Source organism: Centruroides sculpturatus, unplaced genomic scaffold, assembly GCF_000671375.1.
Source record: "Centruroides sculpturatus isolate CEXI.00-Female unplaced genomic scaffold, Cexi_2.0 scaffold28, whole genome shotgun sequence".
Lineage (NCBI taxonomy): Eukaryota > Metazoa > Arthropoda > Arachnida > Scorpiones > Buthidae > Centruroides > Centruroides sculpturatus.
In genome coordinates this window covers 895,445-967,533 of record NW_019384448.1, presented here as the reverse complement: position 1 = coordinate 967,533, position 72,089 = coordinate 895,445, and the positions used below count along the sequence as shown (strand labels likewise).

General features: G+C 28.4%; 1 long non-coding RNA gene across 2 annotated transcripts; it reads left to right on the top strand.

The window, feature by feature from the left end:
- The first annotated feature begins 53,249 nt into the window (after positions 1–53,249).
- On the top strand, positions 53,250–59,760 carry LOC111620467. 2 transcript variants are annotated; one of them, XR_002755916.1, is made up of 3 exons: positions 53,250–53,602; positions 54,640–54,815; positions 59,460–59,760. It is a non-coding gene; the product is annotated as an uncharacterized LOC111620467 (long non-coding RNA). The 2 variants fall into 2 exon arrangements; XR_002755915.1 differs by having other exon boundaries at positions 54,618–54,815.
- The last annotated feature ends 12,329 nt before the right edge of the window (positions 59,761–72,089 follow it).

Below are 72,089 nucleotides of genomic sequence, written 5' to 3'. Positions count from 1 at the left end.
AATACTTTTCCTCGTATGTGACCAGAAAATCTCCAGAAATGAGGATAACTTAAGGTATTGTATGAATAAATTTATCATTTTAATAATTTTCTTATTAAAATTCCACGATGTTTTCTGATACTTTCAGCAACTCGTTCTTTTAGATACAACTTTAATACTTTTTATAGTATAACAACTTAATATTTTCTCAGTTATAACTTAATTTTCAAATGAATAATTGCTTATTTTAACAATTTTATTAACCGTAAAAATCTAATAATTTCACATCATAACATAATTATTATTAATTCTAACTGTTAATAACTTTCTAAATTTCCTATAAAATATTTAAAAAGCCATAATAATTGTAATTAATTACTCTTAAACTATCGTTTAATTAGTAAATTAATTTTGTTGTTACATAATGTAAATGAAGCGGATAACATAGGTTTTTTAAAATAATATTTTAATAAAACAAAGAGATTTTCGGAGAAATTTTTAATAACATATTCGCTCTTTCTCACCTTTTCAAATCTGTTATTGGCTCATTTAACAAACATAAAATATGATCTCCGGATGGGTGTGAAAATGACGTCACGAGTTAAGTCAGCGTGGTAAAAGGTAGGCAAATTACAAAGTGGCGTCGTACTAGGGTTAGCCAAAGGGTTATTTGTGGTCACGTTCGGTTACACCCTAACTCTTCTTGCATCTCGCTATAATTAGCACCTAAAGACCCGTGACCGAGCGCTTTAAAAAATTTACATTTCCGGGAATCTGATGTATAAATATAATCCAAGGTCTAAGGCGAAGCGCATACGTCCAGACGCTTTCAAGTGCCGAAAAATTGTTTTCTACTTTCGAAAATTAAATTTAATTACTAGAAAGTTCCTTAATTTGTCATATCTTAACAATCTTTCAACGGGTAAACAACTTATTATAAAAAAAGAAAAACCGAGATTTTGCAACTTTTTAAATAATATAAATGCATGAGATGATGTAAAATTTTTGCATAAAGCCCAATAATTATGTCTTTAATCATGAGTTGACGTTTGTAATTAAGTATGATAAAATAAAACGTAAAACGAATGGAAAATATGTCAAGTTTTGCATGATGTAATATTGTTAAAATATTTTGTAAATGAATATTTTATAATGCTGTTTTAAATAATTTAATTATGTAATAAGTATTCGTGAATTAAGTTAAAAAAAAAAAAATAATAATAATAATAACTGTAATTTTAAATTCTAATAAATGAATCGGCAACTTAGTTTCTTTTAATTTATACAAAATAAAAATTTAAATTTGTAAAACTTTTTGTTTTTAAACAAATTCATGTAGGTTTATAGATATTTATATCATTTATAGCATATAGGTATCTGTAAATCAGCAAAATATTAAAATTTAGAAAGGAAATTCTCACTTAGATTGGGGACAAGATTTTATAGAGAAATGAATTTATAGAGTGTGAAAATATTCATGGGATTCTCTACTTTTTTAAGACAAGTGAGAGAAGGATTATTGACCCTGTTATTGAAACTTCTACTTGAGTTTTTGATAGATAAATTGACTAAAAGATGAGAAAGAAAGAATTATGGATAATAGTTTTTGTTCAAGAGTATCTAAGGACCTATCCGGGCCATCGGAGGAGGTTTTTACTCTGGAGAAAACTAGAGCGGTTCCTACTCGTATAAATTAATGTTATTTTTGCTAATAGAAAAATTTTCAAGACTACTTTTTATTAATAAAGAAACATTCTGCATATGTTATTTGTTCAAAAAAAAGTGGAAAAAAGGGGCACGTTCTACCTCTAACCCCCACATAAGCTGTCGACAGCCCTGGACCTACGTCAGAAAAGTCGTACATCAAAAAGAAACTTGATATTCTTGACCATGCATATGGATTAACCTTTAAATGTTAATGTATTTAAAATTTTATTAAAATTTGTAAAATTTAAGAACATTAGTGAATCTCTTTAAAGTCATCTTTATTTAAATCTCTAAAAAATGTCAGAAGTTTTAAAGTGATATGTACTGTACAGTATATCGTATTACTTTGAAATAGTATAGGCTATATTATATATACATTCTCTTGTAAATAAATAAAATAGCATTGAGTTACGAACAAGGTCTATTTTTATTTAAATATTATTGTAATATATATTTATACGCATAATATTAATAATATCATATGCGTGTGTATGTCTGTGTGCAATCATGTTATGATCTTACTTTCGTGGAATTTTTTCATGTTAAAACAAATGTAAAAAGTTCATAACCGAAAGCCAAAAGGTTAAACACATGAAAGTATTCTTATAATAAATATGAAGCACAACAGGCGCCGACATTTAGGTGTGGTTTATTTGTATGGCAATTTAGGTGGAAATATTTCTAACGAGTTTATTGAGAACATGTTTGTAATTCCACAAAAGTAGTTTCTCGACAACAATGATAATATTTTCTTTTAAATGATATAAAATATGAACAGAAAGGAATCATTGGAATTTCAAGGTTTATCTTTACATTTAAGTATTTAATTGTCAAAAAATTTTTATGTAGTATTTTTATTAGAAGAGGAGATGTTATTTTAAAACACAGTCAAACCTCCAATAGCGACAACTATAAACGGTGACCATTTTTTTCAGGAACATTGAACAAAAATGCATACAAAATAACCTTCCAACAACGGCCATTTTTATGTTTACGTCAGTGGCCGTTATTCAGAGGCTTGATCATTTATAGATTTTTTAAAATTCATTGTTTTAAATTTTCATAATTACTGTATTAAAATATATATATATATATATAAGATGGTGACACATCTGTAAGGAAGTACAATAAGCGACCTTGAAATTCAGTATATGTCATTTCNCAGGGAATATAATATTAATCAAAACCACAAAATCATCTTTATAAAGTACTTTATAACAAAAGCAAATTTTTATAAATAGCAACCATCCAGCCTTAAATCTACCCCTACAACCGTCTCTAAAAGCATTACCAATAATACAATTATAATCCGATAAAACTTCCAAATTATTTTTATTACTTTTAGAAAAATACCATGTTTCAGACAAAAAAACTAAATCAAATTGCGATGTATACCTCCAAAATGAATACGGTTTATTTTTAATACCAGCACAATTCAATATCATTATAGAGGTACAGTGGTACCTCAGGTTACGAACGCCCCAGCATACGAAATTTTCAGGATACGACATGAAATTCGAACATATTTTTGCTCCACGATACGAACAAAAACTCACCATACGACGTTACATTAGTTCGCATTTTTCATTTGTTTTTCTTACTACAGTTATTTTTTTTAATGTATTACTTGGCTTTAATTTGAGTATGTTTTTCGCGTTGGAACGAATTATTTAGTTTTACATGTAATCGTATGGGAAAAGATGATTCACCTTACGACATTTTCATGATACGATCTCAGTTTCGGAACGGATTAATTTCGTATCCTGAGGTACCACTGTATATAACTTCTATTTAGTTTATACCTGCTCAGTTCCCTTCTTATTGATAGTTTATCACATTATGCTATATTATATTGCAAAAATTAATATACTACATTATGAAAAAATGTGTTTCTTTTAAAACTCCGCCCTTTCAAAAACCCTGAGCACGAATCTAGTCTTCCATACAATATAAATCTCATATAGTTGATATGGAATGCTAATCTTGATCAATGAAAGATTAACAAGTTTACAAACGATTGATTATGAGACAATCAGTTATCATGATATGATCAAATCTTAACTGTTAAAGTGTTGTACTATTGACTATAGTAATGGAAATTCTTCTCCAAAAGATTTACAAGACTGATTTTTTTTAAATTCTGTGAATTAATAAATATAAACGTAGTTTTAAATATTTGAAATTTCTGAAAGTTACGTATTATTATGTTTTGGTAAAATAGCTTTATAATAAATAAATAAATTTTTAAAAAGGAATTAAATTTGATACATAGTCTCTGAGTTTTTTTTCTTTTTGTAGAATGAATATTTTTTTACTTATTTCGGTGGATTGATAAAAATGGATCACTCTAAATATTCCTATGAGTATATATTTTTGTTTTAATATAATGAAAATGGCATCATAAATTAACAATTCTAATAATTATATTATGAAATTAATATATTACTGTATATTGTAAAATAGTATATTAATATATAACGAAATTATTAGTAAGCTATATTTTTAACAAGTAATGTCAATAAATAACTAATATGTTAAACCATATAAGTTAACTGTCAATGAGAACTCGGCTTAGACTTGTTGTGGTCCTAAGCTATAACATATAAAACGTTCATCCCTTTCATCAAATAATACATTTGAAAATGTGAAGTCTTAAGCTACAGGTTATTTAGCTTGTATGAAAATCTGGCTCTGCTACTAATACTCTGCAAATGTAAAAGTTTTATTATAAAACGTTTGTAAAGCATTTAAAGATATGTGAATTCTCAATATATTAATCAAAAGTCTTATTAAAAGAATATTGTAGACTAATAAATAATAATAATAGTTTTTAGACTGTACAGATAATTACACTAAAATAACTGAGGAAAGAAACGATAACACTATACAAAAATATTAATAAAAATTTAAGTTCACAAAAAAAAAATCTAGTCTCAAAACAAATGAATTTAACATTAAAGATTTACAAACATTGCGTAAACAATTCTATTATTATTATTTATTACGATTAAGAGGTATACCTTTTATTAAGAGTATATCTTTTTATTAAGTTCTTAAATGTTGCCACTTTATAAGTTTATATTTAAAATTTGGTTTAATATATTTTGTAAATATCATCTAAATCTATGTAAAGCTATCTAAATTTAAAAGAAAATGTCAATTTAGTGCAACAAGTTTTAAAAGTTCATTGTTTACATATTCTGAAATAATAAATTTTATATTTGTGGTATTCGGTTAAAAATAAACTCGACAATGACAATTTAACACTAAATTTAACATAATTTTTTAAATTAAAATATGTTTTCATAACAGCAAAACTGACCTTCGTCTCAGTCACGTTTTAACCTAATTATTAAAGTTATAAATATATAGGTTTACACTGTAAAATTAACAGTACAATCTATAACGACAAATATGTTGTGAGTTAATGCAAGTTTTCGGACATTATACGGACATTTTCGAGTTATATATTTAATTTTAATATATTTTAAATTTTATGTTGGGCTTTATTAATCTTTACTTTATAACATTAATCTTTATACTTTAAATACTTTATATTTTATACATATTAATCTTGAATACTTTATCACAATCTCAACAGCCAAAGGGCAACAAACATATATAAAAAAATTAACAAAAATGAATATTAGTAAAGGAATTATATTTCGCTGCTAAATCGTAATTTTCACACTCGACTAAAACATTAAAATTCGAAAATAAAGCGCCTTAAGTTTTTATGGTTAATATTTCAAACGCATCATTTAGTACGAGTAGATAATAAAAATAACATTTTACAGGTTTAAAAATCAAATTTATTTAAATAAAATTTAAAATATTAATATATACAAAGCATCTATAGTAAGTTATAGATTATATTAAAGAAACTTGAATTTATGTAAAAGAGCTTATATTAAAAATTATAACTTAATAATTAATTAAATCTGCGTGGATACAAAGAACCAAAAATCCAGAAAAAATAATTTATAATTATATATGTTACGTTAACAAAAAAGAATAAATATAGTTTTAAACAATTTATTTAAAAAATAACGTTTCATAAGTTGATTTTTCAATCGTGTTCAATTGTCATTCTTCTTTGATTTTTAACTTGATAAATTTGGATGAAAATTATAATAGTAGATATTACAAAACTATATATCTAAATAAATAAATTAGTAATATTAATAAATAAGCATTAAAGCATTAATCAAATTTATTTTTATGGTGGGATTTAAGTACCTTGGATACGAAGGTTCTGGTTATCGGAAAATAAAAAAATAATTTAACTCCATTTTGGGTTTTGCAATAATTTTGAATAAAGGTTAAAATCTAAATAAAAAAAATATATATATTTCATTAAGAAAATATTATTATTTTAACAATTATATTTTATACTCACTTTAATTTGATCACTTAGATTTAAAGATAAATGCAATAATTGATAAATCTTTCTTCCAGCGAGAACAATCTGAAACGAAAAAAATGGGTGAATTGATAATTATTTATATAAATTTTAAGCTTGTTTATAAATATTTTTAATATATGTAAGGTATTTATACACAGTAATATATTGATACAATAATCAAAAGCATGTTTATTCTTTAATATACAGTAAATGCACTTTAATTTAATCGGAATAAAGAATCAAGATTCTTTATTCTGATTAAAGTCTTAATAAATGTCAAAATTTCCCAATTTCAATGATTATATTTTTAAAAATTTGAATATTTTCAAAAGGTTTAATGAAAACAGATATACAGAAAATTTTACTCTAAAAGTCATTAATAGATGAAAAAATGGCGCTGTATTTAAGATATATTTTGAATACGAAATTTTAAACTGTTATATTAAAAAGTAAGCTTACAGGGTTTTTCATTCCTACATTTTCTATTTTTTATTTTGAGTATTTTGAACTCTAGACCTGATGTCCCGGGCCAAATCCGGCCCGCGAACGTAATTAGCATATCATTTATAAGTGATTTTCTGACTTTTAGTGATTACTTTTACTGTATATGGAATATACAAAATATTTGCTCCCCGTTTACCTATGACTTTGCGCAATTTGGCTCGCCAATGGAAAAGTTTAAATACCACTGGCCTAGACACTAATACTCTGCAAATGTAAAAGTTTTATTATAAAACGTTTGTAAAGCATTTAAAGATATGTCCCGAATATGTCAGGTCCCATCCTTCACCATCTAGCCATACCCATATTCAAAAATAGTTTTGAAATAAATTTTATATAAGAAAATTAAACGCATTGTTTTCGAAATTTATCCATTTTGTCACTGTACTTTCAAACCATTCATTCTTTGTTTTCTTAGGCCCCTTCTTAAACATACTATATAGGCCTACAGTCTTCTCTGATTAATATTGGTGGGTATTAAAAGGTTACATAAGATTTTATTCTAAATGTATGGAAAAATTCGAAATGTTTCTATCATTGTGGGAAAATTTTTGTCATTTTTATCATTGTAGAAAAATGGATTCATTTTTTGTGCCTACCATGAATTATCAAAAAACAAATCTCACAAACTGTGTAGATCAATGTTATTTAATGATAAACTTAAATATAATTTAAAATATTTATTTAATAAATGACGAAAAACACGTAAACACGTGTAATTACCGTAAAAACTAAAAAGTAGCGCCTCGTATTAATATATTGTGTTAGTCGAAAGTCATGCTTACTATGTGTGCTGTTTACACGCAACTGCTGTAAAAATAAGTGAAAAATCATATGTTTCTGTTTCTGACTTGCAGAATGTAAAACATACAACATAACATAACATGTAAACATAAGCTTATGTTTACTGTAGCCTCGAAAATCTTAAGAATAGTGGACGACTTTTGTTTTTTGTATAATACTACAGAAGCTGGAATAATGAATCTAACTTGTAATCGGTCAAAAATAATAGAATAGACTCTGGTAGAGGGCTTATCAATATACAGTTTACCAACTAAACCACACCTTTAAGGGTAAGATAGTAAACTAGCAAAAATTATATTTTGGTTTTTGAATCTGTTTTTCGGAAAACCCTATTATTTTGCTCGTTATTATGTTGTTTGGTACGATAAATAAACACCAGCTCAGTCAATTTTTAAAAATAAAATTTATTTTTACAATCACAGCTTCATTTCACAATCATTTACCCTAATTAATTGAACCATTCAAGTAAATTCATCGTTGTTATATGGAACAATAAGTAGTTGATAAAAATATAAGTAGGTGATAAAAATCAATAAATACCGGATAAATTTATCATAATTAAAATTATTTTATAGCAGTTTTAGATGAGTTATTATTTTAAAACAGGATATTTGTAAAATATGAGTAGGCCTATTTATACAACATCTATATAAATTTCTATAAATCGAAACTAAATAGAAAATGTATTAACTACAGTTGAACATATAATAACGGCCATCTTCCAACAGCTGCCACCTCTAAATGGCGGCCAACTTTTTCAAGAACGTTTCTTTTTGAAATGCACACAAAATGACTTACAATGGCTGTTTTTTTTCGTCAGTGGACGTTTGTTCAGAGGTTTGACTGTAGTTCCTTAATATACTTAATTAGACGTATCGATATATTTATTTAAATTACCATTTAATATTACATAATAAATTTTTATAAGACAAAGCTCTTTAAAATGTCTTTTTGTATAAATATGATTACTTATTTACAGGCAAAAAACAATTTGTTGGTGATATTTGATTGACAATATTTGCTATGATTCACAATAAAGCAGGAACAGCATGCAAAATTATAATAAATCAGTTAACTGATTTATTATAACTTCATTTTCTTATTTTGTGTAAGTTAATAAATAAATCAGTTAAATGATTTATTTATTAACTTACACAAAATAAGAAAATGTAGTAATGTTAATTGATACTTTGCTATAATTAATAATCACCACAAAATATTAATTAGGTTTACTTTGTTCAGTTTTCTTTGGTTATTAATTTTAGCAAAGTAAGCAAAATGGTGTAGCCTAAGTAAATCAGATTAGAATAATTTGATTTACTTAGGATATTAACCTAGTAAAATAGTTTTAGTCTACTGTAATAAATTATTTGATGCTAGTTAAAATATCGATATTTTGAATGTTATTTTTAACATGCCATATAAGATATAACATCCATTATTAATCGATAGAAAGCAGAAAATATTACACAAGATTTTAGGGAGTGAATTCTCATAAACAGCAATTTAAATAAATAAACGTATTGTATTAAGCAAAAGCAGACTGTAGCATGTAGTACGCTAAATTTGTGATTTAGGGTAGGATTCATATGCAGGGTGATCCTAATAAAATTAAAATATTCCTATTCAACGCTGGCTTGAAAGATTGTAAGCTGACACTGCACGATATTCAGATTTCCTCGTGGAAATTTAGTTATAAAACTCATCACTGCAGAACTTTTGGTGCTGCAAGCACTAAAAAAAAAAAAAAAACTGAAAATTGTAAGCAGCTCACGGATAACGATAAAAAATTTTGAAACGCCAAGAAACATGCATCTTTATAAACAACTTCACCAGAAAAGCCACATTCCTATTACAGCAGATCACCATCGCTGCTGATCTGCCGTAATAGTAATGGCATTCCATATACCATGGGCAGTTTTATACCCAGGAATCGCCAGAGCATTATAAAATTTATTTGCAAAATGCACAAACTGATTAAAATTACCATATGATATATTGAAAGTGGTTATTAAATATTAATTTCTACAACCAGAGTATGAAGTATTATAATATATACAGTAAGACCCCGCTTAACGCTGCCTCGCTTAACGCTAATTCGATATAACGCGGTCTGCTCGAAGCTTAAAAACGGCTCAAAATTTACGCCGATTTAAATTATCGCGACATTTCATTGATTCGTGTATAATACGATTATTTACGAACACAAACCAATCAACAAAAGGTGTACTTTCTTTAAATCTGTGTTTGTTTGGTGCAATTTTGGAAAAAAATATAACATCGTGAATGCCATAGGCAATATCAGCTCCGCTTGGCAAGAATTAACCGATAAATGTACGAACGAAGTGTGGAAGAAGTTATGGCTAAAGATATCCAAGAATTCTTAACGAGAAGAGCCTATCGCTGTATGGTTGGATTGGCCAAATTGTCATCCTAATCGATACAACAGGACTAGGAGATGTAGACGAGCAGGATATTGAGGAGTTACCGCAGGTTTCTGGTGAGAGTCTTATCAACGACGACCTTCAAGAACTGGCAGAACAAGGAATTCATGTAGAACTGGAAAATAAAGATTCTGAAAACGAAGAACCCAAAATATTTCTCTACAGGTTTCCTTAGTAAAAATTTGGCAACGATAACCGAAATCGTTGATCAAATTGTAGCGAATGATCCAGATTTTGGAAAGAGTGAAAAAGCGAAACGAGACGTTTTGGATGCGATCTTCTGCTACCCACATTTGCTTAAGGAAAGAAAAAAAGCGACAAATGAAACTTTACGACTTTATCACAAAAAACAAGAATTTCAGAAAAGTCGTCCTTCGTCACAAAAAATGAACTTTACAATTCTGTGTGCATATGTTTATGTATTATTCAACATATATAATTATGCAAATCAATATAAAAATAACTTAAAATTAAAGTAAAATTTGTTTATTTTCGGTCGCGTTTTCCCCTATCCCTATTTACTCTGTTAAAATGACCTCTTTTAACGTTTAGCGTTTTGTCGTATAGGAACGCATTCCCCGTGTATTTAAGCTTATATTTTGCTGATTATTTGACAATAAAATTAATTAGATATTAAAATTTAAGCATAAATAAGTGGATTCTAATAATGTTACATTTGTACATCNTTGATTAAAATATATATATATATATATAACGTGTTATAAAACATTTCTCTTAACGAATCACTTGTTAGTTCTATATATTTTATTTATGCATTTATTTTCTTAGTTAATTCGTAACTAAAATAAATATCACTTTATCAAACTACAAAATTTCTTCTGCAATTTTGTTTTGAGTTTTATTTTTATGGAATTAATTTCTCGTCATTAATTTTATGTTGCTGCGCTCATTATTTTCTTGTCTGAACAACTCTCATTATTTTTGATGCACATTGATTCAAGTTAGATATTCAGGAAATAAGCAACTGTCAAGTGTAAAATTGTCAGTAAATTGCATTCAAAACACGAAAAATTCTGACGTGATTTTGTTATTATTATTCAATTCATAATATTTAAATGGAATGTATATTCTACTGTTATAACTTTTTTAAAAATGTTTATGACTTTCTAGTAGAATATAAAATATTTTAATTAGTTCTGTTTTGCCTATTTTAATCCAATTAAATTTCTGACAAGTAAAAAATATATAGTTATCCATACAAATATACAATTTTGAGTTCTTATTTACCATTCTGGGCAGCAATATAATGTTATAATCCTGTTTACGTGTTATTTTAAAACTAAAATTAAACAAATAAACAATCAGTTAATTATAATATAAACATATAAATATTGAAGAGATTTAATCAAAATTTCATATTATTATTATTATTTTAATTTTTACGTTTCTTCGGTTTATATGCAGGACTGTAAAGAACGATAATAGGCCTGGGACTTTTGGCCAGTCCCTTTGAACTTCAAATTCTTTCTGCATTTTTAAATGTTTGGGTATTCAGTTCTTCTAACACATTTCATATTATTTTATGCATTCTAAACTACATAAATTGATTTTCTAGACTAAAATTTTATTATACAAATTCTAGCCTTGTAGACATAAGACCCGACTTTTCTCTCTCTCGTCGGTCCTAGTTGTGTTTATGACTATATAAATTTATACAACATACGTAATATAGAAATTTTGTAATTCTGTGAAAATAAAACGGTTATTTATTTATTTTTTTAAATTGATGCAAATAAAATTTTAACATTTATGTAATGAAATATTTCGTGTTATTACAATAAAATAAAATGGCAACCGCTTTCGTATTTGAAATTTACACACTTTTTTTTCTGTTTTATGAAGTAAACCGGTGACTATTTAATGTTATCCAATCTTATAAGATTTATCATAATTAAATATAATTTAGTTTGTTTCTATGTTTTGTTTCTTAATTACTAACCTTATCAGATTAATAATTATTCAAGTGAAGAATCTACTTGTTAATGTTTTATTCTCAATTCTTAATTTTATTTAATAAAATTTTATTTTATCGACTATAATAACATAAAAAAATTGTACGTGACATGATATTTAATTATAATAATGCGATAAAATTTTTTTATTATATTTAAAGTAAATTTTATACGCTATATTCTTTGATTTAATGTACTAAATATCATTTTTGACAGGATTTTCTTACTTTTCTATAGCTATAAACCATGAAAAAATTGTAAAAAATAAGAGAATTGATTCTGAAATGTCATTTAAATGAATATTTTTATTTTATTTATTTTAAAATTTTTAATTAAGAAAAAGTTATATTCTTCATAAAGGTTTTCGACCCCGATCAAACTTAACGCCATTAATTGTTTCCAATTACTTTGTCATCGCAGAATTATTCTCAGATTAAAAATTTTTTTTTTCAAATAGTTTTTCAAAAACAGGAAATCAAAAATCGCGTGTTATTAAAATAACCACTAATTAATGTTAAAAAATGTTTAGATATTTATATCTGTCCAACGAATCGTTTAACTAAATGTATTATTAAATCGATCCTTAGGCCATCAACAGATGTTATCATAAAAAATTCATAAAATTATCATAAAAAATTAAAAACATAAATTTAAAAAATACATGAATATGTGAAAAATAAAAAGTTCATAAATTATAGACAAAAATGAGATAAACATTCATTTTTATATAAAATCTATATAAAGTTCTTTAATAACAAACATACATAATGATTGAGATTCATAAATTCAATAAATTTGAAATGTATACCAATTATTTTACTATCTTATTCATTATTTTAGCATCAGTATCAAAATCTGCCCATAATTATTTACAAAATCTGCATCTATTATATCTCATTACAAAAAATTCATTAATGCTATTCATTTATCAGTATCAAAAGCAATTAAAGCTACTTTAACTTTAAAGTAAAAATTTAAAATTCTATTTTAAAAAGTTAATTGTTTGTATAGTTACTGTTACTAGCATATCTTCCAAAGTAAATATCTTTTATTTATAGTTTATCAAAATTAATTTAAATTTGTTTAGTATTTATGAATATACACAGATATATTAGGCATACTTGAGTTCATTTAACTAAGATTTATATTTAACTTATGCATGAAATTAAAGTTAAAACGTTTTGTTTTTCACAATATTTTATCATTTATGGATAGAAGACATTATCTTCCTTATATCGAAAATTTATTATCTTCTTTTTTCTCCGATACTTCCGGCATACGTGAGTATATTACCGCGAAATTCACGTTCATCTTTGTCGAAAACTTTTTACTTAAATAATTTCTCAAACTTCCTGTTATTTGCGTGATAATCTATATTATCGAAATTATTACCCAGTAATTTCGATGTTCCATTAAAATGTTTCACTTTTTTTTCATTCGACTGGATTTTTTTTCCTCGCAAAAATCTAAACAGCTTATATGTTTTAAATATTTTTCTTGTATAAAATTTCACTAAACTCATTACATACAACTTTATAAAAAGACATACTTTTTGAGAAATTTTTGCTCTCCTTTCTTGCATTTTCTTCTGATTGGATTTACATTTTTCTGTTTAACTTTTCTTCAACTAAAATCGATAAATTTACTAATATTTATGGATAAAAGCTATCGGAAATACCTGCCTTTGCTCGGGAAAATTTGATGTTGCATCCTTAACATCGTAGGAAACTTTTTAAAAGACAATTTAAATTCAAAAACAGTTCTTATTATAAAGAGATTGATATACATGTTTTTAGTTTTCTTATGAGGAAAACGTTGCTCCCAGTGTGATGTTCAGCAGTGCTCTAATATTAATATTATTACAGAATGTCAGTTTTATTGATCAGAGTATCTAGGCCATCTGTTATAGGCAGACAACCGATTTTTTCGGACAAAAAATATTCGTTTACTTTTTTCTGGATGAGAGGATAACTTTTGAAAAGTTTGCTTAGATTTGCTGATCTAGTTTTCTAATAGACAAGGAACAGACAAACAAACGTTCTTCTTCATATAACCTAATATATGACAGCACTTGTACAATACAGTACAATATAAAGTATATTATTCGATACATTTTTGCTAATAATATTTAGATTTAATCTAAATTCTTGTATAAAAAAGAAATTGATAAAATATTAAAGTATGATAATATATAATAAAAAAATTAAATATTTAAATAAAAATAATCATTGGTTATGTATATGTGTATGTATTTTATATCAACTTCTTTCACATAAGAAAGCGTCACGCAAATCATTTCAGTAGATAAATGAGATACTTATAGGTCTACAGACAGTCTGTTGAACCTTCTAGAAACAGCTTTTCAATCTTGTTACTAGGTAAATAAATAAAACACTAATAAAGTCAATAAATATATCAATAAACTATTATTGAACGTAATTAAATTTTAAAAATTAAAAATATACATTTGTAAGATATAAAACTATTAAATTAAAAAAAGAAAGAAAAACAACAAAAATAAAATTTTATGGATAATTTAATTATGTAATTTATATTATTTCTTCTATTATTAAATAAAACAAAAATATTTCAAAATCTCAATATTTAAGATATTATTAATTTATTAATAAAATAGTAAATTTTTTCGGGAGTTTAATTAAATAAAAAATGTGAACATAAAGTTAATTTCTTCATTTACTGAAAAAGTTTTAAATTTGAATCATTGAAGTTAAAAACAAATTTATTTTAAAATAAATAACCGCTTTAATAACAATGTTGAAATAATTAAATTTCCAATTAAATTATCAATAATTAATTAATAAAAGAACTTTCGTGGAGAATTGTTGAATGGGATTTGTCAGCCAATATACGAATTTCTTGTAACATTGTTATGCAGAATGGGGGACCAGGAATCGATCAGAGCAGTTCGAAAAACTGCTCTGATCGATTCCTGGTCCCAAGAATTTTTCGCGGATAGTTCGTCCCTAATATGTCAGGTCCCATCCTTCACCATCTAGCCATACCCATATTCAAAAATAGTTTTGAAATAAATTTTATATAAGAAAATTAAACGCATTGTTTTCGAAATTTATCCATTTTGTCACTGTACTTTCAAACCATTCATTCTTTGTTTTCTTAGGCCCCTTCTTAAACATACTATATAGGCCTACAGTCTTCTCTGATTAATATTGGTGGGTATTAAAAGGTTACATAAGATTTTATTCTAAATGTATGGAAAAATTCGAAATGTTTCTATCATTGTGGGAAAATTTTTGTCATTTTTATCATTGTAGAAAAATGGATTCATTTTTTGTGCCTACCATGAATTATCAAAAAACAAATCTCACAAACTGTGTAGATCAATGTTATTTAATGATAAACTTAAATATAATTTAAAATATTTATTTAATAAATGACGAAAAACACGTAAGCACGTGTAATTACCGTAAAAACTAAAAAGTAGCGCCTCGTATTAATATATTGTGTTAGTCGAAAGTCATGCTTACTATGTGTGCTGTTTACACGCAACTGCTGTAAAAATAAGTGAAAAATCATATGTTTCTGTTTCTGACTTGCAGAATGTAAAACATACAACATAACATAACATGTAAACATAAGCTTATGTTTACTGTAGCCTCGAAAATCTTAAAAATAGTGGACGACTTTTGTTTTTTGTATAATACTACAGAAGCTTGAATAATGAATCTAACTTGTAATCGGTCAAAAATAATAGAATAGACTCTGGTAGAGGGCTTATCAATATACAGTTTACCAACTAAACCACACCTTTAAGGGTAAGATAGTAAACTAGCAAAAATTATATTTTGGTTTTTGAATCTGTTTTTCGGAAAACCCTATTATTTTGCTCGTTATTATGTTGTTTGGTACGATAAATAAACACCAGCTCAGTCAATTTTTAAAAATAAAATTTATTTTTACAATCACAGCTTCATTTCACAATCATTTACCCTAATTAATTGAACCATTCAAGTAAATTCATCGTTGTTATATGGAACAATAAGTAGTTGATAAAAATATAAGTAGGTGATAAAAATCAATAAATACCGGATAAATTTATCATAATTAAAATTATTTTATAGCAGTTTTAGATGAGTTATTATTTTAAAACAGGATATTTGTAAAATATGAGTAGGCCTATTTATACAACATCTATATAAATTTCTATAAATCGAAACTAAATAGAAAATGTATTAACTATAGTTGAACATCTAATAACGGCCATCTTCCAACAGCTGCCACCTCTAAATGGCGGCCAACTTTTTCAAGAACGTTTCTTTTTGAAATGCACACAAAATGACTTACAATGGCTGTTTTTTTTCGTCAGTGGACGTTTGTTCAGAGGTTTGACTGTAGTTCCTTAATATACTTAATTAGACGTATCGATATATTTATTTAAATTACCATTTAATATTACATAATAAATTTTTATAAGACAAAGCTCTTTAAAATGTCTTTTTGTATAAATATGATTACTTATTTACAGGCAAAAAACAATTTGTTGGTGATATTTGATTGACAATATTTGCTATGATTCACAATAAAGCAGGAACAGCATGCAAAATTATAATAAATCAGTTAACTGATTTATTATAACTTCATTTTCTTATTTTGTGTAAGTTAATAAATAAATCAGTTAAATGATTTATTTATTAACTTACACAAAATAAGAAAATGTAGTAATGTTAATTGATACTTTGCTATAATTAATAATCACCACAAAATATTAATTAGGTTTACTTTGTTCAGTTTTCTTTGGTTATTAATTTTAGCAAAGTAAGCAAAATGGTGTAGCCTAAGTAAATCAGATTAGAATAATTTGATTTACTTAGGATATTAACCTAGTAAAATAGTTTTAGTCTACTGTAATAAATTATTTGATGCTAGTTAAAATATCGATATTTTGAATGTTATTTTTAACATGCCATATAAGATATAACATCCATTATTAATCGATAGAAAGCAGAAAATATTACACAAGATTTTAGGGAGTGAATTCTCATAAACAGCAATTTAAATAAATAAACGTATTGTATTAAGCAAAAGCAGACTGTAGCATGTAGTACGCTAAATTTGTGATTTAGGGTAGGATTCATATGCAGGGTGATCCTAATAAAATTAAAATATTCCTATTCAACGCTGGCTTGAAAGATTGTAAGCTGACACTGCACGATATTCAGATTTCCTCGTGGAAATTTAGTTATAAAACTCATCACTGCAGAACTTTTGGTGCTGCAAGCACTAAAAAAAAAAACTGAAAATTGTAAGCAGCTCACGGATAACGATAAAAAATTTTGAAACGCCAAGAAACATGCATCTTTATAAACAACTTCACCAGAAAAGCCACATTCCTATTACAGCAGATCACCATCGCTGCTGATCTGCCGTAATAGTAATGGCATTCCATATACCATGGGCAGTTTTATACCCAGGAATCGCCAGAGCATTATAAAATTTATTTGCAAAATGCACAAACTGATTAAAATTACCATATGATATATTGAAAGTGGTTATTAAATATTAATTTCTACAACCAGAGTATGAAGTATTATAATATATACAGTAAGACCCCGCTTAACGCTGCCTCGCTTAACGCTAATTCGATATAACGCGGTCTGCTCGAAGCTTAAAAACGGCTCAAAATTTACGCCGATTTAAATTATCGCGACATTTCATTGATTCGTGTATAATACGATTATTTACGAACACAAACCAATCAACAAAAGGTGTACTTTCTTTAAATCTGTGTTTGTTTGGTGCAATTTTGGAAAAAAATATAACATCGTGAATGCCATAGGCAATATCAGCTCCGCTTGGCAAGAATTAACCGATAAATGTACGAACGAAGTGTGGAAGAAGTTATGGCTAAAGATATCCAAGAATTCTTAACGAGAAGAGCCTATCGCTGTATGGTTGGATTGGCCAAATTGTCATCCTAATCGATACAACAGGACTAGGAGATGTAGACGAGCAGGATATTGAGGAGTTACCGCAGGTTTCTGGTGAGAGTCTTATCAACGACGACCTTCAAGAACTGGCAGAACAAGGAATTCATGTAGAACTGGAAAATAAAGATTCTGAAAACGAAGAACCCAAAATATTTCTCTACAGGTTTCCTTAGTAAAAATTTGGCAACGATAACCGAAATCGTTGATCAAATTGTAGCGAATGATCCAGATTTTGGAAAGAGTGAAAAAGCGAAACGAGACGTTTTGGATGCGATCTTCTGCTACCCACATTTGCTTAAGGAAAGAAAAAAAGCGACAAATGAAACTTTACGACTTTATCACAAAAAACAAGAATTTCAGAAAAGTCGTCCTTCGTCACAAAAAATGAACTTTACAATTCTGTGTGCATATGTTTATGTATTATTCAACATATATAATTATGCAAATCAATATAAAAATAACTTAAAATTAAAGTAAAATTTGTTTATTTTCGGTCGCGTTTTCCCCTATCCCTATTTACTCTGTTAAAATGACCTCTTTTAACGTTTAGCGTTTTGTCGTATAGGAACGCATTCCCCGTGTATTTAAGCTTATATTTTGCTGATTATTTGACAATAAAATTAATTAGATATTAAAATTTAAGCATAAATAAGTGGATTCTAATAATGTTACATTTGTACATCCTTAAGATTATTTTTATTATTTTTAATATCATAAATGTTTAAAATAATCCAAAATTGTGATAAATATCGGAGATATTATTTTTTTAGATTCCGGAAATATTAGAAAATGTTTAGTACAAATTTAAATAAACCAGCAACGAGTTGCTCAACTTTCCCGACAACATTTAAAATTTTTGTGACGCCATCTGTTATCAGATTTTATTAAAATAATGTTTTATATTTTTAACTATTATAAAATGACATGAAGCTTAATTTTAAAAGAGGGATGAATTTTATAAGAAATTTATAAATGTAATAACCAGTAAAATTGTCATTAAGTCAACCCTACTAAAAACACACGACCCCCCATTATCTCGCCACCTTCTCGACCTATAAACACCAAAATTTAATAGCATCAATCCCTATAATGAACAAACCTCCCTGCAAATTTTCAGAAATTTTCAACAGAAAGCACAGGAGTTATTAATCTTCAATCATGGTGAACAAAATCCTGCCCCCCACACACTAACATTCATACATACAGAAATTACCTTCGAATTCTTTTGCATTTCTCGACGTTTCAAGGTGTCCAAAGTCCAAAAATGTAACAATCTTGAGAGAGGGTCATTTTTTCACCAATAGCCATACTTTTCCTCTTTGATATAATTATAACAGCCAAATAAAATAAATATTTTTATTTAATAAATACTGTAATATGCATTATATTTATATTTTATGTGTTTTTTCAAAATAGTTTTAGTTACAAATTTATTGTGTTACGAACTTCGGATTTCAAAATAAACATTCTAATTAATAATTAAGAGCAGTTAACTGGTCAAGAATTAGAAGGAATAATTTGTTAAAATTTATTTTTAATTAGTTAACATTTAATTAAGCAAATTTTGTTTTCCAAAGTGTTTAGCTTTAAAATGTTGTCGATTATTTTTAAATTCTGACGATTTGATAGGTAAATATGTTTTTAAAATATAAATTTTAACAATGTAAGCAGAATTTAATAAAATGTTGATTTTAGAAAGTTTATTGGTCAAAATAAGTTTTTCTATTAATGTTAAAATGCATTTGTTTCATTGTTTTGAATTATTCGGTTTCAAAATTTTATTACGGCATAAATATGTAAAATTGAAATTATTCTATTAAATATTTATCAAAATAACAAGTGATTAAACTTTTTAATCTGATTATGCAAACGTAATTCAATGAGTGACAAAAACGGGAATATTAAAATAATAGTAATTTTAAGAAATTTCCACCAGAGAGAAATTAGCGCTATGCATCACGGTAAAACTGAAAAACTGTTGTTTGCATACTATTTCCAATTATCCACTCACATTGTCAGTGCCATAACTAGCCGTTTATGCGCTATGAGCAAAATTTTATTTTTGGATCCCTCTTTTTTGGAACAAGTATGAAAAAAACAAATAAAGAATAATCTATTATTTCTACAGTAACTTTAACAAAAGCAGTAATTCAAACACAAATAATTATCGTATTTATCTTCAGGCATAACTGAATAAAACTTGATGATAAGTATTGCCAAGTGCCTGAAGATAAATACGATAATTATTTGTGTTTGAATTTGACTGAATAAAACTTGATGATGAGTATTGCCAAGTGCCTGAAGATAAATACGATAATTATTTGTGTTTGAATTACTACTAATAACTACAAGCACGGTTTCAAAAGTACCATTTAACAAAAGCGTTGCTGAATCGGCTCCAGAGTGGCAAAATTTAAAATTTGAAAATAAAAATATAATACTGATCACTTTTTACCCCATTTTAAGGCCTCTTTAGTCCTTGGTTCTGTGCCTTTGCATCCGTTGAGCCTACCTGGTAAGCCACTGAATCTACTCTCTATAGATTGTAACAAAAAAGATCGTAACAATGCAATTAAAATAGTCTCTGGAATATGAATTATAATGGAAAAATTATTTCAAATTATTGTCTTGGATTCGTTACAAAAGTTATCTGCTCACAATGAATCTGAGCCATTTTCAATTTTTGTCAAGTATGGAGAGTTTGGTTCTCATTAAATCGAAAGCATAAATGAGATGAATTATGATATTCTAGCATGAAATATTTAGAAAATATCGCGACTGTTCAGATGGTATTCGAACTGAAAATCTTCAAGATCTTTCATCTTGTATAAAACATATCAAGACCATTAAACAGGCTATATGTATACAAAATTTTTAAAATTAAAGTATGACAACTTTCATAACAAGCAACTATGAGATTCATAACTATTAGAAATGAGTTTCTTTAATTTACAACATAAGCCCTTATCGATTTTATTCTTCTCTAAAGGCCGTGCACACATTAGTTTTGGGGTTTCAACCTTCCATTTGGGAGAATTAAAAAATTAAATAAAATTAAATTTAAACAGTATATTGTATATAACTTCTATTTAGTTTATACCTGCTCAGTTCCCTTCTTATTGATAGTTTATCACATTATGCTATATTATATTGCAAAAATTAATATACTACATTATGAAAAAATGTGTTTCTTTTAAAACTCCGCCCTTTCAAAAACCCTGAGCACGAATCTAGTCTTCCATGTTATCATACAATATAAATCTCATATAGTTGATATGGAATGCTAATCTTGATCAATGAAAGATTAACAAGTTTACAAACGATTGATTATGAGACAATCAGTTATCATGATATGATCAAATCTTAACTGTTAAAGTGTTGTACTATTGACTATAGTAATGGAAATTCTTCTCCAAAAGATTTACAAGACTGATTTTTTTTAAATTCTGTGAATTAATAAATATAAACGTAGTTTTAAATATTTGAAATTTCTGAAAGTTACGTATTATTATGTTTTGGTAAAATAGCTTTATAATAAATAAATAAATTTTTAAAAAGGAATTAAATTTGATACATAGTCTCTGAGTTTTTTTTCTTTTTGTAGAATGAATATTTTTTTACTTATTTCGGTGGATTGATAAAAATGGATCACTCTAAATATTCCTATGAGTATATATTTTTGTTTTAATATAATGAAAATGGCATCATAAATTAACAATTCTAATAATTATATTATGAAATTAATATATTACTGTATATTGTAAAATAGTATATTAATATATAACGAAATTATTAGTAAGCTATATTTTTAACAAGTAATGTCAATAAATAACTAATATGTTAAACCATATAAGTTAACTGTCAATGAGAACTCGGCTTAGACTTGTTGTGGTCCTAAGCTATAACATATAAAACGTTCATCCCTTTCATCAAATAATACATTTGAAAATGTGAAGTCTTAAGCTACAGGTTATTTAGCTTGTATGAAAATCTGGCTCTGCTACTAATACTCTGCAAATGTAAAAGTTTTATTATAAAACGTTTGTAAAGCATTTAAAGATATGTGAATTCTCAATATATTAATCAAAAGTCTTATTAAAAGAATATTGTAGACTAATAAATAATAATAATAGTTTTTAGACTGTACAGATAATTACACTAAAATAACTGAGGAAAGAAACGATAACACTATACAAAAATATTAATAAAAATTTAAGTTCACAAAAAAAAAATCTAGTCTCAAAACAAATGAATTTAACATTAAAGATTTACAAACATTGCGTAAACAATTCTATTATTATTATTTATTACGATTAAGAGGTATACCTTTTATTAAGAGTATATCTTTTTATTAAGTTCTTAAATGTTGCCACTTTATAAGTTTATATTTAAAATTTGGTTTAATATATTTTGTAAATATCATCTAAATCTATGTAAAGCTATCTAAATTTAAAAGAAAATGTCAATTTAGTGCAACAAGTTTTAAAAGTTCATTGTTTACATATTCTGAAATAATAAATTTTATATTTGTGGTATTCGGTTAAAAATAAACTCGACAATGACAATTTAACACTAAATTTAACATAATTTTTTAAATTAAAATATGTTTTCATAACAGCAAAACTGACCTTCGTCTCAGTCACGTTTTAACCTAATTATTAAAGTTATAAATATATAGGTTTACACTGTAAAATTAACAGTACAATCTATAACGACAAATATGTTGTGAGTTAATGCAAGTTTTCGGACATTATACGGACATTTTCGAGTTATATATTTAATTTTAATATATTTTAAATTTTATGTTGGGCTTTATTAATCTTTACTTTATAACATTAATCTTTATACTTTAAATACTTTATATTTTATACATATTAATCTTGAATACTTTATCACAATCTCAACAGCCAAAGGGCAACAAACATATATAAAAAAATTAACAAAAATGAATATTAGTAAAGGAATTATATTTCGCTGCTAAATCGTAATTTTCACACTCGACTAAAACATTAAAATTCGAAAATAAAGCGCCTTAAGTTTTTATGGTTAATATTTCAAACGCATCATTTAGTACGAGTAGATAATAAAAATAACATTTTACAGGTTTAAAAATCAAATTTATTTAAATAAAATTTAAAATATTAATATATACAAAGCATCTATAGTAAGTTATAGATTATATTAAAGAAACTTGAATTTATGTAAAAGAGCTTATATTAAAAATTATAACTTAATAATTAATTAAATCTGCGTGGATACAAAGAACCAAAAATCCAGAAAAAATAATTTATAATTATATATGTTACGTTAACAAAAAAGAATAAATATAGTTTTAAACAATTTATTTAAAAAATAACGTTTCATAAGTTGATTTTTCAATCGTGTTCAATTGTCATTCTTCTTTGATTTTTAACTTGATAAATTTGGATGAAAATTATAATAGTAGATATTACAAAACTATATATCTAAATAAATAAATTAGTAATATTAATAAATAAGCATTAAAGCATTAATCAAATTTATTTTTATGGTGGGATTTAAGTACCTTGGATACGAAGGTTCTGGTTATCGGAAAATAAAAAAATAATTTAACTCCATTTTGGGTTTTGCAATAATTTTGAATAAAGGTTAAAATCTAAATAAAAAAAATATATATATTTCATTAAGAAAATATTATTATTTTAACAATTATATTTTATACTCACTTTAATTTGATCACTTAGATTTAAAGATAAATGCAATAATTGATAAATCTTTCTTCCAGCGAGAACAATCTGAAACGAAAAAAATGGGTGAATTGATAATTATTTATATAAATTTTAAGCTTGTTTATAAATATTTTTAATATATGTAAGGTATTTATACACAGTAATATATTGATACAATAATCAAAAGCATGTTTATTCTTTAATATACAGTAAATGCACTTTAATTTAATCGGAATAAAGAATCAAGATTCTTTATTCTGATTAAAGTCTTAATAAATGTCAAAATTTCCCAATTTCAATGATTATATTTTTAAAAATTTGAATATTTTCAAAAGGTTTAATGAAAACAGATATACAGAAAATTTTACTCTAAAAGTCATTAATAGATGAAAAAATGGCGCTGTATTTAAGATATATTTTGAATACGAAATTTTAAACTGTTATATTAAAAAGTAAGCTTACAGGGTTTTTCATTCCTACATTTTCTATTTTTTATTTTGAGTATTTTGAACTCTAGACCTGATGTCCCGGGCCAAATCCGGCCCGCGAACGTAATTAGCATATCATTTATAAGTGATTTTCTGACTTTTAGTGATTACTTTTACTGTATATGGAATATACAAAATATTTGCTCCCCGTTTACCTATGACTTTGCGCAATTTGGCTCGCCAATGGAAAAGTTTAAATACCACTGGCCTAGACGACAATAACAACAATAATAACGAAAAAAGACATTTATAATTAAACGCATTTTTCGTTATTAAATTAAATATAAATTTAATTATAAATAGAATAATTTTAAGTAGTCTCTATCATAAAACTTAACTATGCATAGGCTAAATTAAAACATAAATTTATGACATTAATGTATTTATCTGATATAAAATTATTAAATTATAGTAGTGTTTAGTTTATATCGTTTTATATAACATAATTCTTTATTTCTTACAGTATTGAGGTAATACCGATATTAATGGGGAAGCTATTATTATAGCAGCATCTCCATTTAATAATTGTATAACAATAGAGTAAATATCCTCATTATAATCTAACAGCAAAACTTATTTTTTAAAGCTAAATATAACTTTTTTGTTTACTCGACACAATGAAGTGTGATTTGCATATTTACATTACATCTTCCAAAAGAAAATTGACTTCGAGAGTAATAAAAAAAAAACTTATAATACTGAAAGATCGGAAAAAGTGTGGTGGAAGAACCCAACTCTGGGCACGCATACATAGTCTTTTAAAGTGTATTTTAATGTTCTACAATTTATTTAATATACTCAACACCTTAAAAAATTAATCAAAGCCGACAGAAGAAGAGTGTAGACCAGAAATGCGTATCGAAAATAAAAAGGAAATAAAGAATGTAAAGAACACCTTGTGTCATATGTAAATTACATTTCATTGTATCGAATGAACAAACAAGAAGGAAGACACCATTTTAAAAATGAAGAAGCTAAATATAACATAAATATCATATAATATTAATTATATTATATAATTTTATAATGTTTCGACTATAATTATTTATAAGCTATTAGCATAAATTAAATAGGTTAAATGAATTTATGAAAAATATTTGCTAATAATTATCAGTAATAACATTATTGTTACCGTATTACATAATGCGGTTAGAAAATAATGCTTCAATTTTTTTAATTTCTCCGATTAACTATTATTTAAACAACTTACTTTTAAATAAAATCAATATGGGTCAAATATGATAAATTTAATTTTATGATGTTTTTCCAAAAATTACTTGATTATTACTGATTTAGGAGATAAAAATTTATTTTACATCTTATCTAAGTAAAGAAGGAAAAAAAAGGAACGCGATATGAAATTCTTTACTGAGAGATCTTACTTATTATAGATTAATTAGTCACAATTAATAGAAATTATAAGTATTGATAAAAGCCTTTTATCGACTGAATATATTACGAGATAAGTGCAATTTCCATAATCATTTCTCAGAATTTAATCGAATGTAACTGGGGGAAAAATCTGATTGCACGATATCTGAACTGATTGCGTGATATCTTCTACATTCAATTGTATAATAATATTTATAACGATGGAATAGTATAAACAGTGTTTCATTTTTGACTTTTCCATCATACGAGCACTAATAGGGTCTTTTGTCATGTCCATAGCGGATTTGGCCAGGTTAAGGTTACCAGATGTCCCGGTTTTTCGAGATTGTCCCAGATTTTATCCTCAAATATGTGTTAAATATCTCGGACACTTGTATCGTAGGCCAGGCCCACAATGCGAGTGTCCGAGTAGTGAGATAATGCTCGACATTTCCAGGACAGATTTGAGGAAGGTGCTTGCTCGGATTCGAACCTGGGTTCCCCAGAAAGGCGAACTAACATTTTAACCGCTTCGGCTTGTAAGCCGTCGGAATAAATAGTTTAGACACGAAAACCGTCATAGATAATGTAAATATAAAAGTACTTTAGAAATTTTTAACTATAACAAACAAAATCTTTAAACTTTATGTATTTTAATAATCATCGAAACATTTCAGGAATTATTAAAAGTTGTATGTTAATTTCCAAATTTTGGTAATGTAAATTATTATCGTTTCTTAATCTAATTGATATTAAAAATTTTGAAAAATACTACCATTATACTCTTCGTGTATCTTTTGTATATTGATACTTAATCGTTATTTAAGAGGAAAAATGTGCTTTTTCAGCCAAAAAAATTTTCAAAAATTATTAATTTTCTTATGGAAAAAAAAAACCTTAAAATACTTATAAACTCAAAACCTTACAGTACGGGGGACCTCAAAGAGGCCCTGTATTCGGCCTCTTCAGGGGCCACAGCTGTGCTTGAGTATTATTAAAAATTTATGTTAATACTTTAGAATTTACATATATTATCAAGACCGTCAATTAAAATTTTTTCATGCGGTATAAAACTTTATTTGACTGTTTATTTGACTTTAAAGACTTGAAAAATTTATAATTTCAAGTCTTTAAAGTCAAATAAACAGGATCATCGTAGGATCATCGGATAAAGAGAATCGCGGCAATTGCCCAAACCGATTTTTTATAAGAAAATTTTTCTCCCTAAAAATTTCCTCTGAAGAAAAATGTGCGAAGGCAACACTGTACCTGGGACCCCCTAATTCCAATTCGACTGGGCCCTATAAAGTTATAACGCGCCACTGGATAATAGGTTTATGTAATCGATATTGAATTATGTCAATAGTAATACATTAACGTTTTGGTTTAATGAGTATGGATGTTGTTAAAGCTCTTCAAACTCATTAATGCGATCGATCAAACCCAGATTTCTTTTATTCATTTCAATTAATAAGAAACTTCTTAATAGCTTATAGTATAGCTTTACAGCTTATATAATTCTTAATAGCTTATCCCAAATGTTATGTAACTTGAAATATGAAATGTATGAAATGTTAATTTAAAATTTTTTATAAGAATACGTTTAAATTACTTTAATATTTAATAATCTAGTTAATTGAAAATATAAATATTTTATTAAGTTATTAAACATTCAACTTAATATAATTTTACACTAAATAACTTAAACATTTCATAAAATTAATTTTATTTTAAACTTTTAATTCAAATTATTTGTAAGTAATTAATATAACTTTCAATTTTGTAAATTAATCATTACAGTTATATTAATATTATTTAAAAAAATTTAATGTAACATAAATTAGATCGCTGCAAATAGTAATAAAATTAAATAATTTAAATTATTATTTATTTTTAAAAAGTTAAATTAAAAACGTTCTAACTTACCATTTCGGAGAAGAAAGAAACAAGAATTAAAACAACAGAATCAAAGAAGAAAGTCAGAAACATCAAGACTTCCAATATCACCATCTTGGAACGTAAATTATAAGTAAAATATAAATAAAATATCCAAATAAAACTACAGGCACAAAATAAAATTAAGGCATTAATTACAGGAGATATTTCTTTATCTAAAAGTGAGATCATTTTTAATAAGTTCTTAAATATTTCGCTCATTTCTTGAACATTTGATGATTTCGGTATTCTTGTTATGCATTCAAATAATGACTGTAATATCTGTTTAACCATTTTGATTTGAATGTAAAAAATAAATAAAATTCCATTACCGAAACCGAAAGCGAACGAAATTGTTATTGTTAACCATGCCGTGTAAGAAACAAAATAAAAACAGTCTTTAACTGAATTCAGTAATGTATTTTTCTTAACCATTTCTAAACTGTAGTAGCTATAAAAAACGAAAAACATAATAATACAGAGTAACCATAATGCTACAAATAATTGTACAGAATTATCGACCGATTTTGATAGCTCTCCGGCTTTGCTCTTGTTTCTAGTCGACTTCCAAACTCGATGAAATTTCTTAAAATATTCCTCTTTTTCCAATTTGCTAACGTACATATACGACGTAAAAATAAAAGAAAAATATACAGTATATATTATGTTAAAAATATCACTATTATTTTTAATTATAACCAAGGAAACGTCTATTCTTGATCTAATTTCGTTATGGGGTGGAAGTAGACTGAAGATAAAGAAATTGCATACTGCTGTGAAAAATATTATATAGCAACATATCTTCATTGGTGTTAAACGATAATGTGATAAATCTATCCCAAAACATTTAAATATTATAACAACCGATTGAATAGGAGAATCAATGTATTCTTCTGTGATGTCGAACATCGTTGCGATCCGAACCAAGCACTAACAATAATATATAGGCCATTAATTTGCTTACGCAATGTAACTTTATGTTCATTAAAATAATCGATACATTGATCGATTTGGATATTTTATTAACTAATTTGAGTCTGAAATGCATATCTTTTTAAAACATTATCATACTAAATTTAAATTTACAATGGAATTAGCTTAAAAATTTTAATTTATTTGCTTATTTTTGTTTGTTTAGTTTCCACAGAGACGTGGGGAGGAAATCGTCTATATTAGAGAGATGGCGGGAATCGTCGGGTTTTTAAAACAGGAAACGAGCAGTGGAAGTCGTCTATTTCACGAAGAGATGAACGAAAATTCGGAATCGGCGGTTTCTTAAAATTTTTTGGAATTTTATGGCTCTTTCTGTGCAAAAATAAGAGAACTGAATTTATGATACGGTACGTCAAACTGTGTGAAAGAGAACGGTGTGCTTGGCAGAACTGTATATACACATTTTCAAGAACTTTATAACGTATAGTAAATGTGTTATTTTTTTCTTCTGCTATATATTAAAGAAGACACCTTTTTTCCTGTTACTTCGTTTCAATTAACTTTGTTTAGAGATGGGCGAATGCTATCCGTGAATACTCGAATTTCGAGTAGTAGGCTACGTTGATAAGAAATAAATCTGAATATTACGAATACCTACAATATCCATTGAAACAGTCACACTAGAGGATCCAGAAGTATCCAAACGGAGGATGGGATTAACTCAAAAGTGAAAAATACTTGAATAATTAATAAATACCTTTTACGATTATTGTATTGCGGATTGTTCGATAAATCATATTTGATAAATCCATCATGTTTTTAAAAACAACGTTTTGAAGTTCGAATAAATAAATTGTAATATTTTTTGTATCAAAGGTATCACCTTGTATCTGCTATTGCGTACAGACAGCATCTCTTCAGAATACAGCGGTGCCTCGTATAACGTACTTAATCCGTTCCAGGTGCACGTCCGTTAAGTGAAAAGTCCGTTATACGAAACGCATTTTCCCATAGAAATACATGTTAAAACATATAATTCGTTCCGCAGCACAAAATAACCGTACTGTACCATAAAAAAAATGAAAATGGAGCAGTCACCAATTATGCCGGGTAGTCAGATGTTGTGAGGAGGAGGTGGAGGAACACTTTCTTCACACATTCATACAGATACAGACTTTTTACACATTGCAGCGGGTCTTTTTTTTATTGTTTTTTAATTGGATTCAGATTCAGGAGAGGCTACCGGAGCTTGCAGGGTCAACTCCTCTTGTTCCATTCTTTGTTTTTTTCCCGCTGGCTTCTTGAAAAACGTGTCCAAGGTGGTCTGTTTCTCTCTCTTCTTCAGCACCTGTCGGAAATGACGGGCAAGGGTGTCATTGTAGAGATCATTGATACTGTTTGCCTCAGCTCTGTTTGGATAATGAGTGTTGGTAAACTCCTGAACCTCTCCCCATTCGACAAGGAAGTTTTTGTCAACTTTCACTCCTTCTGATGATTTCTTGCATTGTTTCAATTGAAATCACTTTTCTGTTTTTTTTAGAAGCCATGATTGCACAACACTTGAATAAATGTAAATACCCTGCACTGTGTTGATGTACCTAATAAACAAAGCAGCAAGCCTAATCCCAACGCTCTGTACTTCAGATATACTGATAATATATTCTAATAATACTAATATATCATAAAAATAGCAGATTGTCATTGGCAACGGCAAAAGAGTGAAAACATCATTTGCACTTGTTCGTAGAAAGTCCATTGGTCACCTTACGTAACTGCCGAACGGAAAGTCCGTTGTCCGCAGCCAGTCCGTTGCTCGAGGCGTACGTTATACGAGGCACCACTGTATTTAGTTTAATTTGTGACAAGAAAAGAAACAGAATAGACCCGAACGTTTTCAAATTTTGGGGGGTTAATAAAAATCTTCATTAAGGTTAGCTTGAGAAAAATTATTGGGTTGGGATTTTAAATAATTGTAGACCTATAAATTTCCACTATCGTATGTCTATCCTTCCTTAATCTCGAGAACGGAGTTAGATAGATGAAAGTCGAGACCAGATATTGAAAGCTTAAAGGCAGGAGGCTCCGATTAGCTATATATAAACTTCCGGTTCGACCGGAAGTCCGTTATTTCGATTCAAAAATTTTCTCCTAAAAGGAGTTAGATAGATGACTCTATTGCTAACAGGAAAAGTATGATGTACAGGGGCAAGACATTACTAATTTGAGGTGTAAAGCATATATTTTAAATAAAATAAAATTATAAATATGATTTAAAAAGAATTGCTGCCCAGCATTGTGACGATGTCACAATAAATAATTGCTCATTAATTTATTAAAATATTAAAATAAATGAAACAAATATTAAATAAATTATTAACTAAATAAGTAGACCTATATTAGATAGTTAAGTTCACTAAGTATTCGGGATATTCGAGTATTCGAAATATTTGAATATCCAAGATCCGGTTAATATTCAAAATTCGCCATAAAAGTGAAATTCACCCATTTTATGTTTTGCTAATGAACCTTTTAAAGAATCAAGATAACGTCTACACTCGGTACCAGAATAATATCTTTGGAAGACAATAAAGAAATTTACAATCGATTAATACATCAATTTGAATGCAAAGTATAAAAAGATTTTGTATCAATAGTTTGCATTTATATATTCTTAAAATGGATATTTCAATTTCTGTATGATGTACAGTACTGTACATTATAAAATCATAATTTTAAATATTTTAATTACTTGGTCACTGATGGATTTTTTAGAGGTTTTAATAAAATATAATTGGAAAAATACCTATTTAAACGATGTATTGTATTGTATGTCAATTTGTTCAAGTAACTGTTGAAAAGATTGTTATTGCTGGTAACTGTTCTTGTTCTTCATCTTACATGTTTGTAGAGAACTGTTTCGTTACATAAAAGCAATTTTCTTTAAATAATTTAAAATCTTTAACTATCGCTTAAAATTATTATATTTAATAATATAACCTTATATTTTAAAATTAAAACCCGAAATTTGTACGCCAAAATTCAAATTTCTATTGTTTAAATTCATATTATATTGCATTTACTTACATTTTGTTAAATATTTTCCTTAAAACTTATCTTTCTTAAGTAATTCCTAATTTAAGTCCGAATTTTTAATTGATAAATTTGAATGGAAAATACGATAATAGATATGATGAAGCTGAACATCTAAAAATAAACGAATCAAATTTAGTTATGATTTACGAAATTAAACATATATATATAGGCATATTTTAATTTAATTTTTCATTACCTTGCTCACAAATAATCGAGTGATTGGATAACGAAATAATAATTTTATTCCATAATGGACAACTCCGTGATGCTGAACAAATATCAAAATCTGAAAAAATAATAAATCTGTTTTTAGTACATACAATATATGTGCAAGGTGCTAATGTTCTAAGCGCCGTAAATTTAAGGGGTATAGAGATTAATAGATGGGCAGTTTTTATGAAGCAATCTAAAGTCCGAAAAGAAACTTGGCAGTGCTGTGGCGCGCAAAACATTTGGACCTGTATGTGGTAGGCAATCATCATCACGCCTCTACTTTTTCCGTCTTATTGTGTAGCTTGTGTTTTGGAGTAATGAGTACTAAGTATCAATATATACAGTACATTAAATAAAAATTTATTAAAATTTTTCCTTATATTTATAATAAATGTTCAAAGAGGTGACCGCCAACTTCGTTACACAGAGTGCAATGACGAACCATGTTTTATCGTACTCTCTCTTTCTCTGATAGTATTAGCGTACAAACTGAGATGTTACGGACAGACAGTTCTTCCGATGTGTACACTGGTGTTTCATACGCCATACATTATCAGAGTAAGAAGTCGGGAGTTGGTGAGACCAAACTTTCTGCTTTCTGTAGCACCGCCAATTTTGGTTCCGATCTTAGGTTGCTTCATAAAAATGCTTATCTTAAAAAAGTTACATTGGGCAAATTTGGTAGCCACTCTTTACAAACTCGCTGTTATTAAACTCACTCAATGTAATTACTTTGGCTAGCAAACTCTTCATGATTTATCCGAGTGAGTAAAGTTGAAGACACGCTTGCAGGAGCAACAAAGCTCTTAACTGGTACCACACACTGTACAGTGTGTGCTATCAGTACTTGATCAGGCACCGAGCATTTGACAAGTAATTTCTGAGGTAATATGCACTTTACTTAGGTACGTGTAGCAGCAAGAAAGTTTATTTTTCCAAGCAAGAAGCACTGTAGTGTTTCTTGCTTGGAAAAATAAACAGGTATTTCAGTGTATTTAGTAGTTACTATAATTCATTGGGTAGATATTTAAGAGTTAATTTAAGTTCTTATGAAATATAAATAATATAAATATTTCGAAATTCCTTTGATTTTAGTTTTGTTTGTATACAGCAACGTGAAACTTGGGTGATCTGTAGAAAGGAAAACGCCTTCCGGGAGGACTTTCAATGGAAAACTGGCCCCTATTTATTATATGTTTACGAACGTGAAGAAAACCCGGACAACTCTACGTGGCCAGCCCTTTAGCGAGGCGCGAACCCATGATCAGTGTTCAGTAATTTTACTGCTTGGCTACTGGCTCGGGCGAAGTTCCTTTGAAAAGATACCGATGTATTTCCGTATTTTTCTCTATTTCAAATGCAGTTTTGTAGTCGGTATTATTGCCTGACCAGACAATCGGATAGTATCCGAGTTCACAGCAGTAGAGAGTTCATTCTTTTTTAAAAATTTCTTTAGCTTTCTATCTCGAGCCTAGGGAAAAGATTACAATCAGTCAGGTCTCCTAGAGTAAGAATTTCTGTTAACGTCCAACTTAAAACTTTACATGAGAAGAGATGAAGAAACATTTCATATACAAGCTGAAAAACTGGCCTTCACGATAGCGTCACATGACTCCAATATAAATTTGATTATTGTGATGGTTTCTCTTAGTTTTTCGATACTTCCCATAAGACTGTATTTTTAATACCACAAAAAGATTTCATCTCTACAAATAATAAGTGGATGAGTTCAAAGTGCTATATTTTAGGGGTTCCTAAAACAAAACAGAATCATGTTCAAAAACGAATAATTGGTCTTATAAAAAAAGTTAAGAGAATTATTGATGACGGAAACTGTTCTATGCTCAGGTGAAACAGTTTCCTTCATGGACAAACTGAACTATTGGCTAGGGGGTAACATTCTTACAAAAATTTTATTCGAGAAGTATGGGAAATGGCCATGAAAACGATGAAAATTTGCGATTATTGAGAAGCATTCAATAGTTAGCTATCAAAATCTGTTTCTGGATATCTCAGCGAAAATGACATAAAAGACGATAAAGTCTCCGGTACAGATGTCAAAATATATGCTCTTGCCACTGTGCAAGAAACTCCAATTGCAGTGAATCATGAGTATGGGAGCATATAATTTTAGTTTAATTTTTATTATTCACTTAAAAGAAATCCGACGTTTAAAACGTAGAACTTTGCAATTCCAATTAGATTTCCAATTACAATAGGTCTATTTTCAATGATGATTTAAACGCACATGCACGGCGTGTTTGTGTGATGATGACATCCAGAGAACTTGTGATCTACCAAGTACCTGTACATGTTACGAAAGAAGTAGGCAAGTTGCTGTTGTGCTTGACAAAGATGGAAGCGATGCGTAATTTATTCAACATTAGATTTTTCCGATTCGGAAACGGCCAATTGGAAATTAATACAAGGTCTTAAAGAAAACAAACAATAAATTAATGAAAGTTTAATTTATCTTTACAACTTATAATATGCAGTACTTCAGAAACTGCTCTTCAATAATACATCTTGTGCTGTGATGATGTAATGAATTCTTATCATTTTCATTACTATTCCATGTGCAGAATTTCAGTACTGTTGCAAGATGCTTTAAGTGCATGGGTTTTTAACAGAATGTATATCTGCCTACACAGTTTTCTTCAGTGAAGCATAATACTGTAATACGATTTACATGTTGAAATTTTACTGTTAAATCGTTATACACAACTCTCAGATTTAATTATTTAATCTTTTAGGATAACCAACGTCAATATAAATATACTAGCGTTGTAACGAATAGTATATTCGGCCTCAGGCCGAATACCGAATATTCGGCCAAACTATTCGGCTCGATTAACGCACGTACGAAAATTGGCGCGCAAACCGCATTATGGCCAGGACTTGCTCTCCATTGGCCCACTGTCACAACGCTTCGCCAATCGCGTTAATTCTTGACAGTTGTAGCGGACAGACAAGAGCGTCGTGGCAGTATGTGATAAATGATGAATATCAATTGCGAATAACAATGAAATGACCTACACATGTAAATTACGGAAAAAGAACAGAGAAAGACCGCAAAGTGAAAATGTGAAAATAAATATTGAGTTGATAGCATAATCGAACAATTCGAAGCAGCTCATTGGCGCGAAATTTGCGGCCGTCAATGCCAAACAAGTGTTGTCATAGACTTCGGAAAGCTAAATGCTTGTAACGAAAGTCACTTAGCGTGCACGGGCGAAAGCCTGGGACCGTTCGGGCTATCGAGCTGTCTCGAATCTGTGAAATCATAACTGTGACATATACCGACATACTATCTGTCTCTTTTCTCCGTTATCACCAGGCTATGAGTCACGTAATTGTGAAATGGAAAATCTACGACGGAAAGTGACGAATCGAAAGTATCGTGAGCGCGTATTATGATGTATGCATAGGCATACGTGGACTAGAAAGATAGAGGAAAGAGAAAGGAAAGAGCAAAGACTAGCACTTAAAACGGATAGACAGGGGATGTGTGTGACGATTCTCGAACGAATAGGTGTGTACGTGTGCTGATATTTGTAATTATAAATTGTAAATACGTGTGACTAATATTATTTCTTTTTTATTTTGTGCATGTTATAAGTTATAAATAAATATAAACAAACAACACTAACCCGATAACATTAAATCTAAATATCAAAATGATTAATTTACTGTGTTTTTGCTATTTCTTACTCCTGTTTTTAGGTATTCGGTATTCGGCCGAATAGTGATTAAATATTCGGTATTCGGCCGAATAGTAACTGAATATTCGTTACATCACTAATAAATACTTTAAATGTACCGTACATATTGTCTTTATATATTTTTTCAATGTAGATAAATTTGCAGAAACGTTTATTTATAGCATAAATTACTAAATCCTTTTATTATAACTACCCATTACCATTATCTAATTAAAATGTAAAAGTTAGAGAATTTATTACAATACATATTTCCTTTAATTTCGACATTACTTTCTCTGAATATTCCTAGATGGTGCTGACCAAGTGCAAATTAAAGTTACGCATGCTTCGTACGTTAAGACTATTATGCCTCCAACACTAGACTGTTTTTGTCGCTACTCGCTCGCGAGTTTACTCTCTAAGAAATTCGCTCCGTTTAATCATGTTCAGCGAATAATACAACATGTTGATGTTTACATCTCGTCATATACTTTAATATTTACGTAATTGGGATGTTTTATATTTCATAATAGTAGATATTGTTCATAAATGACTAAAAAATGAATCATTAATTAAGTTCGACTTTGAGGTATGCTTCTATAAGTGAGTACTGTACCTAACAGCACAGATAGAACATCAGTGTTGCTGGCAGAAAAAATTAAAGTCGCAACCAGATTTCTTTTTTCTTTGATTGCTATAGTTTGGACTAAAATTCGAAATGTATACAAAATAATTATTTTTGCTAAGAATTTGCTACTTTTAAATTGGGTTTGCACTATCGGCATTACGTCGATTAATTTAAATGGACTAATTGCTGTGTGTAGCAGAATTATGCCATCGCTGACAACACGCAGCACTGCGTAGTCCACGCTACTACAGAGAATAAGCGAATTTTCTAGTCAAGTTTAATTTGTACTTGCGTTCAATCTTTCTCGAGTTTGTACGCTAGCGAGTAACTAGTAAACTTGCCTAATGACACCCTGTATATATATAGATAGGTTTACTTTATATTTTAAATATAAGCATTTAATACGATATTTTAATTAATAGGAGAACAATTACTTTAGTTTGATCATCTTCACTTAACTTCCTGTGCAGTACGCAATAAACTTTTCTCTTCGCCAAAGAAACCTGAAATTATTATTATTTAATTATTATGTTAATTTATCTTCATTTCTTACATTAAAAAATAAATGAAATTTCATAAATTCTTAATTTCGTTATTCAATCATAATAATATAAGTACAGTATATCGTAAAAATAATTGTGATTCAATAAAATTTACAATTACTGTGGTGCCTCGTATAACGTACGCCTCGAATAACGGACGCTGCGAACAACGGACTTTCTGTTTGGCCGTTACGTGACTTGAGCAACGAACTGGCTGCGAACAACGGACTTTCCGTTCGGCAGTTACGTGAGGCGAACAATGGACTTTCTGCGAACACGTGCGAATGATGTTTCCACTCTTTTGCCGTTGCCAATGACAATCTGCTATTTTAAGAATATATTAGTACTGTATTGTTAGAATATATTTTTAATATATCTGAAGTACAGAGCTCCCGTTGGGATTCGGCTTGCTTTCTTGTATATTACGTACTGTACATCACCTCAGTACAGGGTATTTACATTTATTCAAGTGTTATGCAAATCATGGCTTCTAAAAAACAGAAATGTGATTTCAATTTAAACAAAGCAAGAAATCATCAGAAGGAGTGAAAGTTGACAAGGACTTCCTTGTCAAATGGGAAAGGTTCAGGAGTTTACCAACACTCACTATCCAAACACAGCTGAGGCCAACGGGATCAATGATCTCTACAATGACAACCTTGCCCGTAATTTCCGACAGGTGTTGAAGAAGAGAGAGAAACAGACCACCTTGCACATGTTTTTGAAGAAGCCTGATGACAAAAAACAAAGAATGGAACAAGAGGAGTTGACCCTGCAAGCCCCGGTAGCCTCTCCTGAATCAGACTCTTATTAAAAAAACACTAAAAAGAGACTTGCTGCAATGTGTAAAAAGTGTGTCTGTATGAATGTGTGAAGAAAGTGTTCCTCTACCTCCTCCTCACAACATCTGAATACCCGGCATAATTGGTGACTGCTCCTTTTTTATATTTTTTATGGTACAGTACAGTTATTTTATGCTGCGGAACGAATTATATGTTTTAACATGTATTTCTATGGGAAAATGCGTTTTGTATAACGGACTTTTCACTTAACGGACGTGCACCTGGAACGGATTAAGTACGTTATACGAGGCACCACTGTAATTATAATAAATTGTAAAATATACTACAAATTTTCAGTTTCATAAGTTAAATGCAAAGTTTTTGAATTTTGAAAAATATTAGTTCGAAGCTCATCAGAGTATAATTTGATTACAGTAGAGCGTCGTTTATCCGAAAGTCGGTTATCCGAAAGAATTCCAGTTGGCGAATTAAAATTTTCGCCAGTGCTGAGGCGCTGCAATCTTTGGCTATGTCTTGGGCTACTCAAATATTTTACGTTTTTGATACTAAATTAACNATAAAAACCGGAACGTATCTACCGCGTTATAGGGGGGTCGACTATACAGTCGACTCCCCTATAACGCGGTAGATACGTTTCGCTTTATAAGAATTTCGCGTTGTAGGAATCCTCAAATACACGAGCCAATCACAGCCTGGTACGTGTGCAGTTTACGGACTACGGCTGTTTGAAAGGTTTTCTTCCATAAAATTAATCGATTCTAAACTAATTTGACTAAACATTTCCAAAACACGTATAATTTTTTGGCAATAATCCGTATAAACTATGCTATAAACAAAAAATTGTAGGACTACTTATCGAGTGTGCACCGTTCGACGACGCCATTGCTTAAGCTTGTTTTCGTCGCGGAGCAGCGCACCAAACGGCGGGCGCGTTTTCTGATAAGTTATTTTTCTGCGAAAAATTCGTTGAACTTTAGAGACATCATTAATAGAAATAATTTTTATGGCCGATGAATAAAAAATGTTTTTTTCACAAGAAATGTATAAAATTACAGTACTGTATTAGACTTACAGTACCTAATTTATACACTGTACAGACGATAGTAAACTCAACTTACCCGCCTAAATTCTCCGTAGCGTGTAAGTAGTTCGGCTGCTCGTCCACTATTGGTCCAGGTTCAACCAATCCTGTCGCGACACGAGTCAGCGATGACGTTTTATCGCATTTTGCGAGTCTCTTTTAGCGTCTTTATACGAATACGGTCGCAATTTTTTCGCCGCGATATAGGAATCCGCATTATATGAACCCGCGTTATAGGGGTCTACTGTATTTCTAAATTGATATCTGCAAGATTGTAAATGTTCTGTTCTCACATTTTTGTGTTTCATTCACGATCACATGATTTTTATGGCTTATTTTAAAGTATCAACTTTAACAAAGATGTTTCTTTAATATTAAATATTTAATTATTTATTTCACATTTTGTGATTACATATTCCAGAAACTTTTTTGTTTCAAAATCACGCGGTTATTAGATTAATTTTCGTGGAAAACTACAGTAATTGGTTGCAAGTTAGGTAGTTGAAAGATATTGTAAACAAATTTATTGAATGAATATTAAATATTCATTAATTCTGATATTGGTAATTTAGAAATTATAACATAAAAAATAGAATAATTGAATATGTAAATTGTAGCAACTTGAAATTAAAATAATTTGCAAAATATTCGCATAATTAATAAAATTAATAATTGCTATAATAAATAGATTAATATTTTGAATAAAATTTAAATAATAATTTATGTCATTGAATTTCATTTGTATTTGAAACTTCTTTCAACATTTCAACTAGATCTTTAATAGAAATCACAGATTTCAAGAAGATCGAAGATCTCTTGCAATGCTTTGAAATAACTAATCTATTAAATAACAGTGGTGAATCCGGGAGCAAATCTCAGTTTTAATTTTACCACTTACATATAAGGAAATATTCATATTTCTTTAAATCTACGTTCCGGAAGGCGTATTGTATAAACATTAAATACTATTAGTGAAAACAACAGTAGTTCTATGTAATGCTGATTTTCTGAGAACATACATTCTTACACAGTCAAACCTCTGAACAATAGCCATTATAACGGTAAACGTATATATTTTTACAAGAATATGAAAAGTGGCCTTTGTTTGAAGGCTATTTATATGCACTTTTGTTCAAAACAAAGTTCCTGAAAAATGGTTTAGAGGTGACAGTTGTTGGAAGGTCGACTGCATAAAAAGGAATTACAGTAGATCCCCTATAAAACGGGTTCATTTAGTTCGGATTCCTATGACGGCGAAAAAATTGCGACAGTATTCGTACAAACACGCTAAAAAACTCGTATAATTCGGTAAAACGTCATCGCCGACTCGTGCCGCGACAGGATTGGCCGAATCTAGACCAATAGCGGATATTGTACAAACCGTTGAGTTTAAACGAGCAGGAGACCTACTAAAAACCATTTATCATTTAACGTCCATAAAAATTATATTTATATTAATGATGTCTCCAAAGTTCAGCTAATTTTTCGCAAAAAAAAAAAAAAAAATTTATCAGGAAGCACGCGAATGCCATTTGATAACAAGCTCCACGACGAAAAAAAGCTTAAGCAATGGCGTCGTCGAACTGTGCACACTTAGTAAGTAATCCTACAATTTTTTGTTTATAGAATAGTTTATACGGATTATTCCCAAAAAATTATACGTATTTTGGAAATGTTGAGTCGAATTAGTCTAGAATCGATTAATTTTATGGAAGAAAACTTTCAAACAGCCGTAGTCCGTAAACTGCATACGGGCTGTGATTGGCTCATGTATTTAAGGACTCGTAGAAAATGGATTTCATAAAAACCGGAACGTATCTACCGCGTTATAGGGGGGTCGACTATACAGTCGACTCCCCTATAACGCGGTAGATACGTTTCGCTTTATAAGAATTTCGCGTTGTAGGAATCCTCAAATACACGAGCCAATCACAGCCTGGTACGTGTGCAGTTTACGGACTACGGCTGTTTGAAAGGTTTTCTTCCATAAAATTAATCGATTCTAAACTAATTTGACTAAACATTTCCAAAACACGTATAATTTTTTGGCAATAATCCGTATAAACTATGCTATAAACAAAAAATTGTAGGACTACTTATCGAGTGTGCACCGTTCGACGACGCCATTGCTTAAGCTTGTTTTCGTCGCGGAGCAGCGCACCAAACGGCGGGCGCGTTTTCTGATAAGTTATTTTTCTGCGAAAAATTCGTTGAACTTTAGAGACATCATTAATAGAAATAATTTTTATGGCCGATGAATAAAAAATGTTTTTTTCACAAGAAATGTATAAAATTACAGTACTGTATTAGACTTACAGTACCTAATTTATACACTGTACAGACGATAGTAAACTCAACTTACCCGCCTAAATTCTCCGTAGCGTGTAAGTAGTTCGGCTGCTCGTCCACTATTGGTCCAGGTTCAACCAATCCTGTCGCGACACGAGTCAGCGATGACGTTTTATCGCATTTTGCGAGTCTCTTTTAGCGTCTTTATACGAATACGGTCGCAATTTTTTCGCCGCGATATAGGAATCCGCATTATATGAACCCGCGTTATAGGGGTCTACTGTATTTCTAAATTGATATCTGCAAGATTGTAAATGTTCTGTTCTCACATTTTTGTGTTTCATTCACGATCACATGATTTTTATGGCTTATTTTAAAGTATCAACTTTAACAAAGATGTTTCTTTAATATTAAATATTTAATTATTTATTTCACATTTTGTGATTACATATTCCAGAAACTTTTTTGTTTCAAAATCACGCGGTTATTAGATTAATTTTCGTGGAAAACTACAGTAATTGGTTGCAAGTTAGGTAGTTGAAAGATATTGTAAACAAATTTATTGAATGAATATTAAATATTCATTAATTCTGATATTGGTAATTTAGAAATTATAACATAAAAAATAGAATAATTGAATATGTAAATTGTAGCAACTTGAAATTAAAATAATTTGCAATATATTCGCATAATTAATAAAATTAATAATTGCTATAATAAATAGATTAATATTTTGAATAAAATTTAAATAATAATTTATGTCATTGAATTTCATTTGTATTTGAAACTTCTTTCAACATTTCAACTAGATCTTTAATAGAAATCACAGATTTCAAGAAGATCGAAGATCTCTTGCAATGCTTTGAAATAACTAATCTATTAAATAACAGTGGTGAATCCGGGAGCAAATCTTAGGAGGTAACATTTAATTTATGTAATGAAATAAATAATATAGATATATAAAAGTTCTATCACTTTAGTAATTATTATACTTGAATTAAATTACATAAACTTCAACATAAAAATGAATAAAAGTTTTTAAAATTAATAAAAAAAAAAATTTTAAATATAACTACATTATTTTAAAGAATAATAGATAATGAATCTTATAATAGTAAAACAAAAATTCTTGGAGGGCAGTCGTCGTTATCACCGACTCCTGGATCTGCGCCTGTTAAAGAACAAATTTTTGAAGGAGCCATACCTTTTGAATGTTTTCAGTATTACAAAATAAGTTCGATATAAACTGTAGCTATGTTAAACATAAAAAAAGAAGAAACAAAGAAACTGAAATTATAAAGTTTTTAAAAATATTTACATTAGAAATTTTTCATGATTTTTTACGACTAGTTCACATGCAATCATTGATTGCAATAATAAACAGTATCACCCAAGCACAACTTTTCTTCACTAGTTATAGTATTGAATAATACTAAAAAGAAAAACTATTAATTTCAGTTAAATCTAAGAACAATGATTTCTTATTAGATTTAGCAGCTATCAGTCGCTAAATGGATAAAACCATTTAAAACTGAACATTAAAAGAATGACTAATGAGCTGGCAACGTGGAGATTTTTTCACGTGTCTAACATCTGAATAGGAACCAGTTTCCTATAGAAAGTCCTCCCGAGAGGCATCATCCGGGCAAATCGCTTAAATGTTGTGATGCCTTAACCCATTTATCTTACAATTTTACTTAGATTTATGTGCTTGAATTCGGATTAATTTTGTCAGAGTGTGAATGTGATTAAATGCAATCAAAGAATCAGATCATGCTTTTAATAACGATCATTTCAATATTTAAGATACACTTTTAGAAATACTTTGTGTCAAATATCAAATAAAATTCGTTTTATAATTGATATTAAAGTCATTTGATCATTAATGAGATCAGGCCAGCAATGAGTCAGTTCAAGTAAGTGAAGGAAGAGGACTAATTTAACTATCCATACTAAAACAATCACAAACTTCGTCTCTTAAGTCTTTTACAATTTATCTATTTATCAGTTTATCTTCTATCATTTTAATCATAATGTAATACTGTATAAATATATTCTAAATACCATTGCTAATAGACCCTTGATAATCCCCTTTTCAATTATACGGCTTGATAATTGTAAAATCAATTATCAGTGACATTTTTCGAAGTGACTACACTGAATAGAAAATGCTACATTTCAATTGTGTTATATTTTAAATGTCTTTTACTGTAAACAAATACTTGTCTCTTATTTGTTTTTTAAATATGTATACTACAGACAGTAAGCACGTAACATTAAATTTAATAATGAATTAAACCGACGTATTTTATCTCTTGATAATCCAGCACTCTCAATAATTTGGCATTCCTCTGTGCAAGAAATGGCCGGATTAGCAAGATTCTACTGTATAAATTTGGCTACTTACCATATTTGAAACAAAAGAGGCAAGAAATAAAGTTGCTGTATTTATTAGTAACAATGTTGAAATTGGCATAATAATTACTTCTATATACGTTTCTTTAACGAAACTGTAAAGGAATGAATGAATCCATATTATTATGCCAATGATATTATATCCAAGAATAGAGTTGATGGCCGGAGAACTAGCTTTATCAATTAAATGCATCATTTTTAATAAATTATCAAATGTTGATTCCATTTCGTCGACACTCGATGATTCTGGAATTTTGTCGATGTAATCAAAAAACGTATGTAACACTTGCTTTATCATTTTTATTTGTATGACGAATATGATTAAACCACATATTGCAAAACCTGTAGAAAATATCATTGCTAATGTCAACCACACTGTATAAAATATATAAACTGCATGCCTTGCGAAGGAACGATTTCTTCTTATTAATTCTATGCTGTAACAATTGTACCAACATAAAAATATATTCATAATTTGAATCCAGAAAACAAAATAAATGCATATAATATTGTTAAAACATCTAGAATTTTGATCACTTTTCTGCTTACAAGTGATTTTCCAAATCAAATAATATTCGCTGTAATAAGCATTTTTCTGTAATTTACGCACATAATGATAACTAAAAAGTATTAAACAGAAATATGAGCAGAAATACACATTAATGGAGTTAGTATCTTCGTCACTAAAGAGTATAGCGATATCCAAATTTTGTCTGATATAATGATCTGTAGGAAAAACTGCAAATATTAAATGAATTAATAATATAATTAGAAATAGCACATATAAGAAAACAGATATTAATGAAAGTTTACGATGAGATAAACTAATTCCGAAAAAACTGAACAAAATCATTACAGATTGAAGAGGAGAATCTTCAAATTTTGTCCACGTATTATACATTTTAAACAGTTATATAATATGTGGAATAATGTGCAATATATTTTGATGTATAACATTCAAAGCGCTCCATATAATTATGTTATGCTTTTCAAGACATCAAATTAGTCAATGTATCATCAATTATATAAGATACTTTGGAAAAATGTTGAATATATTGATTATTTTAAAGACGTGTATAATGAGTACTTAAATTTACAAATTCCTGGAATATTTATTGAAGTAAAGAATTTATTTTAAAAGAAATTCTTCTTGAAATGCAAGTGAAATTCTTTCTTACATTATACAGTATTCGAAATAATAAAACTACATTTTAAAAATTATTTTTTAAATATTTCGTTCAATCTTACAAGTTTTATAATTTAGACATTTTTATGAAAGAAAGTAGCTAAAATAATTAGAAATTTATAATATTTTACAAAATAAATTTTATAATAAAAATATTTTTATGAATCTTTAACGTTTCGTAATTTATCTTGAAATGTTAAATAATGTAATATTTTATTAATTCAATAATAAAGTACAAGAACTATTATAAATCAAATTACCTGTATTGATAAATATTTTAAATATCTATTTTCTCTATTCAGCATAAATATATTTAATTGTTATTTTCTTAAATTGGATATACAGTAATACCTCGACTTACGCTACCCCGACTTACGCGAACCCGGAGTTTCGCGATTTTCAAATCTCGTCGATTCGTCTTTTGTTTGAGCGCCAAGCAATTCTCGATTACTCAATCCCCCCACACTATTGTTCGGCTTACATGTTCGGACGTGTCGCGCGGAATCGACACATAGCTACAATTTATTTTGTGTTATTTATTTCTGTGTATTTTATATCTACGGAGACTCGAGAGACTCTACGTGGTGATTTCTCGTAACCGTGAACGAATCAAAAGACGAGATAAGATTAACGAGAACATTTATTATCTTACATACATCCAACTTGGGTTTTACACAAATTGCGAAATTATACCCCGACTTACGCGAATTCGACTTACGCGGTTATCGCTCGGTCCCACCTATCGCGTAAGTTCGGGGTATTACTGTAGTTTCTATAAATAAATCAAACTTTAATGATTTATATATATATATTCAGAAGTTTACATTAAAATTTAGAAATGAAGCCCTAACTTAATCGATGACGAACGTTCAACTCATATTCGCTTCCATGTAGATGCTACATAACAATAAAATACAGGGTATACTAAATTTTATCAATTTTAAAAATTCGATGTTTTATATAATATTTAAAAATTAATTTAAGCACTTTAAAATCTATAGAAAATCGTCATAAAAGATTTTTAATGAAAAAACTGAATTAAAATACAATATCTCAGATTTTAAAGTCAAACTTTAAGATAAGATGCCTGCCTACTCTGCGGTATCCAAGTTCGAATTTAGTCCACATTATCATAATTTATCATAGACAATACAAAGCAGAACTTCGTTTCTTTTCTTATCAATGCTGATCAATGCCATTGAGAGTCAAGCTAACTATTAATGAGTGACATTACCAGGGCTGTGGAGTCGGAGTCGGAGTCGTGGAGTTTTGATGTTTTAGCCGGAGTCGGAGTCGGAGTCGGATGATAAGGAAAAGTCGGAGTCGGAGTCGGTAGATTTTTACGCGACTTCCACAGCCCTGGCAGGGCTGTTGAGTCGGAGTCGGAGTCGTGGAGTTTTGGTGTTTTTGCCGGAGTCGGAGTCGGAGTCGGATGATAAGGAAAAGTCGGAGTCGGAGTCGGTAGATTTTTACGCGACTTCCACAGCCCTGGCAGGGCTGTTGAGTCGGAGTCGGAGTCGTGGAGTTTTGGTGTTTTTGCCGGAGTCGGAGTCGGAGTCGGATGATAAGGAAAAGTCGGAGTTGGAGTCGGTAGATTTTTACGCGACTCCACAGCCCTGGACATTACTATTGGTTACTACAACCTGTAGTCTCATTGTGCTGGTACTGAGCGCCAAGCAATCACGAGAGTTTAATATTTATAAATGTTACTTAAAAAAAAATATATATATATATATATATGTGCTTTTTAAACAATAATTAGATTATATTGTTGTACTAATGTAATTCATTTATAACGATTAAAAATTGCTTCGGAAGATAAGATATACGATAAATAATGAACATTCAAAACTTATGTTTTAACATAATACAGGGTAATTTCGGTTTGGAAAGTAACGCAACCCTATGGCGATGATGCGTATGTTATAACTAAGGACTAGATATATGTATACGCGTGTATATTTTTTTTCTTTAAATGTTATGATGTTGAAACCCCGATATAAACACGATTTGAATCAAATTAAGGTTGTCTAATAATACATATTTTATATGAATTTTTAAAATTGCATATAAATATGCGTTGAATTTTCGCACATATTTTGCACATTTGGCCATTTTCGGGACTAAATACGTGCTTTATAAACTTTACAGCGCGTTTGCATAATTGCTGTGGTTTTCAAATGACCTAGGTTATAATCGGTTTCTGTTATCTATGCAGTGAATCTTTTTTGCTCATGTACAGTACAATACAGTTCACGGAGAAATTTCACTCCGTCATCCAATTACAGATGAGCGCGCGAAATTCAAATGTTTTCAATCTGAATCGTCTAACTCGCATCCTTTTAAAGTCCCACAAACGAACACGTTTTGCATTGACATGGAAATATCTTTTTTGAAATTTTAAAAATTCCTTACAATAATTTTATTCTAATTAATTAAAAATTTGTATTTATTAATCTAATCATATTAAATTTAAATCGTTCAAAATTATGTAAATATAAAAATAATATTTAATTAAATATAAGGGAGATACTTTCTTGTGAGTAGTCAAACTTCTGTTCTTACATCAATGCAACAGAAAGTGCCAAACGAGCCAAAACAGCAACTGATTACAGATAAGTTCTAGTTGCAATAAAACTAACTTTAATGGAGTTCGTGATATAAATGAGAACGAAACATTACTATTAACTTCGACACTAAATCTATAATTAATTAACTACTTAATAAGTGCTAGTAAGAGAGTTTACTAATTTCTCATCATTTGTTCAAGGTTATAACAAAAATATACGACTACTTTAAACCGGTAACGTAACTATAGGACGAGGAAACTAGGCTAAGTTATCCTCAAACATCTTGTAAACAATTGTATATATAGAAATAAATCTAATAATAATTTATTAGAAAGTTCAAATTTAATTGAAATCTTTTTGCTCATAATTGACTTGATTGCGTCTCTCCAACATGAAACATTATTCTATAATAATAAGTATTTTGTGACTTCATAATTTCAACTTCCTTGTGTCACCTATTACACAGCTATTGTCATCTCCTCCCACCTAAAAGTATGACGTAATAAACATTAGTAAGATTTGCACGTACACAAAAAAGTGCGAATGCGTTTCAACCTATAAATTTTGGTGTATATTACTGACGCTTTTAATATATATAAGACATATTTTAGGCATTTCTACGTGCATATGTATTTACATATATTATGATTTTAAACGCGTATAAATCCGGTTCTTAGTTATAACAAATGCTGAAACTGCACTATTGTGAATTTCGCACAAGTGTACAAGATGAATCCTGTTTGTAAACACTTTCTCCAGTGTTTCAGTCAATATAGCGTTAACACAGTTTTGAATGTTGGCCTGCAGCTATTGAATCGTAAAAGTAAACAGACACTTCTCTATAGGGTTGTGTTACTTTCTAAACACCCTATAGTAGTTTTTTTGTACAGTAGTTGTTTTGAATATCAAGAAATACATGCTGTTATTAATATTGAAAATGTGTTAGTGTTTGGTTTAAATTCTAAATTAAGTCAATTTGTTCTTTATTTTAATAAAACTTTTTTTAAATAACCTGACCAACATTTTGCGAATTTAGCAAATTCAAAACAAGAAAATTGTCTATTGGAGAAAATATAAATTTCAAATTTTAAATAATAAACTTTACGGAAATAAATATTAGTTACATCAAAAGGTGTGGTTTTGTTATCAGTAACCTCTTATACAGACCTATATTNAATAAATTATTTCTAATAATTTGAGGAATAATTAAACAAATATATCTAATCTCAGTTCATTGTCATTTTATACCATTTGTGTATGTGTGTGTTTAAACACAATAAAGCCAAATAAAAAACAAAAAAATAGATCTCGATTTGTGTAATCTAAAACATAAAATTTTATAAAGTAAAACAATGAAAATAATGATAAAATATATTTTAAGTTGCTTAATTATGTATTTAAATATAATTATCCATTTATAAATTTAAAATATCACTGAACTATGAGAAAATGAAAATATTGGCACTTCTTAACTCTATGTATGCTAATATAATTTTATGATGTATTTTATTTATTTATTTATTTTTTACAATGAAAAAATAGAAAAGATTTTCTCATATTTTGTTCAAAACTAAGAGAAAATTCTAAAAGACTTTAAGAGAAATATTTATTTCGAGATGTTTTAAATGTATCAATAATTTGTTTTGATTATGTTACTAGAGTAGTATTTGTGTATGAACGTGTGCCTCTGACTAATTGTTGCTTTCAAATATGTAGTATGTAGGTAGCACTGACATAGGAAAATAACAAAATAATGCTTTGTGATTAATAAAATACTCATAAACTGTCAGCCAGAAAACTGACAAACTAATTGAATAATTAATATATGTATTAATTAATAATTTCTTGTAGCTTACTTGACATGACGTCAACCATTTCAAATTTCATTCATTTTTATGATAAATTTATAAATAAATTTGAATTTATTTCATCAAATACCATCGATTAATTTCTTAATATAAATTCTTTAAAATATATAAAATTTTGGTTTTTTGACACATTTTACTTTTTTAAAATAAATTTTATTCTTAATTTTTATCAATAAATTTGGATAGGAGAGTTTTAAAATCGCTAATTAAATAATAAATTATTAGTTACTTTAATTATTCTTAAACTTCTTAATTCATAAGTTAATTAGTAATAGGCATTTAACATATAACATAGGTCAACGAAAGATGAAAAGTGTGACAAATGTTTAATCTGACAGATCAAAACTGCGGAGCAGAAAGAGTATCTCAGCATTACAGATCTTGTTACACAGTATCGAAAATGGGAGAGATATAATAAACCTTGACAGGGGTTTCCTGTTGATATTTCTCCCAAGTTTAATTGTTCACCTTTCCCGGATGGTCGAACAATAACATGTGACAGGAAGAGCTACTTATTGAATTGTAAACAATGTAATTTCTATTCGAATCATTACTACTATATAAAAGGTTCAGAAACCTGCAAAAGTTGAATGGCACTCGATAAAGTCAATCAACTTTAATTAAAGTGAATTTTCAGAAAAGATATAAATACGTGTATATATACGAATAAAATTAAATTTTCAAATAAAATACAGTACAAAAAATTGCAATAAAATTATATTTAATTTTAATTTTTTTAAGAGAACAGTAAAGATGTAGTAATTTATGTTTTTGAGAATATAATTACTAGTTACATCTGAAAGTTACAAGTGTTTTTTTTTTCATTTTTATTGCTTTAATTTTTAAACAATTTATTGTTAAACTTCTTTAACGTCACGGTGGTTCTGTTTTCACGAGTCGTTTCTCACACATCCTTACTTAAAGTCGTTTATTAAATGCCGTCTTTCTGGTGATCTTGCTGGCTAACATCAAAAGAACCGGCATTTTTGATGGGAAATACTTGTCTGGTCATAAGGCGTGAAAAAGGTCAGTGATACAGGTTGTCGCACGCTTTTTTCCCCCTCCTTCTACTCGTCGAGAGGAAACGAATTCGCCCTTTAAAATCAAGATTTGTATACAATTCAATTCGTTTCTAATATAATTACAGAATTTATTATTGATACGTTAATTATCTCATGTGTTCTGCTGTTCCAAACTTTATCCTTTCCTTTAAAAATCACTAAAAGATGAATCTGTAATTAGCATTACTAATTAAAAATCATATTATAATTCTAACGTCACAAAATTAAATCACAGAAATTACTTTTATTAAAAATAGATTATGAGCATGAAAGCAGAGTCATCGCACAAATATTAGAATTAATAAATAATACAGTAGTTTCATAGGTGGCGCTTTAAATATCCTTGTGGAGCCGTGTCTTATAATTCTACTAGTAGCGACATCTGAAAAAAGTTCGCAGCGACACCTAAAAAATTCCAATTGACGGCATAAGTTGAGAAAGTAATCAAATAGCTTTCATACGAATAATTTTCTAATAGATAACTGCAACTTTATCTAAAAATTTTAAAATGGTTTTCTTTGCAAGTACACTGAAGTTGAAGAGCTGATTCTACGCTAATCAATATTTTTATTCTTATTTTTTTTAATGACGTCAGTCTTTGACGTTTATCTACGTGCAAAGTAACTAATTATATTAATTATTTTATTTTTTGTTTTATTTTGTACCTTTTCCGTTGGACGAATATAATTTCTTATAAATGACAAAGAATCACGAAGTATGAATGAAATGCGACAAGAAAAATTTTTATACTTGAATGCTAGATAAAATGTTTCATTCTTCTGAATGGTCGCTTTAGTTTTCATTATTAATAATTTTTTACATAAGTACAAAGAACAATATTTGAAAATTTAAGGATTTATATATATATAAATGTATGTATCATTCGTCAATAGATGGCGATAGATGTCGATAATCATTAATTTCAAATTCAATAACGTGATTTACATCTTAATAATCTAATTATTGTTTATTTTAAATATTATTTAAGCATTTTAGACTATTTTTTTTAGATTTATTATTGTTGTTAACGGATATAATTTACATAAAAATAATATAACTTAGAACTATAAATTTCTTCCGTTAATTTTAAAATATATGACTTGGCTTCAGGCAAAAATTTTTTTTAAACAGCAATTTTTGTTTCGTCTTCCGTTAAGTTTAGCTAATTGGAAATTTAATACAGTCAGCTTATGTATATAAATATGAGTAGATTCTATTTAAAGAGTTATTATTGTTTTAGAATTCTTTAATGTTTATATTAAAATGTAATTTGAGAAGTTTAAAAAATTTTTCTCAATTTATTCGAATTTAGCCTTAAATACTTGGCTTGGGGTTAAATATAGATAAAAAATTTTAGTTAAGATTATTATATTAATGGGGTTTTCTGCATTTTATCATAATGGGGGCATTAATCTCTTGTATTTTATGACATCACTATTGATATATTTAAAATAAATAATTATTCTTATATCTTATTTTCAAATTATATTCGAAAATACAATTAAAATGTAAAGTTTTAATTATAATTCGCCGCGCTTTAATTAAAATGTATTGTAATAAGACGACAAATATTTATTTCTTCTTTCGTGACATAAGCTTATGTTAATTTAGATTATTTGGAACGGAAGGAGATTATTTAAAAAATGAATGCCCTTTGGATGTTTACTGGTACACACACTAATAACAAAATATAGAAATTTTTTATATAGACTTCTGCCCTGCAGGCAAGAATTTTGACGAAGGATTCTTAAATAGAGTCACAACTTAAAAATTAGAAGTGTTAAATATTTTTAGAGTACAGAAAATAATCTTTATAGTTATTCATATAACATATTCATTTATCATAATATAATCATAAATATCTGGAGAGTAGATATCTTATGAATGTCTTTTGTATTTTTAACAAGGTTTACTCAAATTTGACTTACAATTAATCTATAATAATAGTAAATCACTAAGCTCTAAAGAAGTCTTTGAGTGTCTGATTATGATCAGAATTGATTAAATTTATTAAGAAAAATTATTACTAAATAAGAATAAACGTACACATTCTATTTAAATTTATTGATTTTTGAAAGTAAAGAATTTAAAATTATGTATATTTTAATAATATATGGTATTATCCGAAAATGTATAGAACATTAAAATAAACAAATATAAGTTATAAATATAAGATGTATTTAATGTTAAATTTTTGTGATAATATTTAACAATAGGGACTCAAACCGGCTATGGTATGATCCTGTCTGCGTGTTAGAAATAAGTTTACCTTCTGTTTCGTATCTAGGCTACTCCCTATCTATTCTCTACTGGTTTATACAGCTTGTCGTTCTTTAACGTACGATCTAATTCGCCAAATACCAAGTAACGTGAATCAAAAATATGATACGTAAATTCTGTTGATATTTTCGAAAATATATTAATACATATATAGTAGTTTGAAAATATATTTACTCTTGCTAGAGAATAGCCTACTCTTTTCTACTCTTGCTGTAAAGCATTACATGATCCAGTAACATTTAGCGAATAGGCCTGTATATGTACTGTATATAGTTAAGTGGATGTTATCTGTAATAGTTTACAATTATGAATATAATCTATACAATATTCTGATTAAAGTATTAAGCTTAAATCCAGTAATTCATCCTAACTTGGCCTACATATGTGTCATTTCCGTTATAATTCGAAAATATAAAGCGTTATAGATCTCTTACTTGTCGTTTCTCTCTTGGTTTAGAGGCTATACAGACGTATTCATAAGTATGGCATTCATCAAAGCTAACTAAAAATCAGTATTAATAAATACAAAGTACGGAACAAAATTAACGAAGTGTGAAGTGTGGGCGTATTGTTTTATACTTTGTAGAATCGGAAATTTGAATATTTAATGAAATTACTGTGTTAAAATCGGCGTAACATCTTTTTTAAAATAGAATGTTTTCAGTTGAATGATATTAAATTTTTATTAGCTAAACACAGAATACTTTCTAATGTATTTAGCTTATAAAAAGTTTAATAACTTTATGGATTCTCTGTGTAATATAATTAAATAGTAACGGTGGAAATAATGTAACTGTTGATATTATGCTGTACCAAATTAGTTCCACATCACANTCAAATATGCTTAATTACCTTACAATGCCAAAATTATTTAGTTAGATTTGTTTTGCTTTAAGACGTACAGACAAAGTTTTGTGCTATGTTAAAACTTTTAGACGTTTTTCTAGATTGCATAAATTGCCATATAAAGTTAAATTTGCTGCTGAAAATCACTTTCAAAATTTTCAGTTAAAATAGTTTATGTCATATGTATTATTATTCATAGTTTGTTCCTGTGCATTTACTTTTATGCGTTATGCACAGATTATATTCTTATTTATCAAACAATGTATACTTTATGTATTACAAAACTAGTGGATGTGTGTGCCTAACTTTAGATTATTACAAATTTTGTGGGTAAAATAATTTTATTTTCGCTCTGAAATATTTGGATATTTATATTTTCAAATACTTTAGATTATGAATAGTAATAATAATAATTATAATAATGACAATAATAATAATAATAATAAATAATCACTTCTTTGTTATATTTTTTATGCAAATTAACGGGAAAAAGAATTGAAAACGCATTGTTACATTTGAACTGGATTCAAAACGAACAAATTAATGATTAGTAAGTTTCTTCATCCAAGAATAACTATTTCCTGTTTAATCTATTGACGTATTGCTGCCAGAGAATCAAGTTCTAGCATTCAACTTCGAGCGCACAAGGATGACAAGTTAAAAACAAGACCAACCACTTCGGAAACTTCATGCCTCTAGCTGTGTCAGTTCGAAGAGTTTACTCAAAGGACAAAGGATCCCATGTATATTATACTCACCAAACATTGAATAATTTCAAAACATATAGTCACTTAAAACTACACCATCGACAGGTACTTTCACTACTCTATCGAATTAAAAACATTAAAAAAATAATTTTGAAAACTAAAATCAAGAAAACCCATTAAAGATCAGCTTTGACAATCTAAAAATTAATGTAAATTAATTTAATTTTAAGTATGAAAAAAGCAAATTATTTGGGTCTCGTGATGAATAAACTCACAAAAAAAATATTCTTTGAAATAATTTTAGCTTAAAATGTAGTGTCTCCTATCTATATGAGGTAGGACAGGTGCAAAAAAATGAGATCCTCTTTTGTGATAAAATAACCTCAATTCTTGTTTTAGCAAACAGCTAGTGTATAAGGTTTGCAGGACACGCTTGCAGCAACGTTGATACTATTTAAAAAAATTAAAATGGGTAGAATTAATAAACAACTTATTTACCAACGAATTAAAGTAAACAAAAAGTAAAGCAGTCAATTAATTTTAAAAAATCCCATTTTTATTTATGAAATTTAAACTAAGAAAACTCGATTTTGAAGTTGAATGCAATTCAAAAAAGTTAAGGAAAATAAAAGAGCAAAACATTAGGAAGCTTATTAGACAAATTAATATTTATTCTAAAGAATTATAATAAATAATAATAATATAAAAGCAGTTACTATTTTACATAAATAATTCTGATTAAAATTAAGAAAATTAATGCAAAAGTTGATTTTTTTAATTTAAACTTATTAAACTAATATAATACTTTATATTTTATTTTTATTTATTAACTTGCTTATTTTACTTTTTAAATTTAATTTATACTTTTCTTTTTCGTATTTTTGAATCAAAACCAATATAAAATTCTATTTTTGTTCATTTTAATTAAAAGTATTCAGTCATTTGTTTTAAATTTTAGATAATATAAAAAGGGAAACTAATTTGAGTTTTTAAAATTTAAATGTTAAATTTAAATATCCACAACGTTTCCCATCGCTTGTAAAAATAAGTTTAAATATAATTTTAGCAGCTGATTACATATAAAAAAAGATTCCCTGCTGATATTATATTAAATTCCTAGAAGAGTCTTTTGTTCGGCACAGGAAACAGTATATCGGGCTTGTTTGAACACTCGACAGAACAAAGAAGAGAAAAGCAATCTTTTCTGTTCATGCAGAAATCGAACAGAAGAAAATGATTTCGTATGGTTCCACTTCAGTTAAATGGTTTTTAATTTTGCAACAAAATGGACACAGTTTGCATTCGGAAGTTACAATAGGTTAGTAAAGCAACAATATATTTTCCTATTTTCTTTTTTAATTTTGAAAAAAAACGAACAAAGACAATTTTAAAAAAACAAGAAAAAAATGCGAGGACAATAGTCTCGAAGCTTCAACATATGTCTCCATGTCTAATGACCGATGTGGTGTGTCCAACTGATATTATATCGAGGGTCGTTGGCATTCATTAGAATTACAAACAAGTCTCTCTGCAATTACCATTCATTGAATCAACGATTGGTATCCTCTAGTTTAGAGTTCATCTGGATCAAATCGTGTCTACTCCTATAATACATTTCTGTATCTGTTAACGTTATTAAGTGTCGTTAAAAGTGAACAAAATGAAGTGTTTCGCGACTTTTATATCTATTTTTAAAGTAGAAAAATAAAAAAAAAAAGAAACATAAATTCACAGGTCCGACGTTCGACAACGAAGTACTCAATACCTAGTCTAGAGGCCCAGTGATGGGATTTGGCCGCTTATACAAAAAAAAGGGTCGTAAAATGACTACGCGTAAGCATAACTCGGTAGAAGGCCATTTCTCATAATAATTCTAGCAGCTACTCGGAACCGTTCAAGGCTTCATTTCTCACCTGTTTTCTATTCACCTTGAAAGAAAAAATCTATCTACAAATACTTCTTACATCATTTCTTATAAAATCAAATATGCTTAATTACCTTACAATGCCAAAATTATTTAGTTAGATTTGTTTTGCTTTAAGACGTACAGACAAAGTTTTGTGCTATGTTAAAACTTTTAGACGTTTTTCTAGATTGCATAAATTGCCATATAAAGTTAAATTTGCTGCTGAAAATCACTTTCAAAATTTTCAGTTAAAATAGTTTATGTCATATGTATTATTATTCATAGTTTGTTCCTGTGCATTTACTTTTATGCGTTATGCACAGATTATATTCTTATTTATCAAACAATGTATACTTTATGTATTACAAAACTGCTGATATATTTATATTTTATCCAATTTATTATAATTTCTTAAATAATTATTTCGACTATAAGCCTATAATAATCTGTACTCAATTATGGGACCACATTAGAGAGATTAACTATTTTATTTTAGAACATAAAAAAACTGAATTATTTATTATAACTTAAAAAATATTTCAAAATAAAAAAATGATATATGATTATGAAATGCTAAAAAGCATAAATGCTCGTGATCCATAACAATTTGAGGTAAATTACAGGAACATCATTTATCTAAATTCAAAACCATTACGCGAAGATATCATTCGCAATATCTTCGCGAGATAGTCCAAGTTTATAGCCGCAATATTTAATAAATAACATTTTATAACGTAATATTTATTAATTTTAATGAATCAAAAATAAAGATAGATAATTCATTAATGTTTTGAAACGTAACTTGGCGCGCAACTTGTTATTTTCGCGCACGATTACGCTTCGATATTACCGAGTTATTCGTAAAATTAGAAAAAAAATGGGCAAACATAACTTATTATATAGTTCATTGTAAGAGAATGAGCATTTAAAATAGTATGGAAAAAAAAGACGAGAGTCGATATCCTGTTAATGGCAAGTTATACAGATGTACTTAAGAATCGATAACGAAAATGCCAAACTTCTTTAAGCTGTAAATAAATATCTATCGTAAAAGAAATAAGAAAAGAAGTTAATGAAAGCTACGTCATTAAAGTGTAACATCCCCAAACGAACAGAACATTTTTCTTTTTTTTTCGAAGTTTTAACCAATGGCAATGGGTGGTATCTAAGGTAATTGACTACTCGTAATACCAGTTTCTATCTAGCACGATTTCGGTACAGATAGGCGCGTACAAAATATTTCTTTATTTCTTCCATTAGGTATTCAGAAATTTCAAAATATGTCAAAAATATTAATAAGAAATATACCGTATATTTTGACCTTATTTCCTCCGGTTAGACGAGTTCGAGTCGTTTTATAAATAAACGATCGACGATTCTACTTTGATCGATGCTCGTTGCTCGTAAAGAAGTAAGCTTTTATTGTTTAAATGAATAAGGAGAATAAAATATTATGAGAAAATGTTGTTTTACATAAATTTATTTTCAGATTATTATGTATTGAAGCTACTAGGATGAAAGTTTATTTATTCCTTTAGTTTTTTCCTAATTTCTGCGTGATTTGAAAAATAAATAAAAAAATAAAACCTTTCTTTTACTAAACAGATTAATTAATTTAGTGACAAGATTTTGTTCAAAATTTAGTCTTAATATTTTTAATTTAGGGTTTTAACTTCATAAACTTCTAAAATGAAGGTGCTACTGCAATTTTAACCCTACGAGTTTTTCTCTATTATAATTCAAAATAAATTTTCTATCGGGAATTTATTCTATTCCTTTATTTTATTTTTTGTTATAGTTTCTGTTGAAGAGCATCAAAAAAATTAGGGTAAATCTTATTGATTCTTTAGTAACATACAATGTGCCCGAAAAAGCTTTGTTTAGGTCACCATTAATCGACTATTGTTATTTAATACGAAAAGGAAAGTAATTGAAAATAAATGAAATTAAAATATAAAAAATAAACTTAACTAGATTTTTTATAATATTACCCGTAATAATATATTACATTTTATTATTAAATTTATTTTCAGTTTATTATGTTTTGAATTATCTTTTACTATATCTTTTACTATATCTATATTTTTCTAATACACTGCTTGACCAAAAAAAAAAACTTTTTCGGCACGAAAATGTCAATAAATAGCCAAAATTTTAATTATAATGTTTAGCAAGAATGTACTAATATAATATAGATCTATAAAAATGCAGAAAGAGAACTTCAATGGCTATCATCTTTAAAATATTAAGGGTGTTAGGGGTCCTCTTATTAAGATTCATATTTTTATATTAAATATGTCGAATGAACAAAAATAAGTATAATTTATTAATAATTCTAACTTATTTTTATAAATTCAGAAAGCTCACAACCATTTCCAATGAATTTTTCGACCATCTACATTATACCATCTTAATACAATAGGGTAGTATAGGACAGCGGTTCCAAAACCATTGAGATCTGTCGATCCTTCAAAAATCAAAACAATGTGCATCCAATTATTTATTTATGCATGAATATGTTTATGCATCTGTGTAAGTTTGAAAACTGGGTTTTCTGAAAAGAGAATTAAAAGTTTTGTCTGTGAAACAATTCAATTTTATTCAATATATTTTCAGGAAAATAAACGCATATTACTAGATGCTTTCTGAACGCTTCGTAGATTCTCTTGGAACTGATCAATGGACTCTCGGGGGTCCTCTGGCTCCAGTTGGAGAACGCTGGTATAGAGAGAGATTATTGTTTGAATTTCTAATAAAGATCCTTCTTTACCAGCAAGATTAGAATATAGCTTTAAATATGTAATAATTTATGTCATTTTTTTTTATTTCGGCATGATGTATACAGCAAAATGCTTTGATAAAACTTATCGATTATTTAATCATATTTAAATTATATAGCCTGTATACAAATACATATTTTAAAAATTTTGATAGCAGTTAAATTATATCTGCGTGTCAGAATGTGACATTTTTCTATGCTGAGGTAAAAGAATTTATTTGGATGATTAAATTTTTACAGATAAATAATACATTTTTAATATAAAATTGATATTTTACATTGACATGATTAGGGAAATTTCTTAATAATTCTAATTATCCATTTTCTATAATTCTTTATATCTTTCAATGTTAATTTTAATATTTTTAATGATTTAATCTAATTTCTGGAATTTTTTTGACAATCTTTTGAAATAACGTTATCGATCAATAAATTCCTACATGAAAAATTAATGATAAAATTATATGCTCGTTTATGCATAAGGTTAAGATTTATTGTGGTTTAGTTAAGAGAGAAACTAGATATTTAGCGTATCGAGAGAAATGCTCCATAGCCTAATTGTAGGGACCGCATTATCGGTATGGGTCACGATGTGGGATGAGACTACTAAAGCTGCTATGTGGGAAGGAGCCGAGCACGAACGCCATTACAAACATCACGGGCTTTAAAACTAAAATGGGAGTCGGGTCGCGACCTCGGCTTTCAGATTCGTATCTCCTCTAGTAACGTCCTCTATTGCTTTACCGTCTTTACAGCCTAACCTATTAATAGGTGTACGATTTACACTGCTGTTGGGTCGGTCACGATTTTTCATCGACTTTCTGTTAAATTAGCCGGGACGAGTCATTATCTAATGCACGCGTCTCCGAGGAATAAAACACCTACAACCAATAGTAAGACATCTATCTCCTATAATTTCCGGAATTGTAGGTTTCAGACTAGGTTTTAAATTATGTAATTCGATATTTAATACATTTTCCCTAACTTCTTTAACAGGAATTTTAACAGCTTATTCGATTTCTAGAGTATAGTTTTACTTAGAATGCCAGGCATTGGGTTTAAAGTATATATGGAAACGATATTATTCTCAACCCACACGCCATTTTTAAAACATTAAAGAACGGATCTGGGAACTTACTTTGGATATTTAATGTGTCAACGAATTAATTTAGTAACTCCACCCCGTTTTTAATCGTTCCACTTCCTTATTCAAAACCTGTTCGATATGGCCAATATCTTCTTATAACTTTTTATAATAATAGAACTTTTATTTATAGTTTCAATATACATCCCTCCAAGGACGTAAACATTTGCACCCGTTTTAACGATCCATATTGCTTACAAGTGCATGAAGTATGAAGAAAAAACGCCATACAGATTATTTAGTATTGAAGACATTGATTTAGATTCGAGAAATACAAACAAAAAATGTGGAATTAAACAAAAAAATTCAAATGATTGCATTAAAATGTGTGCCATGTGTACAGTTTAATTGCGTATTGTTAATCTGTATAATAAAGTTCACTGCACTTATTGATATGTAGAGAGAGTAACAGTGAGTTGATGAATTATAATAATTTTTACATATTATATTGAACATAAAAATTAATATTATCGCCAGTTTTTGTTAGGATAAAAATTTTTTCAGTCTGTTAATATTTCATTAATTATAACAAGACAGAATCGTACTAAAACTAATTAAATTACGATTCAGGGTCTTCAAAATATATATATTTGAATCATAAACTCAACATTTTGTTTAAAAATAAAAATGAGAATCATAAAATAACATATAAAAGAATAAATTCTACGATAACTTATTGAGAAATTACACAAATTATTATTATTTATTGTAAATATCTTTCATATATTTGAATTTATCAGTAATAAATATATTTTACTACAATATTCAGTAAAAAGTTGTTTAATTAACACTTGGTAAAAGTTGTTCCTTACAACTATTCTGTAAAAAATTTCAATTAATTAACTTTTTAAAACTACTTTATCATTTTAAAATTAAAATAACAATTACAATATTTTAGAAAGAAAGAATAAAGAATAAAATTTACATAACTTCAATGTAATGGTCAATGATTCAATTTTTTTTTTATAAGTTTGCTTGGAAAAAATTAATAATTTCCTCTAGGTCAGTATTATATTAACTATATGAATCAGTAAACTCGTCCTCTGATCTTTGTACGTTTTTTCCTTCAATTTTTAGAAAAACATTCCATAAAATAGACTATACTCCTTTAACGCACCAATGAAACCACAAAATGTATGTAACTCATAATGTGATGACCTCCACAGTCAAACGCCAGAATGACCTCTTTATCGCTCTGCTAAACAGGAGAAAGTATCAAAAAGTGTATACACCGCTCGAATAATTATCAGTGAGAGAAATTGCAACCATATTCCTTTTTTATAATTTTCCTTTCGTTTACTGATTATACATATTGCGTTTTGTTTCTTTATTTTTATATATTTTTTGATAAATTTAATTACTTTCTTACAGTAATAAAACTTTAAAAGAGAATAATAAATAGACTGTAAGTGATTTTAATTCTCATAAATTGAGAATAGTGGATAAATTTAGCCTTGCGATCCCTTAGAAATCTAGAGAGCAACAAAGAAAATTACTAAAATACCCATTTTAATAATAGAGATGATTATGCGTAATACTATTATACAAATTTTATCAGAATTTATGCTCGATTTATTGTTAGAATTAATGAAAATTTCGACTTTGCACGCTTTCAATAGAATTGACCCATGCTTGGCTCGAAAATATGCCATAAAACACAATAGTGTTACATAAGCGCTTCGTTCTCTATCGACATGGTTATTAGGTTGCAATTATCAGATGTATCGAATTTTTCAATACAATTTAGTCACGTTAGCTTCCTGGAATGAATTAAGATGAAAAATAGACATACGAAATAATCAGTTTTAATTTAGTCGATAATAAAAGTATGAAATATACTTATGGAGCATAAAATAAATTTGTATTTGCATACAAATGCACATTTCAAATTTTATTATAGTACATTGTGAAATTTGTTTTTTTCTTTTTTTTTGTAAAACCGATAGAAAAAGCTCAAAGAGTGATTGACGCCACAAATTGAATAGCTCTGGGCCAAGCTATCTATTTAACTCTTAAAATTAAGAAAAAGAACTTGAGTTAATGATACTCATTAATAGATAATAGACAAAACTATTTGTTTAAATATAAGATACGTCTATACAATATAAACGATAAGTGCTTTGAATAACGTTACCATCATTCATGTATACTACTTGTTTCAATGTTTTCCTGTAACTATATTTCTCATTTAAAATAAATTATGAGTTCAAATACGTTATTGAACAACTTGCAAGTTATGTTTATGTAGGAATTAAAGCTTAATTTCAGTTTTAAAATTGAGTAAAAGACACTAAATTTGACTTTTTCCTTGTTTTTAAAAATGAATACAGTACTGTGCTAAAAAGTTAACTTAGGACCTTAAATATAACTATCTATATTTCACGAATAGTTAATTTAACAGGATAAAAATATATATTAATATTTACTTTACATAAATAAAAATAATATATTTTCTGAAGATCATTTACGCATCATTTTCTCCTTCATCAGCCATTCTCACATAAAATATATTTAAAATTGCTTTACTTTTTAAGAGAATTTTATTAATATGTTTAAAAGTCAATCTTGAGATTTCTGACAAAGAAATAAAATCCACTTATGTAGATCAGTAAACGTTAGAGGTATTGAATTATAATTACGGCCGTAATATTAGATTCCATATATTCAATTGAAAAAATAAACCAGTCGAAAGTCATCCTTAACTAATTTACATAGCTTTAATATAAGAATCTATGCGAATGAGAAAGTTTCTTTGTGAAAAACGAGAACATTTTATAGATGCCCGAGGGATATCATTCTTTTCACCAATGCCAGATCCAGCTAAACGAGAATGTTGATTCTCGTTCGTATCTTTGAATTTAAGCTTATTCTATGCATTGAATGCGAAACTAATTTTGAATTTTCTAAAATTATATGATTAGAATTTTCAAGATCTAATTCTAAAAACATTCTATTTATTACTAGAGAGTTCCAAGAAAATATTTTCATCCATATTTCATACTGGCATTATCCTCGTGCAAAAAATTAATTGCACTTTCTATATACTTATTTTTTGCATTAATAATTGTATAAATATATATTTAAACGTCTTAATTATGATAGAGTATTGTATCAGGAGATATCACCTGATATTTTGATGGGTCAAAAAATTAATGGTATATAAAAAAAAAGAGTAACACATTAATAGGTTATCGAAGCCATTAAATGAAGAGAGGAGGGAAAATGGAATGGCCAATTCTATCGGTAACTTTACCGAGAAGATGGGTGTATTTAAATGGTGACGTGACCTATTTACGGAGAGAATTTTACGTCCTACAAAAACTGGACGACATATACTAGACAGGAAACGCCTGGGTTTGACTTCCCGTCACGTGTTTTACCGACGTAAAAGTCTCGTCAGATCGAATCTGTTAGAATAGTGTCCTTCGTGTTGTGTCCTTCTCGTTCTGTTTGTCTGTTATTTGGGTCGGAAAAGAGTCGATTGTGCTCGACTTCAATCCATCAGTTGTTCTTTGAGAGAGGAGGAGCAGGTTTCATACTATTAATCTACTTCGAAACTAACGAAAGCCTAACAACAAAATTCGATTTCTTCTATCAAAAGAAGAGTTTCTAAATTTATAAAATGGAGGTCAACGGTAGAGAAAGCAGGAAAAGAAACCGTAGAAAACCAGTCTACGTTCGAGAAGTTCCCCAAACCCGCCATCCTGAATCCAAACGAGAAATGTCTGCTCAAAACTTATGAAAGAGAAAATTTAGAATGATATATTAAAATATATAATTAACAATGCAAGTTTTTTTAAATTTTCACTTCGAGTTTATTTTACAGCAATAATCACCATAACGTCAAGGAAAACGTCATCTCCCAAAAGAATTTTTTTTTTTAATCTCCAGAAATAATTCCACATATCCAACTTGATCTACCAAGCGTGTTTCCCCGAGGCCCAAACGGGCTGCAGGCGAAACATTGCTTAGAAATGGAACAAGAAAATTTTTGTCTGCTTATTTTTATTCCTTTTTATATAGAATCAAGTTGGCTAAAAGCGTACCGACCGTTAATATGTCTGCTTGTTTAGCAGCTCACCTCCGCAGGAAACAGGTGAACAATTTATATCTAGCGAAGGGAGCAAGGTCTACAATATAGAGACTAAAATATTCATATCGAGATTTTAAAAAATTGTTGCGAAATTAATGTAAAATATATCATAAAAAAGGCTCAAATTCAGTATAAGTGATGTATGATAAAGCCAGAAAAATTCATTGTATTCGAAAAAGTTTTGAAAAATTCATGCTGGAAAAGAAAGAACAAAGAATAAATCGGACTAGAATTTAACACAAATCAACTTTAAAAAAGTATTCTAAAGGGGCGATTTATAAAAAATATGAACATGAATTAAGTTTAAATTGTAAATCTAACAAAAATTAAAATAAAAATATAACAAATTTATATAAATATTCTATAAATTAGATATGAGAAAGTAGCCAACTAAAACATTAATTTAAATGTTTAATATACTGTAAATCAAGAAACAAAAACTCTTAAAAATAATAATGATTAAAAAAAATTAAAAGAAGCAATAACTAAAAACAGAAGCAAAACTCAAGACAGAGTAAAGAAGTTTAAATAAACGAAAAATAAATTTATAAAGTATATGTTATACAAACCGAAATAAGTGAAAGCTTTATTCAAAATAAAATATATGGATAAAGCGAACAGCTGCTACATACAACAAATGAGAAAAAACCTGGATTACCTATACAAAACGGCATTTCACATCTGTCGTATGACTCGACAGTCGGATACCATTATGAAAAAAAGGTCCCGGTATCGAGGGGGAAGGATTTATGATGGGAGACTTACTTGAATGAGTGGTTAATCCCGAAAGGAGTCAGTCACACAAAGCTCTTCCCGTCTGTGGTGGTGCCAGAAAAGCGGTCGTCCGCTCTCCACCACGTCTAAACAACGACTGACTGCCCGACAGGGAAATCGGAGGTCGCTACCCTTATCCTACTCCCTCCGCGTGTCATCTCTAATACCGGAATAGCTTGTTTCTGCGGATGCGAACAACCAGATTATTTCGTTGCCTTTTCCACTTGCACTTTTTATCTTACGACTATTTAAATACCCGCTTTCTATAGTAACGGGAATACTTACTTTCTTTATCTCCTTCCACCGACTCGAATTCTTTAACTTATCTTGTCTAAGAAGCTCTAAAACTTAGCTTTCTGAATTACATGATAAAATATTTTTGTTCTCATCTATTTATCTATAATTATATAACTTTAAAATTGTTTTTGTAAGATTTATTCTCATTGGAATCCGGTCGACCGAGACTTTCTAGTCTGCCGGCCAAACCGAATTCATTTGGCGCCATCTGCCGATTTGAAATGGTATTACTAAATTTGCATTTTTAATCAAAAATACATTAGTATGTAAACTTAATTCGCTAGCTGACGGGACCATTTAGATGCGAATGGCAGATAATGTCGTGCATCTACACCTATATACAGTATATATAATAAAGTTCGAGTCAATAACATTATTAAAACGCCAAATAAATGAATCAGTTCTAGAAATATAAAAGTTGCTGAAAGAATTTCGAAATGTTTTTATTGTCATTATGTTTTGAGTATTTTAATACAAAGATTAATTCCATCGCTAATAAAGTCAAATGTCATGAGAAATGTCTCAAAACTTATGCGAGATTTTTAAAAATACCGTATACATGTTTTATAGACCTATATAGGCTATGTACTAAATTCATAATTATTGTTTATATTCATATCAATTATNATCAATAAAAACAGATACATGCCCAAAAAATTATATCGGAATTTTTATGGTATTTTATAAAATATATATATATAATTATTTAAATGTTAATAATAGTAGTGAATATATATTTAAATAAAATATGTTCGAATATCTGTGGAAATCTTTACATAATTAATTTCTTGATATCCTATTCAATTTATTTAGTTGTAAATTAAAATTCTTTGTAAATTAAAACATAAATTACTTGTTTCGAAGTTGAAATCATGAAAATATTCCTAGCAAATTTGTTATCGAGAGGTATCAAAAAACGGAATTCCAAGTAAAGCTTAGAGTATTCCTGCGCTCATGACTTATTACTAAGCGGAGGTAGACATGAGCGAAGTAGTTATTACTGCATCCTGATTGGATAGAGTGAGTGATGTATCTTGTCTCGAAACAGCTTACCCGGACAAATTAGAAAACCTTGTGGACAAGACCCCAGACAACTAATAACGGCTGACGATGGCACTAGAAGATTCTCATTTCCTGCTTGCTCATTTGGTCCTGTGATGTCCAGGAAACTCAATTTCCTATCACTCTGACATTACTTTGTCCTATATTTCATATATAAAATGTTCGGTTTAAAAATAACATTTTTAAAACTAGAAAGATCCCACACCTGTCCAAGTTAAGCTATAGTCTCTCTCTCTCTCTTTATATATATATATAATAAATTTCTTCAAGGGAACGTTAAATAAAAATTTAATCTATCTCCCAAAGTTGCGATTTGTAAAGAAATAAATACGTCTATATCTTTTTTTTTTCTAAAAAATGTATATATTTATATATATATGTATCTATATTTCAGGTGTTATTGTGATCCGAAAAGTATATGGAAGTAAAGATATACAATATTTAATGTGTGACATGATATTAGGTTGGTACAGACATATCTTTTTGATCTTGTCTCAATGGAGAAACGATATTTTATATAATATAACACTGAATTTAAATTCTGTTCGATATACTAGTAAAGATACGACAGGTTATTTACATAAATTCTTGCTATTTTATGTATTCTGCCTTCCAGAGAAGTGCAACACTTGTAGTACTTTCCTACACGTCTCGTGCAAATAATTGATACTCTTTTATACATTTTTCCCTTACACAATTCTTAATCTTAGATAGAGTGTAAAGGTATAAAATTCTGGAGTAAATTTCAAGAAATATTAATTGTCAAACAGCTGTGAAGTAGCTTTACTACACTTGATAATATGAAGAATAAGGGGGGTTGATTTGATCAAAAGAAATCGCACTTCTGTTCACGTGCCACATAATCTAATAATTCTACCATTCAGGTGGTCATTGATCATATTTGCGATGATAGCTTGAACGAGACTGTCAGAAAAATCCAAGTCATTATCTGATGGCAAAGATCAAGTTTGGAGTATGCTGCGAATTTTGATAAAAAAAAGAAAAGAAAGAAACCGTCGTTTCATTCTTACAAATTTCTCCAACTATCTTATTCAATTTATACAACTTGGAGTTATTTATTTACTTATTTTTTTATCTATTTATTATTAAATATACATAGAATAATTTATTATTTGTTTACTAAAATGAATACAAATGTGCTTAACAATCTGTGAATGAGATTTCGCTTGATATATAATTTACTTTTTTATTTATTTATTTATCGTTATTACAAATGCATAACGTGTTTTCTTGGAAAAATTTAATTTGGCGAAAGTTCTGATGATTTTCAATCTCCGGGACATTATTATTATTATAAAATGAACACGTAAAGTGTTAAAGCGTTTTCTGAATTGTAATATACCATTTCGTATCTCTAGAGAATTATGAATATTAAATTTTATAATTTACATAAAATCAATTTTTAATGTAATAGAAAAAAATCATTTATTAATACAAATAACATTTTTTTACTATTTATATACTAAATAAAACTTTTATTATTTTTTTTTGTTGTACTTCGTGATATATATATATTTATACGTATTCGTGATAAAATTTCTTAAATTTAATTTATTAATTTTATCAAATAGTTACAAATATTTACAATCTGAGAATAATTTAAATAAATACAAGACATATTTTTTTCCAGCAGCATAAAGGTGCATCAAATATGAAGGTGCTCATATATATTATTCTTTTATATATAATTTTTAAAATGATGCAATAAATAAAATTTGCATGTTTAATTTTATTTAATATTGACACATATATATGTATACATATTTTATTATTTAATCATAAATGCAAATTTACAACATTTTTTTTTTAAGAAAGTGATAATTTTTCTTCACTTATTCAATTTACTGTTGCACCGAACGAAAATTTTTCAAATTATCACTCTCTATACTTTAGAAGATTAAATTTGCTACTTTGTCCTAACTTTATTTAAATTTTTCGTCCTTTTTTTTCTATCTTTGTAAATTTTTATTATGTAAATTATTCTTATACAAAGCATAGTTTTGACTATTTAAATATTACATGCAAGCAGGTATGTTGTAAAGACTTCAGCGTGACATTCTAAATGTACACATTTATATAGTTATTGAAAACGAAATCAGAATTGTGTAATGAAAGTGTAAGGAGAATACATTGGAAGTAAACAAAGCAAATTGATTTTATCAGATTTATTCTGCATATAATGCTTTCTCACACTAGTGCCTAATGCACATAACAATATTTGTACAAAGCAATAAACTATAATAAGATGACATAAATTAATCTTTACAACATCATCTCATAAACAAACGATATTAATCTGAATTCATTTAAGTGTGTCTTTATTCTAGGATAACTTTATACGATTTACATGAAATTTTGCTCTCAAGTGGCATATGCCCATTTCGACTTGCATGCTCAATTAATGGTCAAACCAAATATCTAATTTGATATTTCGTCTGTAAGAGATAATTAAGAGTTAACTAGATATTTACGTTAAAATCTAATTTATGTATCTGTATCACAGCTTAACAGTTATATATATATATATATTAATGATAAAGATATTTTATAATAGGAGTAAATAAAATTTACTCCTAAAACATGCGACTATATTCAAAGAGATTTTTACTCTAAGAGCCAATTTACATAAAATAACTTATAAAAATGCAGTTCGTATATATTTGACATATTAGAAACTTTGATTTACATTTATATAAAGTAAATTTTATTAAGTTTTAAGCTATGGAGTGTATATGATAAAAATCAAACGTCGAATGTAGTAGCAAGCTTATAATATGTAAATAAAAATCGTAAACATTTTCATATAGGAAGCAATAATTCAACAAATGCTATGGATTTAATCTAAGAAAATAATTTTGCAAAGGGATTGTTTAATAGTTTGCAATTGTTTCTTTTATACAATACATAATTCAGTGCTTACAAAATTTACTAGCAGACAACGATATCATAAATTCGTTTTTGCATTGTGCACATTACTTAATATTGACCGGATTATCAGTTTAAATTTNCGTTGTATCCATATTGCATAAACATAATTTTATAAGCAATTTAATATATATACATTTTAAGAAGGATCAAAGATTTTAAACTTACAAAGTTTATTTTTTTTTTTGTATGGAATTTATGTCGCTATGTTATTATTTATTAAACATATCGTTAATCCAAGATTATAACAAATACATTCCTCGCGTCATTCATATATTCAAGTAAGACTATGCAGAAGAGGAACCGAGTCAGAAGTATTTTGGAGTTAGGAAGGTTAGTTTATTGAATTTGATTTTTCCGAGTCGCGACCTATGAACTTATCCTCCTCTATGTTATAAAACAGGATTAATCCGATGGGCACGGCTCCGTGTTTCCATCCACCCCCGGGGTCGTCATCCGTTTTCTTTGACCCCGAGTAACACGTCCTTGAACGATGGACTAACCACCAAATGTCTCTTTTATCAGTCGGCCGCCTGTGCCCGCTTGGATCGGGAAATAGCCAATTTCTATATAAAAATACATATATAATAAACCTATTAAAACATGTATCGATAACATTAAAAAAAGATACACTTCCGGAAATGCATTTATATGTCAGAGCCGGATGCAAAAATAATGATTAACAATTTTCTCCCCGTGAATTCTTTTGCCATTGACACCCGGTTCCGGACACCAAATCGAAAGTTCGTCAAACTTTTCAGAAAAAGTCAATAGACCGAATAGGATTCTGAATATTTTCGAAAAGATGAAAATTAAACAGGCGCCATTCGTTTAAAAATGTGATTTCTTTCCATAGAAAACATCGTTTCGCCTCACGAAATCTATTAGGGTCGTTAAGGACGGTGAGAGTTTTTTACTTTTATATTTTTTATCTCCTGGATGTAGGTTAATCTTCCTTTAAACATAGATTTACATATAAAAAAAATTCTTCCTGTATGCCAAAAATTCATAAGAATCAATAGCTCAATTTACATAAATACAACTTGAATTAAAATTTTGAGAATTTCTTAGGCATAAGTTTTGCTTAATACTATTCACTGCATTAAGTTAAGTAAATAAGAAAAAAATTAATAACCGATCTTCAATTAATAAGATTAACTTCCAAAATGTAATGTTTTCTGTAGCATAGTAATTGCCTATCGAATTGTATTTCTCTTAATTTTTTTTTAATTTTATTATTAGATAACCCAATAATTTAAAAATATAAAAGATTAAACATAAAATGATGCAGTAAAACATCTAATTTTCGATCTCGTTCAAACTAGACAATAAAGAGAATAACCATTACCGTACGTCTTAATGGAGCGTTTATCTGGCAAATTCTTTCGATAATCCTAGGAGTTCGATGGAAAAACACTACCGTATTACACCGGGCGTCACGCGAAATTAGTCACGAGCCTAGAGATTCTGACCCCTCCACCCGATCGAGGGTCAATGGCAACCATTTCGGAACGAAACATTGTCTCTATCGACGAGAAAATGACGCCATCATGACTAAGCCACGGCACGAAAGATGTCGTGCAGTGAAATCAGATTCAGGCGCATTGAAGCTAACAGATAGCTTCGAGCTATATTTAAAGTGATTGTCTTTCGAATTTACTTTTATTTTTCGTTAAGTTATTTAAAAATTTTTATCATCTCATAAAATAATAAATAAAAAAAATTCATACTTCTTAGATTCAAATGAATTTGTGTTTGATTACTTTTATTTTAATGTAAAAATAATCTAAAATATACATTATCTTCGTAATATATAGACTAATATATGCCGGCCGGATGTCCTAGGCTAGGGATGGCGAACCTATGGCACGTCGGAAGAAATCATCTGGCACGTAACGTATCATAAGGTTTTGGTTTATCACCTGTTTTTTTTTCAATCATCCTTTAGGTTTAAAACCTGACCAACCTTATTCAATCAGCTTTTTTACATTTATTCTAATTAAAGCATATTCACTTCATTTCTTTGAATATCGTTATTCGAAGTCTAAAATTTCGGCAAGCATAAACATTTTTAAAGATAAGTATGCTTCCTATATAGCACGAGGATTCAAACTTTTCTCCAATCCTGGCCTAGACAGTAAGGCGTCAGCATATCGTTGGATCCGGAATTAAATCTCTTGCAGGTCAGAAAACACCAGGAATTTTTCTAGTCTCGTATATGTAAGGCACCGTCCCTCACCACCCGGTGATCACTTTGTCGACCTAGCCGAATATACGATGGGCCTAAAAAAGGCCCTCTAGTTTCCACAGGGCACAAAGAGTTATAATAATATATATGTAATGGAATACTGTAGTATCTTAAATTTACGATGCGTCATACTGTGTATATCCTTGATCTTGTGTGGATTTATTTTTTATTTTTAACCTTTATAAGGTCTTATTTAAGCAAATTAATATCATGGAAAAATTTGCATAAAATTGTTTTTGATCATTTTCATATATTTTTAACATTATAATTTTGTAGATTATACTGTAATGTTAAAAATTATTTTCTAGAGATACATTGTTTTTAAAAAATGGAAAACATTAATGAATTCTAGATTATAGTCATTCAATACATGGAATTATAATAAATAAAACAATTCATGTGCATTTGAGACTATATTCTTTTCATTAAAAGAAATTCATTGCATGATATGTACTTCAAGTCATGCTATAAACTATTCATTACTCTATCCATATCGAACCATATATTTTATAACCTAGTAATGTTATATATAAATTATCCCGAATGTATTCTACATAAAGACGGATATGTCTCTCGAATGCAAAACAAAAAAATCCTGCTCTAAAAAACCTTGATAAGAAACTAGCAAACTCTTAATAATGCTATGAATGAATATTTTTCGAGTGTCTCTCCATTTCTTTTTAGTTCCTGCGACACATTCAAACAAACGTAAGCATATCTAATTTAAGTGGGTCAAAACCATTATGCCAGACACTTGGCCCACATACCTGGCAAGATAACGTGTGAAACACAGTGTTTAAGTTCTCATAATAGGTAATCTTTATCGAAAATTTTTCATTTCTACAAAGTAATGTCACAGTTGAATCTTTCACGTATCCAGTTGATACTTTTTATAAAATTAATGATCTTAAACGATTTAGATCGAATATATATAGAATATGCGACTGAAACTGGCCCGAAAAGAGACAGAAAAATGAACTTTTTAAAAATACTTCTCATCTATAAAGATGAGAAGTGTTTTTAAAAAGTTCATTTTTTACGACTTTCCAAGAAAAATAAGGATACGATCGTCGAATAGGTCAATAAAAACTTACGTAATACTAAGTTTAAAGCAAATAAAATGATATATAAAAGAGGAAAAGTGAACGACCCATACCTTCCCCGTAGGTGGCACGTTAAACTGTATATTAAGTTTTATGACTTCCTAACAATATACTTAATAATGTCGTCGCAGCTATACACTTCAATAACACCCAGGATTTCACACGGCCGGAGACAAATAGATGAAGTAAAAAAAAATAAATAAATAAAAAATTGAATGAATGCCGTGACGCCAACAAACC